At 43.3% G+C, this 71646-nt stretch overlaps 1 protein-coding gene across 2 annotated transcripts; it reads left to right on the plus strand.

Annotated features, from left to right (window-relative positions):
* Positions 1 to 1188: 1188 nt before the first annotated feature.
* On the plus strand, positions 1189 to 20396 carry Oat (ornithine aminotransferase). 2 transcript variants are annotated; one of them, XM_010621324.2, is made up of 11 exons: positions 1203 to 1275; positions 5811 to 5896; positions 7444 to 7671; positions 10591 to 10815; positions 10917 to 11012; positions 13587 to 13714; positions 14478 to 14600; positions 15843 to 15971; positions 16819 to 16932; positions 17956 to 18100; positions 19621 to 20396. In XM_010621324.2, exons 3-11 carry the CDS (start codon positions 7473 to 7475, stop codon positions 19779 to 19781), a joined length of 1320 nt encoding a protein of 439 aa, XP_010619626.1. In that variant the 5' UTR covers positions 1203 to 1275; positions 5811 to 5896; positions 7444 to 7472; the 3' UTR covers positions 19782 to 20396. The 2 variants fall into 2 exon arrangements, with proteins under 2 accessions (XP_010619619.1, XP_010619626.1); XM_010621317.2 differs by lacking the exon at positions 5811 to 5896 and having other exon boundaries at positions 1189 to 1275.
* The last annotated feature ends 51250 nt before the right edge of the window (positions 20397 to 71646 follow it).

Genomic DNA, 71646 nt, shown 5'->3' on the forward strand with positions numbered 1-71646 from the left:
TTCCCACGGTGCTCTATGTCCCCAGGGGTCACCAGTAGGGAGTGCCTTAAAGGCCTCCTTAGGCCTGTGGCCTCATGGCTTCACCCCCTGGGGAAACCTAGCAGGAGGAGGGTGGTTGGGATGCTTAGTACCCAGCTCCCTCCAGTGGGATCACTAATAACATTTGCCCAGGCAGGAAGTTTCTTCTTACTCTTCTTTTTTTGGATCCTGGAAATCCTGCTTCTAGACTGGAGGCCTAGGGTTGATAATGGCCCTCCCTGGTGTACTAGCCCTAGGTTACTTTTTTATTTCTCTGGTTTACTTTGGCACCCCACACATAAATTTCCTAACTGTAATGTTCCTGGATGAGATCCTTACCACTGCGGGCCAATGGAACCATAGTATTGACATGTAGTCCTCTGCTCACTGCACTGGCCAGCTATCTGCTTCATATAGCAGTGCGTGGCACAGTAGACCCGATTGCCTAATCCCCTGCTGGATAACTCTGCTAAGTTACTTTCTCTCTTTGGGTCTCTTTTCTAATATGGAAAGGTGTTGCAGGCTAAATGACGTCCAAATTCCTCCTGATTCGAACACGAGTTCATTCCAGAATATCCATTTTGAGTTCTGAGTTTTATATCCACTGTGGATGGCACTGCAGGCTTATTAGTACTCTGACTATGCTGCCCTCATGTAAGTATCTTAACAGCAGCCACGAACAGGTGGACAGTGAGTTTTCCAGTGGCAGCAAGGATTCTGGAAGTGCATTACAAATTGCAGTCCATCAGGATTCAAGGGCATGGGGCCACAGCATCTGGGGCGGAGTTGGTGTAGGTATGTGGGTAAGGCTCTGAGAGGAGGTAAAGTGGAGGAGGGCCAGGAGCTCAGGGCAGGAGTTCAAGCCCGCAGTCCAGCTCCAAATTCCTCAGCTAGGGAAACGCAGCGGGCAGGTAGAGATCCATAGACTTTCCATACTTTCAGACTTCCTCTTCTAGGCAGTAAAGGCTGGGCAGAGACTACCAGCATCTGGAGCGCTAGCACAACAACCTAGCACAGACCTGCTTTAGGAGGTGCGGAAGGCCCTAGAGCCGGCGAGCGGAAGATCATTCAGAGGCGCTCGGAGAAGTGGGCGGGGCGGACATGGATTTACGTGATTGGTTCTCAGCCTTCTCGCCAACCAATGGACGACGAGTACGTCCCGGGGCGGGGCGGACACTGCTTCTTAAGCTTTGTGACGCGCCGAGCCGCTTAGTTCCGCAGGTCGCCACCTTAACGGGATCTTCTCTATGCAATCAGGTACTGCGCTGGCTCTGCAACACTGGGCTGTGAGGGTTGGGGCATGCGGCCGCCGGCTGTAGAGGCTCCCGGGTTTTGTGAGGCGGCCTGTTTGCGCCCGGCTCAAGTGGGCAGGGTAGCAGCCCATCCTCTACTCCGAGCGGCGGGTGGCGAGGAGGCTGGGAGAGGCTGTGGATGTGGCAACCCCGCCTGCCAGATCGGGCGGAGCCGTCGACTGCTGGCTCGCAGCCCTCGAGGGCTGGGTCTCGGCTCTTACAGGGTACTCTGCCAAGGCCCGAGGCCTCAGGCCTCGGGGTTTCCGGGAGGGAGGCGTTGGGGTCGGGTCACAGCGGACACCCCTCGTTCTCCAGGGCGGAGAGGAGGGTGTTTTGTTGATACAGGGGAACCTGCAGTCAACGGGTGACTGGCGGCAGGCGGGGTCGCTGGTGCGGACTGTTGTACCTAGTCCCCCCAGGGCAGGTTCTGGGCTTCGCAGCCAACCCTGCTCATCCCTGTCCTCTCCCAACTCTCCGTCCCCTCCATTCAGGGTCCAGATGAAAGGATTTCGGAAATAGATCGTTATTGTGCATTTACACGCACGTTAATTAGAAGGGATTGAGTCGGACTTTAGCATGAATACCTATCTCATCCTTAGGGTTCCCTCTGCAAATGTTGCTGAGCATCAGTAAATTCTAACTGAATACAGTGGAACCTTGGCCGCCTCCTCTCCTTGTCACAGTCATCTTGACTTTTGGTGTTGAGCTTTATCATTTAGATAAGGTGATAAGGGAGAGAAGAGAGTGACTTTGGAGTGAAGTGGCTTTACTTTATTAATCTGCAGTTCCTCTGTTCTAAATCTCTCCTGGGAGTTTCTGCAGGTAAACTAGTTCTTGCTCTTCATCCCTTTTTTAAAGTCCAATCTTTATCTTATCCTCCTGAAACATGAGAATATCTCATGAGTGCCTTTCATGAAACTATCCTAGTGTGTGTGTGTTTTCCTGGTTTTATTTATTTATTTTGTTGGTACCTGGGATCGAACTCTGGCCCTTGCACTTGTGAGGCAGGCGGTGGAGCCACTGAGCCAAATCCCCAGCCTCCTGGTTGTTTTTAGAGAATCTAGTTCTTGACTTAAATTACAGAGCTTAAAGTTTTTCAGTGTTTAAGATTAGTTTTCCACTCCCCACAAAAAGCCCCCGTATAACTTTAAGTAATTAAAATTCTTAACCCATTTTCCCCCTCAAAGAGGCTGTCTTATGTTTTGCCGCTGGTACAATTATTTGTGTGCATGTATTATGCCTTTTACTGAGTTCTAGAGGATGAGTCAAGTCTCACGAATTGAAAAAGTAACGAATGAGCAGAATTTTGGTGTGTGGAGGGTGCGGTAACATTGACCCAGTCCTTTTTCAGTAGTAGTGCTTTGTTTGTCAGTGATACACTTGAGTTGAATTTTAGTCAGAATTTTGATTAGGTAAAGAAAAAAAGCGTTTGTTGGCAGAACTTACGAAAAACCTGTATTCATGAAGGGTTGGTTACCTCAAGAAAAGTAAATATTTGACAGTAGTAAAACCAAATTTACTCCTCAAGTTGAATATTTCCAATGACTTTTTGATGACTTTATACACCATTATTTTAGAGTTATTTGAGAAAACAATGTTTAACAACACAGGCTAGCTTAGTTCTTCTGAATACAGCCTTTTATGGAAATTGTCCTCTAGGAATGTTCTAATGTAGATGTGTTGGGGTGTTGGGGGGAGAGTAATGGGAGCCTGAAGGAATATTAATTATGTGGAGTATTTAAAACATTTAATGTTAAAAGTGCTTAGATTGACAGTAGCAATTTGGTCTCATTTCCAGGAGGTGAGTTTTGCCTGTTGAATGCACGACTACAGCTTAAAACATATTATTTTGACCTTTTCAGACTGGTAGAGCTAATGAAGTGACCCCTTGAAAAGATTTATTTTTTCAGATAAGGTCAGAGAATGTGATAGTTTCCTCTTTGATTAGATCAAGTTGGCTAGGGATAAGTGATTTAATATTTTCCTTTGGTCTCATTGCTTTCTGTGTATTTAGGAGGACCTCATTCATTTAACAAAGATTACCCTACCTGGGCAAAATGACAGGAGAGGGTGAAAAATAAAGTTAATATGTATGTATTTCGGCATAGTAAAAAGGTTAATAGTTATCTCTTTAGTATGGAATTATAATACTTACCTGGCAGGGGAGATACCGTGATCATGAAGTATGGAATTATTACACTTAAGTTTTATTGCTTGCTTTCTATTTTTTTAAATCAAAATCTTATTTTAAGAAAAAAATTTTAAGAAAAAAACATTCAGTTTTAAAAAGAAACCATGGCACTATTTTTAAATTGTAGAAGTTGACTAGTTCTCTTGTGAATTTAAGAGCAGAGGGAATAAAATGAATGACTGACTATTTTGTACTAATTAGACTTGGAGCTTTTACATGAACTCCTAATCCTCAGGAATGCCCTGGAACAGTTTCAACCTAGTTTTACAGAAGAGCCATGGACAGAATTTAAATCTTTGTCATTGAACTCTGTGGACTTTTCATTCTATTCTGATTTTCCAAACCTGTTTGGAAGAGATTATTGATGTTAGCTATTTTTAAGCTATTTTTGATTCTGTTCTAATATTTCTCATATAATGCCAAGCATAGTAACCTGAACACAGAAGGCTCTCTAATAGAAATGTGTTTACAGGATCATGGAACATCATGGAGCATGCAACTTGTGACCTTTCCCAGTTGAATTAAATAAAGTTCATATTTAAGATGTTGAAGAATGAGAACTAGTAATATTTTAAATGTTACTGTTGAGTCACTGTTAGCATTACTCCTTAATAAAACTACCCAAACTCAGCAGATATGATTTTCATAAACCTCCTGAACTCAGCAGATAAATGGATTCTTATCCCATTTCCATTGGGAATTACCTGAGCACATAACTGTTGTATAAAAAGGGATAATCTCAGAGAAACTTTTCACTTGCAGTCTTTTTTTTTTTTTGTATTGGGGATCGAACTCCGGTCGTTGCGCTTGTGAGGTAGGCAGCGGAACCACTGAGCTAAATCCCTGGCCCTCGCTTGGGGTCTTTTATGAGCTTGTTAATTAACTTAGAAAATGCTGTTCAGTGTATTTTTAGTATCTTTTTATACCTTTTCTTTTTAAATGCCCCTCCTTTTCTCTGCTATTAATGAGGTCACAGAGCTGCAGACTTTTAATAGTAAAATCATCATGTAGATATTTTAGAATTTGACTTTATCCCCTAGGAACAGATAGAATTTTGGACCTAATTATCATAAGCCTGAGTTTCTTAGAGGAAATAACTTGTACCTTTATTTTAACCACATTGTGTTATCTCAAAGCTTATCAAACCCTTTTCTTATAGTTTTATTTTTTGCCTAAACTTTGTCTAATGTAACGAAGCATTCTAATTTTCTGTTTGTCTAATATAACTGTAAATGTTCTCTAAGTCCTAATTACCTAGGCACCCAGTTTTATTTTCAGTGTTTCTGATTATAAAAATATAAACTTAATGGTCATTGTAGAAGATACAAAATAGCCACAGTTGAGCTTTTCCTAGTTTTTCCTTTTATTTTTGCATAGTTGAGCATCCTGCATGTATGATTTTATTTTTTTCACTTGACTAAAACTTACCACCATGTCATTAAAAGCTGAAACGGCGTTGCATTATTTTCATGATTCTGTTGAACTATTGTTGAACATCTTTTATGCATAAATACTGTAAATTTATGAGTATTTCTTTTTTTGTTGTTGTTTTTTGAGGCAGGGTCTCACTATGTATTTGAGACTGAACTGGAACTCACTATGTAGCCCAGGTTGGTCTCGAACTCACAGCGATCCTCCTGCCTCAGCCTCCTGAGTGCTGGGATTACAGGCGTGCTCCACCACGCCTGGTTTATGAGTATTTCTTTATAAAAAAATCATGGGAGTGGAATTACTGGTTTAGATACAAACAGTTCTAAGGCTTTTATAGCTAACAACTTCAGAAACTTGTTTTGCTGTAGAATACTGTTAAGTATGTCTGAGAGGACATATTGCTGTTATTTTTGAGACAGGGTCTCACAATGTAGTTGAGACTGACCTGGAACTCACTGTGTAGCCCAGGCTGGTCTCGAGCTCACAGCAATCCTCCTGCCTCAGCCTCCCGAGTGCTGGGATTACACGCGTGCATCACCATGCCTGGCCATATTGCTGTGTGATTAGCAATAAAGCTAATTTGATAGGCAAAATTAATGTTTAATTTTTTTGTGGTCATATGGTTAATTCATATTGAATACAGGATGAAGAGAAGAAAGAAACTGTAAAGTCAGTATTGTAGACTTAGCAATATTTGGGGGGATGTTCTCTCTAGTGCAGTTAGTTTTGCTCTTGGCTTCCTCTGGCTTAATTATTCTTGCATCACTTTTTTTTTGCTTATTGGTATATACCACTTTGAGATAAAATCTGGTGAAAATTATTTACATTTTCCTTAGAAAAATATACTACTGCATTTAGTTCTGCATTTTATTTCACAGTTACTAGACCCACTGAAGATTGTCCCTGGATCTCCAGTGAAAAAAATCTATATTCTAGCCTGAACTGTGGGAAGCAAGAATAGTTGGTAAGTCTTTGGTAGAGAAGAGTGCTGTGTTTTGCTTAGTAATTGTGAATTGCTGACTGGGTTTACTGGATGGTGTCAAGTTGGGAGGGAAGTAAGCCAAGCCTACTTGTATTTTGCTAAGTTGGCAGCTCAAATCAAGAATGCTGTGAGATTATGCATAATTTGACTTGTTATTGATAGAGTTCTGTTGAAACATGAATTAGCTAGTCTTTTAAAAAAAGTATATATAGACATAGTTCTTGGCAACTTTCTCCTAATCTTGACTTTATCTTAAAAACATTTTCCTGTGAGATATGATCTCTATGTATGTTCTTGCATTTCTTTTTTATACTTTCTTTTGGTACCCTGGATCTAACTTTGGACTTTGTGCTTGCAAAGCAGGCAGTGGAACCACTGAGCTAAATCCCCAGCCTCTCTTTTATTTTTAATTTCTTCTGTAGCTTAGTTTCTACTTTTGGCCTACATGATGCTGAATGGTAAACTGGATATAAAAGGTGGATGAAACACAGGTGGGGGCTGGATTCAGGGCTGGTGGGGATTGGAAAGACTAACAAAGGACTCTGAAATACATAAATATTTGAGTGCTTCTTGGTGGACTCTGAGTACTGAAATTCCTACAACCATCTTAACTGTAGTTTGACGTTCTCTAGATCTTAATTGTCATTTTCTCTTTTAAACAGTTGTTTTCCTGATGCAACTTTTTTTTTTTTTTTTTGAGGAGAAAATGCTAGCATCTTAGTGAAATAGATTGTTTCTTTGAGAGTTGCCTGTTTTCATCTTATATATTTATATAATTATTTTGGTTCAAATTATGGTAAAATTACAAAAACTATTTTTCCCTAGTCTTTAAAAAAATTTTTTTTGCCATGCACTTTTGTTTATAAATTTGATGACCTATAGAAGTTTTAGAAATTGTGGCTAAATGATAGTACAGTATTTACCTTTTGTACTTTCTGTTGGTGTTAAGCTTTTCCCATTCCCATAAAGCTAGATTTTATTTTTTTTGAGAATGATCCCTTTTCTCCGTAGAACCCAAGTCCTTCCTTCCCTCCCTCTCTCCTTCCCTTCTTTTTCCTTCCTCCTTTCCTTTTCTTTTTTTGTGATACTGGTGATTGAACCCAGGATTTCCTGTCTCATGTGCTAGGCAAATGCTTTACCACTGAGTTGCATTTACAGCACCAAATTCTTTCTCACTTTCATCACTTTCCATATATAAGGACCAAGGACTGAGTCAAAATGCTAAATAGAAGTGAGGGTGGTGGTGGTATGACTGTGTAGTCCCAGCTATGAGTGAGGGCCAGCCTGGGCAACATAGCAAGACTCCATCTCAAGGGGGGAAGACAAAATAATTTTCAGCTCCTGCCCCAGGGCTACTCTCCAATATCCTTCTTTGATTTGGTCCCCTGTCTCAGATCTCTGTGCTACACAAGACACCATCTGTTGATATCAGGCCTGATACTGATTGTGGTAGTTGCTCACCAGGTGCTTAGGGAGCAGACATACACCGACTCTGGATGTATTTAATGCCTTCTCTTTTCTTTGGACAGGTCCGTGTTTTTTTTGTTTGAAGGACACAATGTTTTCCAAACTAGCACATTTGCAGACCCTTGCTATACTTCGTCGTGGAGTTCATTCCTCAGTGACATGTGCTACCTCTGTTGCAACTAAGAAGACAGTCCAAGGCCCTCCATCCTCTGAGTATATTTTTGAACGGGAATCTAAATATGGCGCACACAATTACCATCCATTACCTGTGGCTTTGGAGAGAGGAAAAGGTATATTTCAAATTAGCCCCCACATCCTTTTGCTTGAAATTTTTTTATGAAAATGAATTATTTTTGCACTTTTTCAGTGTCCATTTCCCCAGATGTACTGAATGTCTGAGTTACAGATAGGGTTCATATAGCCAGTCTGTATGTCTGGTGCCACTCCATTGGGTGCTGTGTGGCCACAGCGATGGTCTGTTAGTCTTTGTCGTGGTGGGCCTCACGAAAAGGAAATGCAGGAGAAATATGGAAAGTACTATATTTTTTCCTGTTAGCTTTTATTTCAGTATACGTTTAGGGGATATAGCTCAGTGGCACCGTGCCTACTTGGCATGGACAAGGTCCTGAGTTCGATCTCCAGTACAACCCCCCCCCACGAAAAAAGCAAAAAGAATTGTTGTAACAATTGTACTAAAATTTTAAATTCTTTTTCTAGATTTCTTAATTGCTGTCATTTTACCACTTTTTTAATGTTCTCTCCTCTCCCTTCCCACTCCCATGTCCTATACTTTTTTTTCGGAACCATTAGAGAAGTTCCAGATGTGACCCCTCTTCACCCTGAAATACTTAGTGTATCTTTCCTAAGACATGAAGACTTTCTCTTTTGCAACCACTTGTAATTATCAAAATCAAGAAATTATCACCAATACAGCACTATTATTAATCTATAGATCTAATCTAGAGTTAATGTATTATCTTGTATAAGAAAAGAGGACTGGGCTGGGGATTTAGCTCAGTGGTGCCGCTGCCTACCAAGCGCCCAAGGCCTGAGTTCAATTCCCAGTACCAAAAAAAACAAAAAACAAAAGAGGACTGTAGATTGTGAGTCATATCCAGTTATTAGATTTAGTTATCTAAACCAGAGCAGTTTCATAGTTTTTATCTTCACTTTGATAGTTTTGAAGTACAGTGGCCACTGATTTTGTGATGGGCTTCAGTTTGGACTGGGGTTTGCTCATGATCACAGTCAAGTTAGGCACCTTTGTGCAGTGATGTCCGGCCCTTCTAGTGCCTCACAGCAGGAGACCTGTTCATTCATCTGTGACTGCCAGTGTTGATTTTCCATCACTTGGCAAGGTGATGTCTTCCAGGCTACTCCATTGCAAAATTATATTTTTCCCTTTGTATGAAGTATATTGTGGGGATTGAGCCTCTGTGTATATTCTGATATTCATGAGACTTTTACACATTTATTGATTCTTGTTCAAACAAATCATTACAATAATAATTGCTAAATGGTGATGTAATCTGCATCTTGAGGTAACAGCCTTAACAAATCAGACCAAAGTTTGTTAGCTGGATTTATGCCAGAAGATGACCATATAAAAGTACATTCATTTTTGTCATTGCCTGTGCTGTTTGGGCCGCTACTGTAACATAGACATATTGAGCAAACGAAAATCTAGATTTATGCATCACAAATTTAGGAACAATTTGTTTTATGAAAATATTCTTTAACTACATTGGCAGAGTTTGGACTATAGGGGTCTTGCTGCGTGGGTTCAACTTCTTGTCCCCTGTGTGCCAGCCTAGTGTAGTTATCATAAGCATCCATTTCTGTAGCTCGGTGTAGCAGTGATGGTAGCTCCCATAAGGGTTTTTTTTGATGCGCTAGGGTGTGAAAACACATAACGGTGTGGTGCATGGTAAAAGGTATATATAGTAGCTGGGCATGGTGGTGCATACCTGTAATCCCAGCACTTAGGAGGCTGAAGCTGGAGGATTGCCGTGACTTTAAGGTCAGCCTGAGCTATATAGCAAGACCCTGTCTCAACAAAACAAAACAAAAATCTAAAAAACAAAACCAGGGCTGGGGATTTAGCTCGGTGGCTCCACTGCCTCCCTCGTAAGCACAAGGACCCGGGTTTGATCCCTCGTACCAAAAAAAAAATAAAAAAACAAAACCAACCCAAAAATACAGTGAGTGCTGCTGCTGTATACCATCAGTGGAAAGGCAGGGTGATAAAACTATTATGGTGTATCTTCATCTACCTTATTCACCAGACCTGGCACTTTGCAACTTCTGGCTCTTTCCTAAAAGGAAAATGACCATGAAAGGAAAATATTTTGAATTGATTCAGGACATCAAGGCAACCATGACAGCATAATTGAAGACACTCATGAAAGAGGACTTCCAGAAGTGCTTCAAAAAAGTGGCAAAAATGATGGGATAAGCATGTCTAAAGTGAGAGGGAGTAGCTCAGAGGATTAATGGCAATGTATCCTTTACTGCAATAAATCCTTAAACTTTTTTTTTTAAACATTCACCATATTTTTTGATCATGTCTCCTAGATCACAAATTTGAGTCCAGTATGGGTGACTTAGCATAACCCTAAAATGCAAAAACAGCAACAAAACAAACAAACAAATGAAAAAACAGGCAGGTGGTGTAACTCAGTGTGAAGGCCCTGAGTTCAGTCCCCATGGGGACGAAATTAGTGGAGGTATCACTCCAGAATTTATAAACTTTTCATGATCCTCTTTAAATTCACATTTTGGAGCTAGACAGAAAATATGTCCTTAATAATTTCTTTCTTTTTTTTTTTTTTGGTACCGGGGATTAAACTCGGGTTCTTGTGCTTGTAAGGACAGGCAGTAGCACCACTGAGGTAAATCCATGGCCCTTGTCTTTAATAATTTCTACAAACCAAAGTTTATAGAAACTTTTGGCTTGAGCCAAAACAAACTTTTTAAGGACTTTATTTTTTTATTTTTTTTGGTACCGGGCATCGAACTTGGGCCCTTGCACTTGCGAGGCAGGCACTGGAACCACTGAGCTAAATCCCCGTCAAGCCAAAACAAACTTAACCATAAAAAAAAAGAGTTTTATATGGAGGTATTCAGAGGGCTTGCCAGCAGTCTGAGTCTTTGAATGTTATGCCATACAATAATTTTCTGAAATTATTTTCCTTCCCTATATGTTGTAGGTATTTATGTGTGGGATGTAGAAGGCAGAAAATATTTTGACTTCCTGAGTGCTTACAGCGCTGTCAGCCAAGGGCACTGTCACCCCAAGATTGTAAATGCTCTGAAGAGTCAGGTGGACAAGTTGACCCTAACATCTCGGGCTTTCTATAATGATGTCCTGGGTGAATATGAGGAGTACATTACTAAACTTTTCAAGTATCACAAAGTTCTTCCTATGAACACAGGTAAAGCATTTTCTTTTTGTTAAATGCCCAGTGCAAGGCAATAATGTTGTTTTCTGCTAATTTAAAGCACTATTTAAATATATGACACCCCGCCCCGCCAGGAGTGGAGGCTGGAGAGACTGCCTGTAAACTTGCCCGTCGGTGGGGCTATACTGTGAAGGGCATTCCGAAATACAAAGCCAAGATCATTTTTGCAGGTAGGAGAAATTACATTTTAATTATCAGAATTTAAACGTGATATCACTTATAGTTTTGAATTGTTGGTGAGATATTTCTAATACGTTTGCCTAGTACATGATACATTATTTGTTGAGTGTTTCATAAAAGTTAGGGAGGGATTTCTTCTCCTTGCATTTATTTCTAAGTTATTTCTTCATATTTGAGATTTTTCTTTCTTAGCACCCTGCTTCTCAGGCTTCCTTGAAATGAATAACTATATTTCTCATCTGCTTATCACACTATTCCCGTAGCAGCCCTCCAGCTAATCAGATGATCTGTGATGGAGGGTTTTTGTCAGATGCTAGGATTGGGGCATGTTGGCTGGGCCTTGTCCTACATGTGAGTTGGCATTTGAGTGTTAACATTAGATGTACCATTGTGCATGTGCTTCTTCTTTTTATTTTTTGATACCAGGGATCAAACTTGGGACCTTGCATTTGTGAGGTAGGTGGTGGAACCACTGAGCTAAATTCCGGGGCCTGTGCCATGTGCTTCTTAAAAGCTGTTCGGAGGAGGGCAGGGATTTAGCTAGTGGTTCCGCCACCTGCCTTGCAAATGCAAGGTCCTGAGTTTGATCCTTGATATCAAAAAGAAAAAGAAAAGAAACCTATTGGGACGAGGAGACCTGGAGTTACTCTTTTTTACATTTCTGGGAATGGTTGAGAGGAGTAATTTGAATTCTGGTTAGAAAGGGTATCAGTTAATTGGGATGATGTAATCTTTCACAATCTTTATATAAAGTTAAAATGATAAGTTTTGAGTTTCTAAGCTTTGCTTTTAGTTTATAAAGAAACAAAGTGTGCACTACTTTGTCACTGTACATGGTCTAATTTCACTCTTGTGATAATTGATATTTTGTTTTGTAAACATATGCATTTTCATTATAAACTCCAGATTATAATAGGATCCTTTGCTTGCTTTGGCAGCACATATACTAAAATATAATAGGATCCAGAGTTCTGTTGATGGCCAGAGGTAAATGGTATTTGAAATAACAGATTAGTATTTCCAAAGAAGAAATGTTTGTACACTCTGTAACTTGAAATTTTAAAATCTTGTGCCTTAGTTGTAAGACAACATAACTGTCTCTTACAAACAAAAATGGTGTTTCTGGTGATTTTCATTCTCACAGACTGTATCCAGTCTCTTTCTTTTTAGCAAAGGGTACAAAGATGTTTTCGCCCAAGTATTGAAACACGCTGGTGAGTCAGTGGGGTGGAAAGACAGTGGAAGACTGTCCCCAACTGTAAGTCCCTTCTACTTGCACAGTGAGCTGTGGAGGATGAGACACCTGAGGCTAGGTAGAGGAGGGCAGATAGGCTTGTGGTCTCATTAGTGTTTTTTCTTGAAAAAGCTGGGTTAAAATCAGTATGCTTGTGGGGTGTGGTGGTGCACACCTACAGTCCAAGCATTCTGGGAGGCAAAGGCAGAAAGATGACAAGTTTGAGCCCAGGCTGGGGCACCTTAGCGACTTAGTGACAACTTGTCTCAAAATTAAAAACAAAAAAGGGCTGGGGGTGTGGCTTAGTACAAGAGCCCTGGGTTCAATCTCTGGTACTACCATCAAATCAAAAATGAGACAAAAACCAAACTAAAAACAAAAAGTCAGGGTGGGTAAAAGATGCAAATGAAAGAGACTTTTTCAGGAGTGGTAGAGATACCAAGAAACAGAGTCATTCAGTACTGAGTTAATTGAATTATTGCTAGCAGAGGTGGTGGGAAGATAGAAAAGTATTCTTAATGTGGACAAATCCCCATTCTCTGTGTTAATTGTGCTTTGTTCTTTTTCTTCTTGAATTTGACCCTGTCTGAAATTGTGTAGTTCATGTGCTTGGCTGGTTTATGTTATGGTGTTTTTCCCTACTAGAAAGGAAACTCCTGGAGGGCAGGGAGTTTGCCACATGTACTCAGCATTCCTCTCCTACTTGTAGAATAGTGCTTGACATCGAGTAGGTACCCAGGTACATTTACTGATAGATAAAAAATGGCCACGCAGATAGGTGGATCTCTGCCATCTAGCATCAATAGAAGGTTGTAATGTCAAGGCAAAATGGAAAGTGGACTGCCTGAGGATTTTTTCTCTAAATGAAGTTAAAAATGTGTTTAGTAGTTAGCCTGCAGGATTGGATTTTTAACAGAAAAACTGCTAATTCTCCATGTGGAATAGTCCTTTCTTGTATCATTATCATAAATGCACTTTCTCTGGAAAGCAGGGACTGAGTACCTCAATTGTTAGAATTTGATACTGAATTTGGATGTTCTGAGAAAAGAAAACACCTATCCTTGGGGCTGTATAGCCATTGGGGTTCAGTAGAGAAGAACCTAAAAAAATAATTGCAAAGTCAGGCCTTCCAGCCTAGTGTTTTTAGGTCACATGAACCATGGTGTTTAATATCAGATTTTGTTTTAATAATTGAAAGCTCACTAGAGGCTCTTTAAAGCAGACCATTGATTTATTTTTTAGCTAAACTTCCCAAGATATTTTGGGGGGATGGTGCTTGTTAAATGTATGAATTTCTTTGGAATAATCACTGTTTGTTTCGCCTTTATAGCTGGAAACTTTTGGGGTAGAACATTGTCTGCCATCTCCAGTTCCACAGACCCAACCAGCTATGAAGGGTTTGGACCCTTCATGCCAGGTTTTGAAATCATCCCATATAATGATCTGCCTGCACTTGAGGTACTTGGGTGGTATCGTGGTGTTTGGTTCATAGTAAATAAAAACTGTTTTGAATTAACTATTTCCTGTTGAATAGGTAGATTAAGCATATAATCTGAGAGTTGGGGATGTAGCTCATTGGTGGGACACTTATTTAACATGTATGAGGCCCTGGGCTTTTTCCTTAGCACTGCAGAGCAACCACAACAACACATTATGTGAATATAATTAATCCAGCATTTTAGACTTGTCTTTTTTAGTGCTGGGCAAGTTCACTAGCACTGAGTTATATCCCCAACCCCAAAGTGGAGTAGTTTTTTAAAAAAGCCTTAAAAGTCTTTTAGAAGCTATTTCCTTTAGATTTTATTTAATACTACATTCATGTATTAGAAAAATGTAGGGTAGTATAATTTTTGGAGGTGGGTACTGGGACTTGAGTCTAAGGTCTTTGTGCTGAGCTACATCTCCAGCCCTTTTTAAAAATTTTTATCCTGAGATAAGGTCTGAATTGCCCAGGTTGGGCTTGAACTTGTGATCCTTTTGCCTTAGCCTCCCAGAGTTCTAGGATTATAGGCACGCACTAACCATGCCCAGTGGATTGTGTTATTTAAACCGGAAGTATTTGGAATTTCCAGGAATTGAATGTCAGTGACAAATGTTCAATTTGTGAAGTATAAATGTTAGTGATTTGTGTGCTAAACAAAAAAATTTGTGCATTATATGATTTCAGATTTCCAAATAATGCAGATAGGAAATTATTAAAACTTACTTGTTTGTTTTGTAGCGTGCTCTTCAGGATCCAAATGTTGCTGCCTTCATGGTAGAACCAATTCAAGGTGAAGCAGGTGTGGTTGTTCCAGATCCAGGGTACCTCGTAGGAGTTCGAGAACTCTGTACAAAGCATAAGGTTGTCCACCTTAAGTATTTTAAATTTTTTTTTTAAATTTAAATTGAATTTATTGGTACATTCTAGGTAGACAGTACAGTTACATTCATTACTGGGATCTTGTACCTTTACATGACAGGTCTTGGTTCTCATTTTTTCCCCTTGTCCCCACCCTCCCTTCACCCCCTCCTCCCCTCCTCATTTACAAACACTTTATTTCCATTTTTACATTTTCTCATACTTTTTTTCCTTTTCCCTTATTCCCCTTTCCCTATCCTTCTCACTGTAAGTATTTTTAAATTTTTGAGACAGGATCTCGCTATGTATTTCAGGCTAGCCTTGAACTCAAAAAGTAGCACAGGCTGGCCTTGAATTTATGGTGATCCTCCTGCCTCAGCTTCCTGAGAGCTGGGATTACAGGCATGTGCCGCCATGTTCAGTTTATCTTAGCTATTTGTGGTGAAGCCCAACAGGCCTGACTCGCTTCATCTTTTTGAATTTTGTTCACTGGATAAGTGTAGAGATTAAATCACCTTTCCTCTAGAGGTAGACATCATTCCTAGAGCTCGCGAGCTCTTTTTGCTTAGAAAACTGCATAGGAATCTATAACATTTTAGTCCCTGAGCTCTTTCTGCTTAGAAATCTGCGTAGGAATCTATAACATTTTAGTCCCTGAGCTCTTTCTGTTTAGAAACCTGTGTAGGAATCTACACCATTTTAGTCCCTGGGCTGTGGGTGAAGCGATAGACCTCCTGGCCCCATGGTGCTTACCTTTTCTCTTCTCTGGGATCATGGTGTTCTTAACCACTCTCAAATCCCATGCTGTATTCCTCTTTGCAAAGGTTATGAACTCTCTGCCTCCTCCCAATAAGGCTAATACTGAGTTTTGTTTGTCATTGATAATTCTAGTCACATAGAATATTTTATGAATGTTTATGGGGGTAACTAAGTGAATTAATTTATCTCAGAAGGTAGCTATAGCCAGAAAAGTTCTATGAACCCCTTGAGTTTACATAAACATCTTTCCACTTCTATAGAGCAGTGGATGGGGGCCTCTGAAGAGGAAGTGGCCTAATATACGAAACAGTTGGTGTGTTTACAGGGTTTTCATAAGATGTTCTTAAAATTATGTGGCTGACTAAACATTTTCACAAGAGAGGGGAGGACAGAACTACACACTTGTGGGGAGAGGGGAGTAATGTAATGATCTGCTGTTTTCCCTATGGAAATAAAAATGACAGGGTTGTATTGTTTTGCTTTTAGGTCCTGTTTATTGCTGATGAAATACAGACAGGATTGGCCAGGACTGGTAAATGGTTGGCCGTTGATCATGAAAATGTTAGACCTGACATAGTTCTTCTTGGAAAGGCCCTTTCTGGAGGCTTATACCCTGTAAGTGTAATGTTCAGTCTTTCTTTCCATTCCCAGCTGTCCTGAAACCTACCTCTAAAATATATGTCACCCAGTGATTGTAACAGGAATGTCTTTCTAATACTATTTTTTTTTTTTTTTTTTTTTTTTACAAACTTGCAAGGCAGGCCACCAAACCGCTGAGCTAAATCCCCGGCCCAACAAGAATGTCTTTCACATGGTTTGGTTTTTACTAGATGTTCTGTGGCCACCTGGAATATCTACAGTAAAAATACTTAAGATTTCAGTTATGTGACACACTTAGTTAATTTTGATGGAAAAATGGAATATGCTTTGGAATTTGCTGTGTCATTTGATTTGAATTGAAACATCTTAGCTGTTAAGTACTGCTGTAAAGGCCTGTATTGATTCCTGATTGTTTAAAGCTATGACTCATGAGCATAGGGGTTGAAAACATTAATGCTTTCTTGTAGTTCTTTTCTTGGGTTTGCTAGCTACAGTCAATAATTGGGACTGAGTTAAAGGGGACTGAAGGTTGGATGTTTCTGCTGAGTAGACTAAACCATCTTGTTGAAGAGAATACTCAATTTGGTAAGCAGTTAGGCAAAGTATTTCACCTTGAAATTGGAAAGGATTATAAATTACATTATTCAGGAATAGCAAAATTGTATTGTTCCATTCCATTGAAATGTGCCTGATGTATTTCTGTTGTGTTAGGGTATTACTGTGGTTATTACTGGTAGTTAAGGTGATGTTTGTTGACGTTTTATGTAAACTTAATATCAGCATTATATAAATATTTATGTTCCTGGTGTGCTAAGAATAGGAATACTTAGTTTGAGAAACTATGGGGAAAATTCTATTTCAGGTATCTGCGGTGCTATGTGATGATGACATAATGCTGACCATTAAACCAGGGGAACATGGGTCAACGTATGGTGGCAACCCACTGGGCTGTCGTGTGTCTATGGCAGCCCTCGAGGTAAGAATTGATACAGCCTAACAGTATCTACTTCTTTAAGTAATGTTGAGATGATTTTATTTTTTATTTTATTTTTATTTTTGGTACCAGGGCTCGAACTTGCGACTCTGTGCTTGAGAGGCAGTTGGCAGAAGAGATGATTTTAAGTTTGGACCTGTAATAAGAAATTTAGTAAGATTGCTCAGTATAAAGTGAAAGTGATATACAGAGGCAAGATTTTAAGAACAAGGAATTTTTCTAAAAGAAGCTTAACCTGTTTCCCTGGGCTTCATGAGTTTGTAGTCACCTGGGGCCTAGAGCCCTTAGGCGTGACCCTGAGGGCTGGAGGGTCTGGCTCGGGGTAGAGTGGAGGCTTATATGCCTTAGGTCCTAGGCCTGATCCCCAATGCCATGCAAAAATACAAACAATAAACAGGGTGTGTTGGTGCACGTCTGTAACTGGGAGGCTGTGTGGCAGGAGGATTGCAAGTTTGGAGGCCAGGAAGGGCAACTTAGCGAGACCTTGTTGCGAAACAAAAACAAAAACAAAAATAAAAAATGGGAGTGAGAATGTTAGTTCAGTGGAGTGTTTTTCTGGCACAAAGTCCTGACTTGACCTCCCCAGTACTGAAAAAAAAAGATATATAAAATTAGAAAATATTAAATAAATGGACATTGACTGTTTTTTACATTTAAGGCTTAAAATTATGCAATCTGCAGATGACATTTTAGAGAAAAAAGTTTAAAATTTAAATTGTATTTCGTTGATTGATATGGTCAGTTAACAGTTTATCATATATTGTGTTAAATTTTCTTATTTTGCCATGAAGACAGATTGGCCATAGATTTCTGACTAGTCAAGGCTCTGAGATGGTATGTCTGTTTAATTAGAGATAAAACTAATATAGGCCTTGTAAAACAAATGAAAGTTAAGTTACTCTGATCTTTAACCATGTTTTCCTTTGTGTTCAGTTTGTGTTGCCTTCCAGGGAATAATCAAAAAAGGACAATCTTACCATATGTGTAATTTTTTTAAAAACATAGGTTTTGGAAGAAGAAAACCTTGCTGCAAATGCAGAGAAAATGGGTACTATCTTGAGAAATGAACTCATGAAGCTGCCCTCTGATGTTGTAACTGCTGTAAGAGGAAAAGGATTGTTAAATGCTGTTGTTATTAGAGAAACCAGAGGTATGTAGGTAACCCATTTTACCTGAAGGTGAAAGAAAAAGCAAGGGGTCTTTCAGCACTTTGAGTAGTGGTGGGGGGTGTTCCTCTGTTTGAAACTATTTACTAGCCGTTTGACCAAATCTTTTAGACAGTATTATCTGATTTATAATTAGATTAGTGATACTGAAAATATAACTCATTCCAACACAATACCACCTGTAACCAGTTTAACCTGTTTTTGTTCTTCTGAGACATTTGTTTTTTCTGCCTTTAATTAGTCATGCAGTGCTTGGAGGGTCTGAATTATTTTCTCTTTGTCTGGACTTTTTTCTTTGCTATCCTCTCCCGCTCCCTTGCTCAAATCCTTCACACACAGCAGCCAAGGTTATAGGAGCCATAGAAATAATAGGAATAACGTTGATGGTTGTTGGTAGTAAAAATAATGCTGTTACTTAGTGGCAGGTTTGATGTTTCATTGCATCATTTATCACCCTCAAGGGCTCCTTCCTGGATTTTTCTTGGATAACTTGCTTTTAAAGCAGTGATTCCAGCCTTGGCTGCACTTTAGAATCACTTTGGGGGCTTTCTGAAAAGGATTCAAAGCCTAACCTCATCCTACAGATTCTGATTTGATGGGTTGGGGTGGGGTACAGATGTCTATAGGGCTCTTTTGGTGATTCTGGTGTTTGGTGGGGGTTGAGAACCAGCACGAGTCCCACAGGCTCAGGAAGCATATCTATTTTAGAAATGTATAGTTTCCCTCTGTTTGGGTTTTGGATATTGCTTATTCTGTGTCACTTTTCTATACCCTACCCAACTTCTTTAGTTGCATTAATATTAGTTCCTTATGTAATTAACAGGTAAGTATTCCTAAACTGAGAAGTCTGAAATTTTCCAAACTCTGAAACTTTTTGATCACCAGCACAGTATCAGAAATGGGAAATTCCACCCTGGACTTTGTGTGACAAGCCATAGTCAAAATGCAGTTGTACTAAAAATATTGTGTGAAATTACTTTAGGCTATGCATATAAGGTGCATGAAACATAAAAGAGTTTAGTGTTTAGACCTCCCCAATATAGCTCATTATGTATATGTTGGATTCCTATGTCCAGAACACTTCTGGTCCTAAGCAGCTTGGATAAGGGACACGTAGCCGGTAACACAGATGTGTCTTTTGTTTGGACTTTCATTTATGAAAACCAAAAAACGTCACTAAATCTGAATGTGCCATTCAAACCTAGTTAACATATATGCTTGCTGGAAAGTCAGGATTAACTTCATCTTAAAGAAACAGAACTGGGCTGATGTAGCTCAGTGGGAATGCTTGCCTAGTGTGACTAAGGCCCTGTGTTCAGTTCTTTAGCCCTAAAAAAAAAAAAAAAAAAAAAAGCAAAAGTACCTTGCAGCCTAGAGGTGTCTCATTTGAGCGGGTCCTAGGAATGCTCTTATTTGCAAGTTCATACTTGGTCCATGCATAGGACAAGTGGATGTTTAAACATTAATCTTTGATGAGCACACATGTATGCCCATTTTTCTATAGATTATGATGCTTGGAAGGTGTGTCTGCGGCTTCGAGATAATGGGCTTCTGGCTAAGCCCACCCATGGCCATATCATCAGGTTGGCACCTCCGCTTGTGATCAAGGAGGACGAGGTCCAGGAGGCTGTGGAAATCATTAACAAGACCATCCTGTCTTTCTGAGGGTAGGGGCAGTTCATTAGTCCCTGGGACCTGGCTGGACAGAGCTGTCCTCTGAAAGCAGTGCTCTGAAAGTGGGCACATTCTACCCCCACATGTCTTCAAAGGCTTTTTAAAAATATACATATATTTTTTCAGTTGATGCATAATAGAATGACATTTATGAACATGTAGTTGGCTGTGTAACATCACTAAGAATGGATGGGACCTATATTCAGTTAAATTTGTGACTGTATTTTCTAAGGTGAAATGCTTCTGTCTATATATAAATAGCTTTCAAATCAAGTCCTTCAGTATAACTGATGTACTTTTTTTTATAATTTCTTTGCTGGTAAATGTTTTATATTTGAAAAAATTATCTGAGATATATAAAAGACTTGCTTAACTTTACATATTGAATCATCGTTGAGTAATCATGTAAGCAATCATATAAGCATATAAAAGAGTAGTGCTAAAGTAAACTTTATTTTGGCCAACACCACAATGTATTCTATGGATGTCATTATTTTGAATTTAAAATGTGTTCTTAAATTGTTTTAAGTGCTTGATTATGATTTGTAAAGCAAAATGATTATTTTTAACATTTAAGTTTAAAGTAAAGCTTATGTTTAAAATGTCTAACTTAGCCAGGTGTGGTGGTTCATGCCTGTAATCCCAGCACTCGGGAGGCTGAGGCAGGAGGATTGCTGTGAGTTCGAGATCAGCCTGGGCTACATAGTGAGCTCCAGGTCATTCTCAACTACATAGTGACACCTGTTTCAAAAAAAAAAAAAAAAAAAAAATTGTCTAACTTGTGACTAGTGAGCAGTCTTATCAGGTACCTCAAATCTTTAAGCTCTTTGAGAATGTTCTTACTTTGCTTTATTCCTTTTTTCTAAGAGGATAAGTTTAGTTGGGCCTGGTGGTCCAGGCCTGTATTCCTAGCTCTCCAGGAGGTCAAGGGAAGAGGACTGCAACTCAGCAAGACCCTGGGAATGCAGCTCAGTGTGAAGGCCCTGAAGGGGTTCAATTCTCAGTACCCAAACAAACAAACCCATGAGTTTATGTCATTTTTACATAACTATTTCATGGTACAATAAAACTTTGGATTGCAGGTAAGTTGCTCTGTGAGTGTTCCGCAAGATGAACAAATATTTCTAATAATTTTTAACTTGATAAATGAGTGATACCTTGCAATATAAATAGTACGGGATGTCAAATGTCATGTGATCACTACTGAGCCAGTGGTTCTCCCCCTACTCACTGTGGAATTGTGAGTGATTTGTTTCCCACCAGCAAGAGGTTATGGAGGAGATTTCATCAGCAGAGGAAGAGGATAAAAAAGTAGAGGAATCCCTCACTTCAGATGAAGTTAGGGAAATGTGTAAAACGTGGGAAACAGTGCAAAATTTTGTAGAAAAGTATCACTCGAATAAGGCTGTAGCAGTGCAAGTGATGAGTCTAACCACAATGCCTGTGAGGCTTTGGGGGACATCTAGACCCAAACCATAACAAAGGGTTTTTCTGTAGGTACACTTCCTGGAAAAGATGTTTAATGAGTAACACCTGGTTGAGCCTGAGGCTAGGTAGTGTTCAAATAAATAGCATTTATTAAATGCCCTGTGCCAGGTACTATTCCATTTAAGTCATCATAGGTACTGTTATCCTGTTTACAGGTTGGGGACCTAAGGCTTAGAAATGCCTTTGGTCACTGGAATGATGAATGGAGAAGTGTTAGAGCCTTTTTTGGGTAGAAGTCTTCTGTGAGGGGCAAGAGGTCCTCCAGGTAACTCAGGTTTGGGATGGGATGGGAGCAGCTCCTTTAGTCACAGGAGCGTGGCCGAGATGCCCCGGGTATGTTTAGAAGCATCTTGATTTGTTTCTAACTTGGGGAGGGATTCTTAAAAACACCAGTGGAGAGCCAATGAAATGAATACTAAATAAAAGAAGTTTAATTCCTTTAGGAAAACTTTAAAATGCATTTCAAGATTCCTCCCACTATTCTGTATATGTGTAGGGCTCTAAAGAGTTTCATTATCTTTATTTTGATTAATTTGCGAATAAGATTTTTCCCCCTTTTTGCATCAGTCCAGTCCTTCAAATCGCTCATGAAATATCTGAACTAATATGATTTTTTTTTTTTTTTTTTGGTACTGTGGATTGAACTCATGACCTTGCACTTGCAAGGCAGGCAGCGGCACCACTGAGATAAATCCCCGGCCCTACTAATGTGATTTTTTATAATTTGCATCACGTGGGCAGAGAAGATGATAACTATAGATAAGACCTTGGGTGAGGGCAATGTAGGGACAGGTTTCCCCTCTGCCACTGGAGGGGCAGGAATGTTCCCCCCCGCAAAAGCCAGATACTAATGTAAAATATAGTGCAGTTAGCTTATTAATAAGGCATAGCTGCTATCAAGAAATTGACCAACAACAAATGCTGGCAGGGCTGTGGGGAGAAAGGAACCCTTCTCCATTGTTGGTGGGAGTGCAGACTGGTGTAACCACTGTGGAAATCAATATGGAGATAATTCAAAGAGCTGGGACTAGAGGTTCCATTTGACGCTGGTATTCCCCTGCTGGGTATCTTTCCAAAAGAATTAAAAGAATCATACCACAGTGATACATGTGCATCCATGTTTATAACAGTTCGTAATAGCTAAAAATTGGAAACAACCCAAATGCCCATCACCTGGTGACTGGATAAAGAAGATCTGTTTCAGCCATAAAAAATGAGAAACTAGAGACATTTATAGCTAAATGGATGCACATTGAGGCTATACTATTTTTTGTTTTTGTTTGTTTATTTTTTTGGTATCGGGGATCAAACTTGGGCCCTTGTGCTTGTGAGGCACGCTGTGGAACCACTGAGCCAAATCCCTAGCCTGAGGCTGTACTCTTAAGTGAAATAAATAGGACACACTTGAGTAAATACCAAATAGTTTCTCTGGTGTGAAACACTAAAAGTGTAAATAAGGTTCAAATGTACAATTGGGAATGTGAAACAGGAAGAAACTGGCTAAAGGGGAAGAAGGAAGGGGAGGGGAAAGGAAATAAGGAAAAAGAAAAAAATGTGAAAAAAAGGAAAAAAACGGAAACAAAATCTTTGTAACTAGGGAAGGGTGAAGGGGATGAAGGAAGGGCAGGGGTATGGGGAAAAAACAAGAACCAAGACATCATGTAAAGGTACAAGATCCCAATGATAAATGTAACTGGATAGTTTGCTTTAAATGTACCAATAAACTTAATGGGAAGGAGTGGATGCATAGCTAGGAAAAGGGCCTGAGATAGAGTTCAGTGATCAGATATATTAAGAAGAAGAGACAGTGCACTAGGATTTTGGACCAAGAATTAACTTACTTGGGCAACATGAGAAGCAGCTAGCTCTACTAAAGGGAGTTGCAGCCCCTCCCTGCTGATCTCCTGAGTTTTGAGGAATTTAAAATGCAAAATAACCATTTCTTTTCCTCTAAAATCCAAGTTTCCTTTAAACCCTCCATGCTGAGTAATTGGGTTACAGAGCCTGCATTCCAACTAAGAATTTTAAATTCACAGAGCCACCTGTGATATGTGACCACTGAACAATTGAATAAATTTCTCTACTCCACTTACCCATAAAAAGTTTTGGGACCGGGGATTTAGCTCATTGGTTTCGCTGCTTGCCTAGCAAGCGTTAAGGTCCTGAGTTTGGTCCCTGGTACAGGGGGAAAAAAAAAAGTTGTGGACCAAGGGACCAAATGGAATTTCCACTGTTTGGATTCCCCTCTTGGAGAAACTAAGAACCTTTTTTCATCTCCTTATTTCCAATAAAAACTTTTTTCCTCTTCTTTTTTTCCCCCTCTTTTTGGTTTTCAGCTTCATTCTTTGATTTTTTTGAACACCATGAGCTCAGTTTGTACAGAATTAACTTTCATTAGAAACTCTTTCATAAAGGAATAAAACTTTATTATACATATTCTCATTACCATCTTCCTGCAGACACCATTCACAAGTTCAACTCAGGACCAGTAAAGCAGCTTTATTTCTTGTAGTATAAAAAAGAACCTAGAGGTTATTGAAAAACCAGAGTGAAGAATTTCACTATATATTTTTTATTTCTTTTTCTTTTTCTTTTTTTTTTTTAGACAAGGTCTTGCTTGCTGTGTAGTTTAGACTGGTCTAAAATGCACTGTGTACACCAGGCCGGCCTTGAGCATCATGGCAATCCTGCCTCATCCTCCTGAGTCCAGGCATTATAGGTGTGCACCTCCACACCGGCACTATTTCTATATATTATACCACAGTATATAAAATATTAAAATTTTCAGTATCAAAGGCAAATCAGTCACTTGACTTAGGAATACTTATTAGCTGCTAAGTCGGTTACTTGTGTTGACTGTACAGAAGTCATTTATATGATCAGTTTATGAAGTAATAACACTAGCCAGAGATATGAATATCAAAAATAATGTGTTTTGTATGTACAAATATCTATACCTGGGGCATGGCTATCAAGTAACAAGATTTAACACACCTAGCCAGAGGGATAATGGTCCCACTTACAAAAAAAGTCTATATGGAAAAAGCTGGGGTTTTTTTCAAAGTATAATTACATAGCAAAATCCAAGGAAAGATTTCTTTTAAGATGAGAATTTAAGCTTAATGACTTAGGCCAAAGTCTCAGCTACTTTTTTGTGAATTCAGAATGAGTTAGGGGTAGAAGGATACTTTTCCTCTTTGTACTTTTGAAAAGAGGGGGTCCACTTTGCCCAATATTTTTTCTTTGGGGTGGGGGTGGTAGGGATCAGAGACTATCACCAGGTAGCATGTGTCCTTGCTTTTAGTAATAATGGAAATTAACAAATTTATAGGGAAAAAGTTAAATTAAAAAGTAAAAGAAAATTGTAAGGTACTCTAGTTTGGAGAGCTGACAAAGGTGAGGCTTGTCCTTAACAAAGAATAATAATAAAAAAATAGGAAAGGACTAGCTTGAGCAGCTGGGGGTGGCACACTCTGATGAAAGAGATCAGACTTGTCTATATGCAAAGGCAGGGGGCCAGCTTTTAAGGATTCTCTGGTTGGCTGGGATCCTGTTGATTGTGATCTCAGTAGTACTGAGTACAGTACTGCAGCTCTGGAATCCTCACGGTTAGAGGTGCAGTCCCATCTCATGAAGTGATTATAGTGGTTACAGTCATGTGAGGTTCTAGATTTACTGGAATTCGTGATCACAATAGCTGGAAACCTCGGCATAGATAGCTGAAGATCTCTGTAATACCTAATCTTGGTTCCTCAGTCTTGAAACAGGGATAAGGTCATGTAAATTCAGGGCTAATCAAATCTGGCTGGCCAGCTTCTGGACAGATACTTGCTAAATGATCAAAATACATGCAGAGCTGAAGGGCATTTGACCCAAGATTAATTTTAACAAAAGATACAAAATAAAAGTTAAGTTTTTTTCTTTTAGTTAACTATTGGGCATCTTCAGTTCCAAAGGAAAGTCATTAAAAAAAAAAAACAAATAGTTTTAAGTCATGCTGTTAATGAGTAGACTCAGAGCTCAGGATTCTGTCCTCTATCCCCCATGGCGGTCTCTATGTCATGACTGTGTCAAAGCTCAGGGTCTCGCACATGCCAAGGGCTGCACAAACAAGCACCCACGCCAGTATTTCCTGGTGCTGGTTTTAGTGGTTTCGGAAGGTGGTGGTCGGTGAGCCTGAGTCCCCCACTAGTGGGCACTGGCTGGGATGAGCTCACATCCCACAGAGGAGCCAGTGTGAGAGTCCTGGTCAAGGTTTCTTATTTCTGGGAAAAAGAGGCTTCCCTTCTGGGGAGAGGGCCTTCAGGTTCTGGGGAGAAGACGGGTGTGGCGAGCTGCCCTCCCCCAAGACTGCGAACAGGCCACTCAACACCATTGAGTATTTTAGTCTGGTTAGAGCCATTCGCAAGAGTAGGCGCATAGTAACGTATGGGCGGCAGGGGGCGCTGCCGGCAAGGCATTGCTCGTCAGACCCCTGAGCTCGCAGCAGTGCGCACGCGCGGGGTCGAGCGGCTTCTCCAGGCCCGCGAACTGCCCTCCACTGGCTCTGGGCGTACGGTACGTGCTTTTCCCAGTGATGCAGAGCAATGCACATTTTTTCAAAGTTGTTTATTATTGAGATGGTTATACGTACTCTATATAGACAATTTGGAAAGTATGGAAACAACCTCTTCGTTACTCCTGTCAGCGAGAGTGAGGTGACCGTTCAGGTCTGGGTTCCTGCCTCTCGTTTAACATGTGTTCTGGGGCTTCGGCTTCTGGCCTCTCCGGGTATAGGTTCGTCCGCTTAGGCTCGCAGCCCGGCGCTGAGCCCCTCTAGGTTCCTGGTGCAGAGGAGCCCGCCTGCCTGCTCGCGTCACGCTCACCTGCCCGCAATGGTCTCCTGCACTTCCGCCGGCCGGGCGCAGGGAGCGCTCAGACCCCGTGGGACTGGCCTCTGGGAACCCCTGAGAGTTGCTTGGGGACCAGCACGTGGGAGCCATTTGCAGCGGGAGGAGCCACGTAGGCGGATGGAGTGGGGGTCCTTTGGACTCAGTCTCGGGCCAGTGCGCTGGGGAGGTGGGAGCTTGCCTCACCAAGCAACCTCTGGAGTCTCAGTTTCCTCACTTAGAAAATGGGAGCCGCAGAACGTGGAGGGTGACCCTGGGTCTTGGTCCTGCCTGTGGCTCACTTGACCTATGGCTCTGCAAATTCTCAAACTGAATGCTCCAGGGATCTCTCTCTCTGTCTGTCTCTCTCTCTCTCTCTCACACACACACACACACACACACACACACACACACACAAACACATGCACCTATGCCAACCCTTCTCATTCATGGGATCCTGGTGGCCCTGGGAATTCCAGTGGCAACAACTAACAACTTTCTCAGGGTCTGGTTAGGGACCCTAAGACTCCAGAGCTAGGTGGAGAGATAGCAGGGCAGGGCGTCTGGGAGGAACCCACTGCAAACCGGTCAATCCTGCAGGGCTGTGTTGAAGATGAGGAATTTTACTGTTTCAGAGGGGCAGGACACAGAGTCCATGTTCTAGCTAGAAGAGGGCTCTTTGCTCCTGGGGGAAGTGAGGCCAAGCGGGCCATCTGGGGCTCAGTCTGAGGCCCAGCTTTACCTAGTGAAGGCTTTGCTTCTGTCCTGGGCTCCCTGCCCAGAGCCTGTCTCTCTCCCCATGGTGGCAGTCCGATGAGGGAATGAATGGCAAAGCATTTCTTCTTCTATTGAGGGGCAGTTCACTTAGTTCCCACAGTACTTTGAAAGGTAATAGTTCAGAGCAGTCAGGCCGGGGAGGGCAGACACCTCTGGTCAGAGTCCTGAGGTGTGGAGTTGGGGCTTGACACACATGGAGCTGTTACCCATACAGCCCAGTGAACTCCCAGACCCCATGACTGTGACTCGGTGAGCCCCGGTTCTCCAGCCCAAGTGGTTCTGCTGAATGGTAAGTGTGGCTGGGGGATGTGGCTGGGCCAGCATGCCAGAGGACGGGGACTGTAGGGAGGTCTGCTCCTATCCCTGACCCCCCATCACCCTCACTTGTTCCTGGCCAATGGGTCCGGTCCCTGGCCCCAGCTAGAGTCATGCCTCCACCCAAGCTGCCCCGGTGGGTCTGCTTGTCTGGACAGGGTCTGTCAGTGTGCCCTTTGGCATGGCCAGTGTTCTCTCCCGGGTGGAGGAAGGTCTGTCTCAGCGGGCATGGGAGAGAGCAGCCCCTTTTCTAGGCTGCTCATCTTTGGGGTGGAGGCAGCTGTGGCTCCTTGGGGAGCAGCTGGGTGCCTACCTATTTGCAAGAGCCCAGCCTCCCCTCCTAATGGGTACTGGCTGGCTGTGTGTCTCACCTCCAAGCATGTCTGTGTGGGTCCACACCCCTCTGTAAACAGCCAGCTCAAGTCCTGTCTTCAGAGGCCAGCCAAGCTCCACCCAGGGTCAGCCACTTTTCCAGAGGCAAACACTGCCCCCAGAAGCCTCCACCCTCCAGCCCTGCCAGTACTTTGAAGGTAGGAGCCAGGAGGCAAAGTCAAAATTATACGGGGAGTAAACAGCTGAGGACCCAGTTTGGTCTGGCCAGGCTGCTGGCGGTGGCTACAAAGGGACACTGTGAGGGATGCTCTTGGAGCAGAAGGAAGCCATTGAGTTCTCCCAGGACGGGACTTGCCTGCTAAACAGACAGGGAGGACCCCAGTGCTGTGTGAGCAGAATGAAGAGGCAAGTGAGGTGGGGGAAGCTAGTGACCCTGCTGGGGGAGAGCCTGCTGCCTCTGACTAGTTTGAGCTGGAAGTCCACTCTGGCTCCGGAGGGCCTGGAGGGGGCCCCCTTTGACAGTGGATGCACCAGCCCTGTCTGGACCTCCTGATGGACAACAAAGCCCAGCATATACCAGTCTCTGGCAGGTGGTTTGTGGGAGCAGGGCTTCCTACTGTCACCCTGCAATACCTGCTGCTTGAAGTGGGGCTCTTCAGTTTAGTGTGCAGTGTGAATGTATCTGTGTCTTCCCATTGCCCCGTGATAAGAAAGGGTATGAGGCACCAATGTCTCCTGTCATGCAGGGAGGTACTTTTTCTGTCCCTGCTGTACCAGTGAGGAAACTGAGGCTCCATGAGGTCAGCTGAGTTTCACAAGGTCACACATGCTAGGCTGGGCCTCTGCGCATGATTCCGCCTCTCCAGGGTGGCTTGTGAGAAACTGCTTGTGATTTAACTTGGGCCTATGGCCCAAATCACCTCTTGCTTCCACTCCACATAGCCTCACTGCCTGTGGGACACCCTGGCTGAGTGTAGGAGGTGCTGATGTGCAGGATGGAGCCGAGGGGGCCACTGGCTTCCACTGTGGGGCTGAGCAGTGGGCCTGCTCAAGGCAGAGTGAGGGTGATGGGTGCAGAAAGTGCAGAGGGGCTCTGAGCAAGCAGGGTCCTGAGCGACATCCTCTCAGGCACTTAGGGTCTCTAGTGCTGGTGTCCTGTGGTGTTGGGTGCCGGTAGGCTGACTATGGCTCCGGCCTAGGGTTTGCTCCTGAGATCGCTGGGGTCCACTTGGTCCTCACTGTCTCTTGTGGCTGAGGGGCAATTGGTCTCTGACGGCACAGCAGCATATCCCCCGTGGTAGAAGTGAGCCCCTCTCTATTGTGGCTGATTGGAGTCAGGCAGGGAGGCTTGGGGATGTGCCTGTCATAGACAAGTTATGCTCCTGGGCAGAGGACCACACAGTGAAATCCCATGGGAATTACCCAGGACCAGAGGAAGGGGAGACCTGAGATCCCTACTCTTCCTCTCTCAAGGACTCAGAAGAAGGCGCTTGTACAAAAGAGAGAAGGTTTGCTTTGCTAGTAGATTGTCCTCTAAGTAACTTAACAGTTTGAATAAATAAAAAAGTGGCTCGTGATTCATAGACCATCCCTGGGGACCCAGCCCTTGGAGGTTTGGTTAGGTTTTTCATTCTTGCTGGAGCAGAATGCTTTGCTGGAAAAGGATTGGCTGAGGGCCTGTGAGGTTGAACAGAGCCAAGGGGGCTACCAGTCGCCAGGGAGTCTGGACACCTGCGTCAGCTCCTGGTCTCTGCTTGGGTTTTGAATGAATGATCTTTGGGTAATGAATGGAAGAGAAAGATTCTGGAAATGACTGTGAGTTCTTCTTGCCTGTAAAATTTTACCATTGAAGGTAGAGCCTCAGAATGCCAGAACTGGGTTATCAGCAGCTGGGATTAGCTCAGAGACATGTGGCAGGTTCTGTGAAGGAGCTGAACTTGAACTCAGGTCTTCTGACTCCTGACTCAGTGATCTTTCTGGAGGTGGGAATCCCAGCTGAGGGGCCACTTTGTGTTTGCTTTCCTTAGGCTCACAACTGCTGTGCTGCGGGATGTATTCCACACCGCGAACAAAGAAGCATTGGTTTCCATTGCTGCATAACAGAATTGCCACAGACTTAGCAGATGAACAATGCAATTTATTATCATGTGATTTCTGTGGGTCAGGGGTCTGGGAACATCTGGCCTGCTTCTCAGTTCTAGGTATCACTCACTGCAGTCAAGGCATCAGCTTGACTGTTTTCTAGAGCTGTGTCCTTGTCCACAGTTGTGGAGTTGTGGGTAGAATTCAGCTCTTTGTGACTGTGGCACCAGGGTCCCTGCTTTTTTGCCTGGCTGTCAGCTAAGGCTGGTTTCGGCGTCTTGTGGCTGCTTCAGTGCCCTGCCCCTCTCGCTCTTGGGTGGTTCACTTCCTCAAGGCCAGCTAGCTGCTCTCCTCCAGTCTTCTGAGATGGAGTCTTACATCATGTAACATGAACAAGTGCATCCAGTGAGGGACTAGCCTGTGGCTTATCCTATCTACTGACTGCGTGCAAGCTGCAGGTTCCACCCGTATGCAGGGGAAGGGCACTGTACCAGGTGACTCCTTCGGGGCTACCCTTGGCGTGTCTACTAGTAACAGGGATTTACATGAAGAAAACAGGAAAGAGAGAGAGAGAGAGAGAGAGAGAGAGAGAGAGAAAGGGAGGAAAAGAGAAGCAAACTTTTGAAGTAACTAGACATACTGCACCTCCACTTCTGTCCAAGTTTACACTGTGCTTAAAACTAACTCTGGGCTTGGGTCCTCATTCTTTGGTTCCTTTGGGTGCTGATATAGTTGATGACTTTGCTGAGATACGAAGCTGGACTTGATTTTGTTGGTATGAGAAACTAAAAATAATGGACAGGTCAATTTCTTTTTGGTTGGCCTCTCCTCTTGCAAGACTAGTTAAGGTCTCTGTCCTGAGTCAGGCCACTTGGCGCAGGATGAGGAATAATGGTTTCTTTATACTTCCAAGGCCACCCAAAAGACGACCCCTTGGTACCCGTTAGGGTAGACAGAGGAAGGGAGGAAGCTCTGGGAGCTTGGAGGGAAAGGGGTTGGGGTTGGGTTTTTGTGGTTGGCAGAGACTCTTCCTGGCACCCTAGAATGGGGAGTGGCTGTGTGGATGTCAGTGGGCCAGTGGGACTTGATCTTGCTGGTAGACACCAAGAGTTAGAGTCACCACAACTGAGCCCGTGGGAATGAGGGGCCCACAGCAGATCAATGATAGAGTCCCTCTGACACAGGCACTGTATTCACGAACAACCAAGCCTTTGCAGGCAGACAAAGGTCCCAGTGTTACTGGGTATCAGGTCCACCCTGGTTAGAAGGTGCCTAGTTCATGACTGCACATCACAAATGATGAGAGATTACTCAGAGTCAGTGTCAGTTTAAACTCCAAGAAGACCAGAGGGGCTGCCTTAATTGAGATCCCTCAGCATGAGGTAGTCTCAGGAAAAGACAGCCCCAAACTGAAGCTTCTGTGGTTTTTTTATTGGTAGAACTAGGAATGCAAGGGTGAAAGACAAAAGAAGGACGTCTGTGTAGGAATTAATGTAGAGGACAGGGGAAAGACAGGGTAAGGACAGTGTGGCCTGCTACATGACTGACCTCAGGGCCAATGTAAGTAATAAATCAGAGTATAGGGAGAACAAGGGCCAGGACATATATTCATAAGGCAGTGTATGTTGATTCTACATGGACTTGTGGCCCTGTAAGTTATCTTTTAATTTTGAACCGTGTATTCTGGGAGGTTTTGGGCTTGTGGCCCCTAAAATCCCTTATCTCTTCATATCCATCTCATACTTATTTCAGGCCAATGTCCCCACAAGTAGGGTATTGGAAAAAAAAAAAACCCTGAAGAAACTAGATTGTGAGGTCTGAGCAAAAATTTATTGTCAAGAAGGGTCTAATCTAGGCCAGAGATCAGGCTTTATGGATGAGGTTTGGGGAAGAAAATTAAAGCTGGCTTTCTGAAGACTTTGAGCTATACCTGCACATTATCAGGTTGCAAAGACTCCAAGTGATGGCTGGGAACACTCTGGGCTGGGTAGAAGGGGCTTGCCACCTGCGTGAGGTGTGTACCCGGAATTGTGGTGTCCAGATAAACAGCTGTGCATGGAACATCCAAGGTGGAATGTAGTTCTCAGTCTAGTCTGCCCTGGGGTTGGCAGGCTAGGTGATTAGGTCAGGTTTGTCAGGAGTCTCAGCCAGATTTAATTTTATTTAGAAAAATTATCAAATGAGATATTCTTCAAATCTGAATGCCATGGAGCAAACTCTTGCTTGTTGTGCAAATACAAATAATATTCATGACCAGAAGCTTCTTTCTAGGTCTTCAGAGTGGATTTCTGGGCTTGGGCTGGATCTGTGCAGTCAGAGGGGCCCAGTGGTTTTATTATGTCTATTTTATAGATAAGGAAGCTGAAGTTCTGACCAGTAATGTAGCTGGCAGCAACTTCACATGATGTCAATGGCAGAGTTGAGGGGAGCGTCCCTACCACTTTGCCCCTCTATGAGTCCAGTGGTCCTTGATCTTTGGAGTAGCCTAGGGACATATGGGCACAGAGATGCCATCCACAAGCTCCTTCACAGTGGACCACAGTGAACAGACTTTCCCCGCTCTTCGGATACATAGTCAGGGTTGCAAACCACTGGGGCAAAGTTTTGCTGATTAAACCAAGAAGGTTTGGTCACTAAGTAGATGAAAAGGGGCATCATTCACTACTTTGAATAATTCATGAGTTCATTGAGGAGCAGTTGTGGAATAATTTGTTCTCTTGTGACCAAATCAAACCATGCTGTTATGATTTAGATCTAAACAGGCTCCCCAAAGCCTTGTGTTTGGAAGGTGATTGAACTATGGTGGAGGTATAGCTGACTTGCTGATGGATGGTGGGATCTCGTGGGAAAAGGCAGGTCCCTGGGGCCTGTTCTGATAGGGTGTATCTTTATTTCTGGCTCCTCTCTTTATCTTCTACTTTCTGGCTGCCATGACATGAAGATCTTTCCTCTTTGATGTCCCTTTGCCATGCTCTCCTGCCTTGGAGCTGATGGGCTATGGAATGAAACCTGTAAGCAAACTGTAAGCCACAATAAACATCTCCATGTTTAAGCTGTGTCTCAGCAGTGAGGAAATGACTAAGACATACATGGTTGTGTCTGATGTCTGCAATTCAGCAGTCTTCATGGAGGACCAAGGGTGCTGGGCTGAATATTTCAGAGAGCCCCTGAGGCCAAGAGGCTTGCATTAGCTTTACATATTCCTTGTATGTGGTGTGGTTTTGGTATGATTCATCCCCAAAGGCTCATGTGCTAGAAGCTTGGTCCCCAGTGTGAGGTTGCTGAGGTGGTGGAACCTTTAAGAGACAGGTCCTGGTGGGAGGTTAATGGAGGCAGTGCCCTTAGGGACAATTTATAATTCTTGTGGCCTGGTCACTGAATCTTGCTGGCTTTCTTGCCCCCTGTGATCTCTTCTGCACGTGCTCCCACCATTGTGATGCCATCCAGCATGAGGTCTTTACCAGAGGCCAAACAGATGGGGCCACCTGATGTTGGATTTCAGCCTTCAAAACTGAGAGCTAAATAAACTTTCCTTTATCAAGTTTAGCCTCAAGTATTTTGTTACAGCAACAGACTACAGAGTAATAGTCTCTGCTAAGAGGTACCTAACTGTGCATTAGCAGGATAGAAATAATGAAGTCTTCTGTGTGCTTTATTTTGGGTGTTGGGAATTGAACCCAGGGCCTTGCACACTTGCACATGCTAGGAAAGTATTCTATGGTGAGCTATATACCTAGCTTTTTCCCCCTTATGCTGGAGATTGAGCTCAAGGCCTTGTGCATGCTAGAAAGTGCTCTGCCACTGAGCTATGGCCCCAGCACTCCCCTCTTTTTATTTTTTTGAGACAGGGTCTCAGTGTGTAGCCTAGGCTGACATTGAACTCATGATCCTCATGCCTTAATCTGAGTGCTTGGATTATAGGTGTGTGCCACCATACCCAGCTCTTACTTTTTATTTTGAGACAGGATCTGGCTGAGTTGATCAGCATAGCTTCAAATCTGCAATCTTGCCTCAGGCTCATGAAGATCTGGGATTCCAGGTTTTGCTGTCATGCCCAGTGTTGTACTGTTGGTGCCCACCTCATGGCTCAGACATCTCTGGCTATGTAGCCCGAGATGCCATCTAATTTCCATACCCCCAGCTCAGTGTTCTCTGCCCCTCTTCAATCTGCATTGATCAGAATCTGTAATCCCATGAATGTGGTGCAGCAATTAAACAGGATCCTCACAGGAAGGGCTTTGATTTCCTTCCTCAGCTCTGCTGGCAGTGTGATTGATGTTCCTGCCTCCTTCTGATAGTGCTGGCGAAAGACATTCTGTTTCTTCACTGCAAGGGGTGCCTCTTGTTTGTAGTGATTTATTGCATTTGTAACACTGACATTCACAAGGAATTGCATGTTTATTCAGGCACAGAATCTCTTCCTCCAAAATGCATGCATGAAGGGAGAGCAAGAGGAGTGTGGAAGGTCTTCCCAGTGAGTGGGAGAGGTTCCTCCCTGGATTTCCTCAGCATGTCTGCTTCCTGCCAAGCTGGGCATCTTGAATCAATTTACAAATAACTTCCAAGAAAGGTAGAGGTGAATTAATTTCAGAAATTGATGAGCAATTTAAAATTCAGTCAGAGTTTGTAGGGTTCTTATAGGGCCAGGCAGTATGCAAAAGGGCCAGAGGGTGAAAACTAAAACACCTTAAGGTCGTGGGCAAGGTAGAGATAAAAACAGGGAACCTCATACAAGTGGAGATGAAAGAGGAACTGGGCAGAAGCTGGGCAGAAGCACAGAGGAGCTAGTGTTGACTTGCAGCCTGGGCAGCTATGACCAACAAAGGAAAGGGCCAGAGGTATGTGTGGGCTCGTGATGCTTCTGCTCAGCTCTGGAGGGGGCAGATCACATTGGAATAACCAGTGGACAACTACCTCAGGCACTCGTGTAAGGGCACAACATCACTGTGGAAAACTAGCCTAATTGGCCAAATGTCATCTGGAACCACTTAGGTTTGGAGCGGGGTGAGGTGACCAGCCTTTTAGTGTGCCTCAGGCTGCTGGTTGGGATGAGCACTTTGCACACAGTATAGAGACATTAGTTTCTTCTCGGAAGTCCACATATAAATTCGAGCAGACATATCATGAATATCAGTTGGAAGGTACAACATTTTCAGCCCTCTTGAGTACTTATTTGTATTGGTCAGTTTTTCACTGCTGTGTCTAAATGCCTGATATAAACAACCTAAAAGAGGAAAGGTTTATTTTGGCTCATGGCATCAGAGGATCAGTCCATGGTTGGCAGGCTCCAAGGCAGAAATGGCATAATGGAGGGGCATGAAGGAGGCAAGCTGCTCATGTCATGATAGCCAGGAAGATGGAGACGGGGAAAGAGCCCAAGAAGAGATACAACCGCAAAGGCATATCCCCAGTGACCTGTTCCTCCACCAGTTAGCTATGTATTCTTCAGTGGATTAAGCCATTTATGGGGTTAGTGTACTCATGCTTCTCATAAGGTTAATGTAATCACCTGTTATGGTTTAGATATAAAATGCCCCTCAAAGTTCTAAAGTGGGACTCTTGGAAGGCGATTAGATAATGGGCTTCTAAGGATGTGGCCCAGGACTGAACAGCCTGGAAGAGAAGCTGGGTCAGGCCTTGGACTGTCTTGGCTGGTCCAGGTGGCCCATGGGCATTGCATGGTTCTCTGCAGTGCTTTCCCATTAGCCTCCCTTCTTCTGGAAGTCCTGCTGTGCCAGGCAACTGCTATCCTGGGAAACGCTGGTGTGCGAACTTATAGCACCTGTGTATTTTATGCATAAAAGGGGCAGGCTGTTCTCCCCTCACTCTTCCAAGAAAATTGCGCTTGGATGAAGGATGTCTGCTACCAGCTCCCTTGCCTTAGACTCTGCTGATTATCAGCAAATAGTTGGGGTGATGAGAGATTAATATAGGATCCAGTCCATCTCTGCAAGCCCTGCTTATCCTTGTTTTCCTAACTTCTCTATTTCCTATCCATCTTCCCTTCTGGACTGCTGACTTCTGCTCTACATTTAGATGGAACAGTTCTAGTGGATTGTTCAGGTGGCTCACACAGTTGGGCAACATAAGCCCCTGTAATAAATCATATGCACACACACACACACACACAAACACACACACTAAATGTATACACACATTCACACACTCATATGCATATGTACAAACACATTCATATATACACTGATTGAGCAGAATTTTCAGTCTCCCAATAGATAACAAGTCCTCCTCTCTAGAATCCATGTCACCTTGCATAGGGAAAGGGTATTAGTAGATGGGATTAAGGATCTTAAGGTGAGAAGATTATCTCAGATTATCTGAGTGGGCTCTAAATGCAAACACACACAAGTATCTGTGCAGTAGAGGCGGAGGAAGACTTGACATACACAAAGGAGAGGCAATGTGGAGATGGAGCAGGAAGTGTTGGAAGAGGCTGACCTTGAAAATGGGAACAAAGCTAGGGAACTGCGGCAGCAACCGTTATCAGGGACAGGGAAGGAGTGAGTTCTCCCCTATAGCTCCCAGAGGTAGTCTGGCCCTGTTGACACCTTGATTTTGGCCGAGAAAGACTGATCCTGGGCTCCTAGTATCCTGTTGATGCTAAACAAAGTCCTCTCTCTTGTAGAGGCAGTGGGAAGCAGGTGTCGGAGATGGACAAGTGCCAGGGCACAGGTGATGGACAGATGTCAGTCTTGCTGCTGCTGAGCTGGGTGGGATAAAGAGGGGCATCGGCATTCTCAGCCACACCCAGTATCTTTGAATCTATCCCGACAAGGTCTGGCTACACAGCCTTCTCCAGTCTCAGGCTTAGGACCCTTCCATCCTTACCACTTCCAACATTCCAGGTCAATCACCTCCCAAACAGCAGCTATGCTTTTGCCCTGCCATGTTTGCATAAAAAATCTAGGGCTTGGGCTGGGGTTGGCAGAAGTTTGAGGAGAGCTTGATCTCCTTCCTTCCAGATGGTGATTTTTGTGGGAGCTGAAGTGTTAGGTTCAGGGTGGATCTCACAGCCAGGATCCTCTTTAATTCCCCCAGGTCTCCAAAGTAGGCATTGCTGTTACTGCCCCTGTCGTACAAGTGGCTCAGGAAGTTTGCCCATCTTCATCCTTCTGTGATGATGAGGTTGCCATCACAAGCACTCCATGCCAGTGTTTGCCACACAGCCCTGCATCCAGTCTTCAGGACAGCTCAGAGCAGAAGCGTGATTGTGCCCATAATACAGATACGGAAACAAGCCTGGGAACCAACTCAGCACCACAGCATACAAGTGATAGGACAAAGTCCTGCCCCTGGGGAGGTCACTGGCCCTGAAGGAGAGGCTACTTGGCATGGAGCTCCTTCTGCTGTTTCCTGGAGACCCTGGGCACAGTCCTAAAGAGGGGGGCAGGGCCATAATCTCCCAAGGCCATTCCAGGATGTTTACATGTGCGTGAGAAAACTCAGGCTCAACTTCTGGGCATAACTTGTAAGATTTAGGGGAACTAGAAAAGACACTGTCCTCCCTTCTAGTGGTCATGTGTAGGAGTATGGAGCACTCAGTAGCTCTTGGAAGTGGAAGTAGGGGAGAAAGTTCCTTTATACTCCCTCAGTTTTGTAAAGCTGTAACAATCACATGAGATAACACATAGGGGTAGTGGATAGAAAGGTGTTCCCAGTCCTTGAGACTTCATGGGGCTTTGACTACCACTGACAGGCATGCTAGAGAGGATTTTAATGGGCCAAGAGGATGGAACCATAAAGTGAAACTTGCCTTATACTCAATTGCTTGCAGAAGGTAGGCTGGTAGGTGTTCAGTAGCCAGTCATTTTCCTATTCAAAACCTGCAACAGTGACTGTGGGAGGAAGTGACAGCATTTCCCCCTGATCCTTCACCACATCCTTACCTCATTGTTGGGCTCATATGCTATAAGACATCACAATGATGTGACGTCTTTTTAATATTCTTTTGGAGAAGGCTGAAGGTGAGCAAACCAGGGGGCCTAGGATGAGAAACTTTGTCTCTATGGGAGCCAATGGAGGAGCTGCAGGGGGACTGGAAGGGGCACTAGCCTAGCCTTTGATCACAGTGTCACAACCACGTAGAGGATGGGTGCTCTCTTAGTTTCCATTGCTGGGACAAAATACCCGACACAAACAATTTGAAGGAGGAGAGGTTTATTTTAGCTCATGGTTTTCTTAGGATTCAATCCAAGGATTTTTTTTTTTTTTTGCTCCAAGGCAGGAATGGCATGGCAGAAAGGCATGGTGGAGAAAAGCTGCTCGACACATGGTAACCAGGAAGTGTGTGTGTGAAGGGAAGGAGGGATAAGGGTATACCTTCTAGGTCATGCCTAGTGAATCTGCCTCTTCCAACCAGGCCCTACCTCCAAACACATGACACTTTTAGGGGATATTTTAGATTTAAACCATAACAGGTATACTGTGGAGTGCAGGTGCCTGTGGAGAAAGGATTCCATTTGTTAAAGATCACTAGTCATTTTCCTCAGCCTCTTCTTCCCAGCTCCAGTAAGTCTCTGTTCTAGACAACAGATCTCGGAGGCTTCCTGGAGTCAACCAGCACTGGCCCTGGGCACACCTGGCCCTAGGCCTAGGCATGCTTGGCCCCAGTCTCCAGGTATTTAATGGTTGACCACTGGGTCTTGTACAGGCGGAGGGACTATGGGAGAGTGAGACCTACTAGAGATGGCTGGGAGTTATGCCACACTGAAGTCCTGGGTCACCTGTCCACAGGGTCTGGTCAAGGGACATAGCTAAAGGGTGACCTGAGGCCCAGTCAGAGATGGTGCAGGTGAGGTATGGGCAGGTCATGCAACTTTGTAATCTAAGAACATGGAACAACAAACCCACTTCCAAAACAAATTTCCAGAACCCCCCAAGGTCGTTAGTGCCATTGTCGTGGTCCAAGGTTTCTGCATTTCCTTTCAACCCCCTAGCTGTGAAAACCCTCAAAGGTCTCTCTTCCTCTCTGTCAGTCCAGAGGGAGAGCTTGGTGAACACTGCCTACCTAGTGCCTACTCTTTGCTTTATCCTCTGACTTAATCCAGGAGGGACCTGACAGCGCCACTGGAAGTAACAGTAAACTAGAGCCCAAGTTGATCAGTGGGGTAATTGCATCACCAGACTAAGAGACGCTCCATTCATGAAGCTTCTTGCCCCACATGGGACCTTTCCTTATAGGCATATTCTACCACACTTTGCTTAGAAAGGGCCCTTAATGCATATATTCCTGATATTCTTAAAGTGTAACATGCATGATCTGGGTCCAAAAATAATTTAGAATGTGTTTACTGTGGAATATTTTATGATGTTACACAGAAAGTGTCCAGGCACCAGCTGGAGAATTTTAGTTAGGACTCTAACTAGGTTGCTTTTGCTTCCTCCCACAATGGTTTCATGGGTAAACAGCATAGGATTAAGTCACATAAACCTAGAACACATTTTACCTCCACCTTTTCTAGCTATCTTGTCTCTGGCAAGGTGCAAACTTTCTTTGAGGCTGAGTTTCTTTATGTCTAAAACTGGATAATAGTCATATGTATATGACTGGGTTGTAATCTGTAAGAATGAGCATAAAGAATGTTTACTATAACTCTTAGCTCACAGCACTAAATTAATGGTAACTGGAAGATTTTCTGACAATGAAGATTTGTTAATATAGTAATAGGGTGCTACAGATGGATACGGATTCTGCTCCTGAACTGAGCATCTCAACATATCAAGAGCTCCAAAAGCATGCACGACCAGTCAATTCTACTTCTGAAATTCATCCCAGGAAAATAATCTATGATGTAGTCAGAAGTTTGGGCACAAACATGCTTTTATAGCATAATTTATAAAGTGACAAATGGGAAACAACCTCAATAATTGCAAAAATTTATGAAAATCTTCACTTTGGATTTTTCTTATTTTTATTTTTATTTTTGGTACCAAGGATCGAACTTGGGACCTTGAGCTTGCAAGGCAGGCAGCAGAACCACTGAGCTGAATCCCTTGCTTGCCATTTTTGATTTTTATACATTAACAAATCAAACTTTCGAAAATAGTGATGATGATGGGCTGGAGATTTAGCTCAGTGGCACCATGCCTGTCTTGCAAGTGCCAGGTCCTGAGTTTGATCCGTGGCACGCACGCACACACAAACACGTGCGCACACACACACAAACACACCTCAAAAAACTGAAGATGTGGAAAAATGCCCAAAATAAAATGTTAAGCAGAATACAAAATTGTGGGTAGCCAGGAGCTCAGACCAAATCTAAGCTTTGTCTGACTCTGGAATTGAGTCCTGGCATGCTAGAGGGACAAGCCATCTGGAGTTTAACCACATCCTTGTGTATCCTGGAACTACACTTTGAACTTTCTCATATATTAGCGACTTAACTGAGATGAAAAAACCTAATTCTCATCAGCCATGAAGGAAATCACTTAACCCATGTCACTGAAAATTTCAGTAGTAGGTTTAGCTTCAGGCCCAACTGGGTCCAGGAGCTGGAAGGTGTCAGTCATCTGGACCTCACCTCCCCAGGTTCTTTGTCCCTTTCTTCATCATCCCAAGAGGTGCTGCCTGCATCATGGCAGAGATGGTGACCTGCAACAGGATACACTTTCAGCTTTGCAGCTCTCCTACCAGATAGTGAGTCATCCAAGAACACAGGAGAGGTAACTCATGGAGGAGCTAGGATTGTAAAAGCAGCTCTTAAAGCCCAAACTCAAAACCACTATCTTATTTCACTCACGGGCAAGAGGGGCTGCAGTCAGGCTCCAGTGTGGAAGATCACACTGGGCGGAAGATTCCTGGCCCCCTTCAAAGCCTCCCACCAGCATCCTAGAGCCAGAGGGGCTGCAAGCAAAGGTGGAAAGTGCTGTGTGCTCTAAATTTCATGCAAGGAGCTCAACTGTAAGAAGCTTGAGCTAATTCTGCTCAATAAAGCAGAACAGAAAATGGATTAAAGGCCACGAGGCAGCTCACCAGATCTCTGCATGTGTTCGAACCCCAGGTTTGAGTCTCTGTAGCAGGAATGATGCTCAAAATCAATTTTCAGAACTGGGGAGACACCGTGGGACCTCCCTTGAGAACTGACATGTAGCATCTCTGCTGCTTCCGGCCCCCGCAACCTGGCATCCACACAGACCAGACTCTGTGTCACTTGCTCCCATGGGCATGTACTTGGCAGAGCTCACCAAACACCCATTCTTCTTGCTCAAAGGGGTGTTGGGGAGGTGGGTCTCTGCAATTGTTGTAAGTTAATTACATGTAAAGACCTTAACTTTTTTGGGTTACTTTTTATCTACATTTTTCTTTTTTTTTTGATCTTTATTTTTTATTAGCTTATATTTTTGGCAGGTATATAAACTAATGCAGCCACTGTAGAAATCAGTATGGAGATTCCTCAAAAAAATTAATACTAGAAATACCATTTGAACCAGCTAGTCTCTTTTAGGTATCATCCTGAAAGAATTAAAGACATCATACCACAGTGATACATGCATATCCATGATTCTAGCAGCACAACTCATAACAGCTAAATCTTGGAAGTGGCCTACGTGTCCATCAACAGATGAATGGACAAAAGAAATGTATTTATACACAAGGGAGTACTGCTCTGTCATAAAGAAGGATAAACAAGTCATGTGTAGGAAAATGGTTACAACTGGGTCCATAGTATTAAGACCTTAACTTAATTCAGTCTCTGTAATGTGACAGGGTCTGTGCTTCCTCTAAGATACATGAAATAGGGAAGGGGCATGCAAGGATGCTGAGTGGAATAAGAGAATGACATGTGTTGCCCAAATTGCTATTTGAGAAGATCAGTTAGGAGATATTTACATCTATATGTCTATATATTTCCCAAATGAATGCATACAGCATTTATACTACATATAAAGTATTAGTTCCCCAGGACTGCTGTAACAAACCATCACAAGCTGGGTAGATTAGAACAACAGAAACTTCTCTCACAGTTCTGAAGGTGCGAAGCCCAAAATCAAGATGTTGGCAACATTGCTGTTACTCCTGGCTTCTGGTAGCTGCTAGCAATGCTTGGTGTCCCTTACCTTGAAGCTGTGTCACTCCAGTCTCTTCCTCTGTCTTCACAGTGCATTCCCTCTCTGTGTGCCTATGTCTGTATGTGGCATACTGCTCTCTCTGTGTGGCCAAGTCTCTTCTGAAAGGACTCCAGGCACTATGATGTTTGCCTAAGTCCTAGTTACTGGAGAAGCTGAAGTGGGAGGATCACTTGAGCCCAGGAGTTAAAGACCAACCTGGGGAAAAAGACTGCAATTAGATCACAGTATCTTTAGTTACAATTTAATTACTTGTAAAGACCTTATATGCAAATAAAGTTATACGCATAGGTACTACAGGTCAGGCCAGACTTGACTTTTCCTTCTTGGGGACATAATTCAATCCGTATCACTTGTCTTTCACTTTGCTCACACCCTCCTTTGTGCTTCTTGGGAGTAGCTCCCAATAAAGTATTTGCACCTCAGTTCTTGTCTCTGGTTTTTCTTTGGGGGAACCCAACCTAAGTTAGAGGGTAAAAGTCCTGAAGGGAAAAGAGAAAGGAGAGCAAAGCCTGGGGATGGAGACAGTGAAGAATAAACTTTGCTTGCCCAGAAGCTTAAGAAGCAGGTTAAGCAGGGCATTGTGGCCCACATTGTAATCCCAGCATCTAGGAGGCTGAGACAGGAGGATTGCAGGTTCAAACCCAGCTAGGGTAACAGTGACTTAGCTCTATCTTGAAATGAAAAACAAGGAAGAACTGGGGATGTTGCTCAGTGTGAAGGTCCTGAGTTCAATCCCCAGTACCACAGAACAGAATAAAACAACAACAACAACAACAACAACAACAAAAACACAAGTTCAAGAGCTCTGAGAGGTGTGGTTGTTGGTGGGGCCACAGAGCAGCTCCAGGTGGCACCAGACCTGGGCTTGGGGACCTGGATGAGGAGTCCAGACCTTTGGGTTGGGCGCCCTCCTCCAGCTGACTCTGGCTATGGCTTGCAAGGCAGAGGCCGGGTGATGGGTAACAACTACTTGGCTCACTGCAGCACTTCAGGGAACAGAACCTGGGTCTCTGGACCTCCTGTTTTGCCCCATCCCCCACACTGGTGGCTGGCAGGGTGCAGATCAGATCTTTGCAGGCTCAGGCCAGGTCAGGGAGAGTGGACTCAAGCACTGATGACTTTTCCCAGGCTGGGAACAATGACGAGGACTGTTTGCTGCTGTGAGGCAGTTCGATTAGGTGTCTTATTGGCTCTTCCTCCTCTCACCTCCTATACCTTTTCATAAGGGTTATTAATAAAATCTGGCCATATCCCCCCTGTGCACAAAGCCAACTTGTTATATTTACAACCTTTGCAAAACTCCCCTCCCTGAAGTCTTGAACCCCTGACCTTGCCAAAGCCCTGGACTGGAGCCATGCAGGCTCTGCTTGCCCCCAGGCTCCTTGCCCAGTACTGTTGCCCTAGACTGGCCTGACTGACTGTGGCTTCCTCTGGCAGATATAGTCACCTCTACCCAATCAGTTCTGGTTTTGTCATAAAGTACCTTAAAGTTCCTCTTCGGGAAGAAGGTGTGTTTCATTTTGGGACAGCAGGAAATCAGGTGCTGAGTAGAGTAATTATATATTTTTCAGTTCTGTTTTTTTTTTTTTTTTTCAGTTCCTTTTTTCTTAAGCCCTTCACAGGAAGCAGGATGGAGCTATCTGAAGCCCTGCTTGAACTCAAAGACCAGAGCTGGCATTGCTTTGTTCTCACCAATGGAGATGCTCCTGTAAAATCCCCAGGGTGAGGGGCTGTGGCTGGAATTGTTCCCCTATGAGTGGAGTGTCTGAGCTGCTGATTTCCCTGTAGATTTTATGACAAAGACACCAGTGTGGTGGCCAAACACAAGCCAGGTCTCTGTTGCCTAGAATTGCTTTTGCTATTCTAGGTCTCTTCTGATTCCAAATGAATTTTTGGTTTGTTTTCTCTAGTTCTATGAAATAAACTGTTGGGATTTCAATAGGGATTGAATTGAGTCTGTATAGCAGTTTTGGAAGTATGGCCATTCTCACTATATTGATTCTTCCTACCCAAGAACCAGGGATGTTTTTCCATTTTCTTACATCCGCTTCAATCTTTTTTCAGAATGCTGTAGTTTTCAGAGTAGAGGTCTTTTGTCTCCTTTGTTAGATTGATTCCTATATATTTCATTTTTTTGGATGCTATTGTGAAAGGGATTATTTCCCTAATTTGGTTATTTATTTATTTATTTTTATTTTTTGGTACCGGGGATCGAACTTGGGTCCTTATGCTTACAAGGCAGGTAGCGGAAACACTGAGCTAAATCTCCAGCCCTTGTTTCCCTAGTTTGACTCTCAGTCAGACTGTTATTTGTGTACAAGAAGGCTATTGATTTTTGAATATTTATTTTGTACCCAGCTACTCTACTGAATCTGTCAATCAAGTCTAGAAGTCTTTTGGTGGAGTTCTTTGGGTCTTCTATGTATAGTATCACGTCATCAGCAAATAATATCAGTTTCACATCTTCCTTTCCTGTATTTATTGATTTTATTTCTTTCTCTTGTCTAATTGCTGTGGCTAATGTTTCCAAAACTATATTGAACAGGAGTGGTGATAGTGGACATATTTGTCTCATTCCTGATTTTAGCATGAAGGTTTTCAGTTTTTGACCATTTAGTTGTTGGCTTTTCATAGGTAGTCTTTATCAAGTTGATATAAAGACCATCTATTCCAATATTCTGCAAGGCTTTTATCATGAATGCATGTTGAATTTTGTCGAATGCTTTTTCTGCATCTATTGAGAGGATTGTATGGTTTTTGTCCTTGATTCTGTTAATATAGTGTATTACATTTATTGATTTATGTATGTTGAACCTTCCTTGCATCCCTGGGATAAATATGACTTGGTCAGGGTGTATAATCTTTTTGATGACCCTCTGTATTCTGTTTGCCAGCATCTTACTGAGGATTTTTGCATCTATGTTCATTAGGGACATTGGCCTGTAGTTTTCTTTTTTGGTTGCATCTTTCCTTGGTTTTAGAATCAAAATAATATTTGCTTCTAGGAATGAATTTGGAAGTGTTGCTTCTGTTTCAATTTCATTGAAAAGTTTAAAGAGTAGTGGTGATAGTTCTTCTCTAAATGTCTTGTAGAATTCAACAGTGAAGCCATCAGGAACTGGGCTTTGTTGGTGGGTTTTTTTTTTTTTGGTGTTTTTAATTATGTGTTCAATTTTACTGATTATAATTGGGGTGTTTAGAATTTTTATACCTTTGTTCAACTTTGGTAATTCATATGTATCTGGAAATCTGTCCATTTCTTCTATGTTCTGCATTTTATTAGAGCACAGGTTCTTGAAGTAAATATTAACAATCCTCTGGATTTCTGCTGAATCTGTTGTGACTTCACTATTTTCATTTCTAATTGCATGGGTTTGAGCCTTTTCTTTCCTTGTTTTTTTGATAAGGTTGGCTAAGGGTTTATCAATTTTCTTCTTTTGAAAAACCAACTCTGATTTGTTGATTTTTTTTTGTATTGTTCTCTTAGTCTCTTGGATTGATTTCTGCTCTGATCATTATAATTTCCTCCCTTGTATGAGCTTTGGGTTTCTCTTGCTCTTTTTTTCTAGGAGCTTAAGATTCACCATTAGGTTGTTAACTTGAGCTCACTCTGTTTTCCTTTTGTGGGCATTCACTGCTATGAATTTCCCACGTAAAACTGCTTTCATTGTATCCCATAGATTCCTATATGTTGTACTGGCATTGTCATTAAATTGTAAAAACTGTGTAATTTCTTCTTTAATTTCTGCTGTGATCCATTGGTTTTTCAAGAGTGTGTTATTCAATTTCCATGTGTTTGTGAAGTTCTTATGTTTCTTTAAAAATTAAAAATATTTTAGTATTTTTTATTTGTTCCCCCATTAAGTTTATTGGTACATTTAAAGCAAACAATAGAGTTACATTTATCATTGGGATCTTATACCTTTAAATGATATGTCTTGGTTCTTATTTTAACCCCATACCCCTGACCTCCTTTCAACCCCTTCACCCTTCATTCTTATGGTTTCTTATGCTATTGATCTCCAGTTTAAATGCACTATGGTATAATAATATACATGGGGTAACTTCAATTCCTTTGCATTTACTTAAACATGTTCTATGAGCTAGTATGTGGTCTACTTTGGAAAATGACCCATGTGCAGCTGAAAAGAATGTATATTCTATTTGTAGGGTGGAAAACGCTGTAGAAATCTTTTAAGTCTATTTGTTCAAAAGCTTGGTTCAGCTCTAGTATTTGGTTTTTGATGTTTAACCTAGGTGATCTGTCTATTTGTGACAATAGGGTATTGAAGTTCCCCACTGCAATTGTATTAGTGTTAATTTGGTGTTTCATGTCCCTTAATATTTGTTTTATATACTTGGGGGCATTAGTATGTGATGCATATATATTTATGATTGTTGTCTCTTCCTCTTGGATTGTTCCCTTTACAAGGATGTAGTAACCTTTTCTGTCTCAATTAGTTTTGGTTTGAAATTTACTTTGTCTGCAAATAAGATAGGTACCCCTGCTTTTTTCTGGTTTCCTGTCACATGGAGAACTGTTTTCCATCTTTTTACTTTCAGTCTATGAGTATCTTTTTCATGTAGGTATGTTTCTTGTAAACAGCATATTGTTGGATTTTGCTTCTTAATCCATTCTACCAGTCTGTTTCTTTTGATTGGTGAATTGAGGCAATTGACATTGATGGTTATACCTGATATGTATTGACTTATCATTGTCATATTATTTTCCTCTTGTAGGTTCTTTTTAAAAATTTTTCTCCCTCTCCCTTTAAATTCTTGCCTGTTAGATTTACTCTGTCGTGCCTCATGGAGTTGTGATCTTCATTGTCTTTTTCTAGGATATTTAAAAAAATTGTTTGGAATGCTGGTTTGGTATTCATGAAATTTCTTAGGTGTTCTTTGTCATGAAAGTATCTTACTTCTCCATCAATTTTGAAAGTATGAAGTTTTGTTTTTTTTTTGTACCAGGTATGAAACACCGGTCCTTGTGCTTATGAGGCAGGAGCAGAACCACTGAGCTAAATCCCCAGCCCCTCTCCATCAGTTTTGAAAGATAGTTTTGCAGGATACATCAGCCTAGGTTGGAGGTTGTTTTCTTTTAAAGCTTGTGATACCACACTCCAGGCTCTCTTTGACTTGAAGGTTTGTATTGAATAGTCAGTTGTGATGGGCTTTCCTTTGCATGTAACGTGTTTCTTTTCTCTAGCTGTGTGTATTTTGTACTTCTCTTTGGTTTCTAGAATCTTGATTATTTTATGTCCAGGTGTAGATTTTATTTTATTGTAACTAGTTGGAATCCTATATAGGCATATATATAGGCATACTTATCTGTATGTTAAGTTTGTTTGTTCTGTTTAGAAATTTTCTATCATTAATTCTGTGAAAAGTTTTTTTAATGTCATTTGTGCTTTCTCCTGCTTTTTTGTGGACTCCTATTAGTCTTATATTATTCTTCTTGGCATCATCTAGGAGTTGTTGGATTAACTTCTCATAGTTCTCTACTATTTTTAAGAGATCTCTCTTTTCGAGGTTGCTGACTGCCATCCTATCTTTTATATCTGATGCTCTGACTTCAGACTGGGTTAGTCTGCTATGTATAGTTTTAATATGTATAGTTTTAATATGTATGCTTTTAATAGAGCTTTTAATTTCCTGGATATCAGTTTGAATCTGTTTCATGGATTCCATTTCTTTCTTATGTTGTGCATTCATGGTTTCCATTTCTTTCCTGTGTCAAGCATTCATGGCTTCAATCATGGACCTAAACTCATCTATTTTTTTAATCCTTTTGTGTTCTAGAGTTTATAATTATGTCTTTTATCTGGAAATTGTTTCTGTTTTGAATATTTCTAGGTCCTTATTCAGCTGCTTTTTTTTTTTTTAACTTCCTGTGCTATCAGTTCAGAATGTCTAGGAGATTGATTATCATACTTTTCCATCTTGTTTTCCCCAGAATTTGCCTTTGGTAAGCTGGAAGACTGTGTCTTGTTTAAATGTCTTTTCATTTCTATTATTATTGTTATTGTTGTTTCTGTTATTATATAATTGTTGTTGATATAGTCATTGGTTTAATTCCTGGGTTGATACTTAGATATCACTTATTATAAGTATTTTTGTTGCTAGTATTTAGAAACCTTAAGGAATGATTGCTTCTCGGAGGTGTCTTCCAGAAATACCTGGTCTTTAGGACTTGAGACTCTAATAACTCTGGGGCAATGTCATTTTAATTATACCAGGAAAGATAACAGATTAGATCAATCACAACACTAGCCCAAGTGATAAAATCAGCAACAATAACAGAATCAAACACAGCTTAGAAAATGACAATTTGTGGTAGTTATTAATCTATCACCTTTAACCGTGTGAAATAAAATGAAATCAAAGTCTAGTCCCAAGTATGTTTATAATGAATAAACTGATCAATATAGTAACTTTACCCTTTGGGATTGGAACTTAGCAGGAGTAAGCCCCTCTTACTATTCTTCACTTCTGCTCTAGCTCAGGGCAATTGCCATTAAGACTCCCTGTGTTTTTGCAGTTTAGATGAGGAACAGGGGTATCTAGGAAGCCTGTGTAGCTCTGGTCCTCACCGGGGGTCCGCTGGTGGTGGAGAGGCTGTTCCATTGACAACTCAGGTTCTTAGCTCACATGACCTGGAGATCATAGGTCCAAAGTCAGTTTCCTCGGGTAAAGAGCAAAGTGTTAGTAAGGCTGATTACTTCTAGAGGCTCTGGGAAGAACCTGTTTTCTGGTCTTTTCCAGCTTCTGGACGCTGCCACATTCCTTGGCCCATGGGCCCTCTTCCAACTTCAAAGCTTGTTGCTCTGCCCTTCACTTCTGTCATCATGTCTCCTTCTCTGACCCAGATCTTCCTGCCTCCCTCTCTCACAAGGACCCTGTGATTCTTCTGGGCTCACAGGATCACCTGGGATCATCTCTGCATCTCAATGTCCTTAACCACTTCTGTAAAATCTCTGTTGCCATGCAAGATAACATAAGGGTCACAGTCCCAAGGATCAGGATTGGACATTTTGGGGTTGTTACTTGCCTACCATAGCCAGTGAAGCACTTCCTGGGCCTGACCTCTCCAGTCCTGCCCCTGCTTTTAAGGATTAGGGAAAGGGGCTTTGGAACCTACTTCATGGGGATGCCCAGAGGTGAGGTCATTTGCTCTGGATGTAAGATGGATGTCAGAGCAGAGAGGGGATCCTGGTGTTCCCATTCCAAGTCCAGCACTGTCTTTGCCAGCCCACCTGTCCTGGGCTTCTGCACGGCCCCTGGGTATAAGATCTCTCGTAGCAAATGAAGCCTAATTCTGGACCTGGTCCCATAGATTGCATGTCAGTAGGTTCCCTAACCTCCCTGTGTCCCAGCGTGGTCAGGATAACCATAATTCTCTCAAAGGTAATTGTAAGGATAAAATATAACTCTATAAAGTACATGATGAATACTGGTCATAACAGCTGTTACTGTTATTAGTAACAATAGGGCAGGACCTGAAATCTCAGGGGCCAAGGATGTGCACTGTAGCTTGGGGCTCCTCTGGTCCCTCCTTACTGTTTCCTTTCTCTTTCTGCCTCTCCCTTGGCCACATCATACCCATCACTCTAGGCTTGCCTGGACGTCGCCTCCTCCAAGAGGCCCTCTTTGACCAGGTGCAGCTGAGCTGAGGGACGTAATAGGAACGTGCTTAGGGGCATATGGATGTGGAGGGTGCAATCTGAGCCCGTCACTACCAGTGGTATATGGTCTGGGGATCATTCTGACCTGGACTCTGTAGCTGTGACACAGGTCGACTCCCAAGTTACTGCGAGGCCTGAATTATCTAAGACCCAGGGGTCTAGCATATGTTACATTGTCAGCAAATGGTAGCTGTACAGAAGTGAAACTAGCTCAGTCACTTGAGACAGAAGCATAGAAATACCATGTGTCTCTGCTTCTGGTTGGAATCGCATCCACATAAGGGTTTGTCTTGTCCACACTGGACCCTAGTTATGGTCACTCTGATGAGAAAAAAAAAATCAGATAGGAGTTGCATTTCTATGTGCCAAAGCATGTGGGCTGATAGAAACAATGGTGCGGTCTGTGGGAGTGGAGGATACTCTTGGGGTCCTTAGTATTGGGGGGTCTATGACTCTGAGGTCCTGTGTCCAGGGTTTTTATGTCTGTGGTTAAAAATTTGTTAGTGGAGCTGGGTATGGTGGCACATGCCTATAGTAGTTCCAGCTTCTCAAGGCACAAGAATTGCTTGAGCCTAGGGCCAGTCTGGGAAACACAGTGAAACTCTTTCTCAAAAAAAATTTAAAAGTTGGTGTTGGTGTTGGTGTCCCAGGCCTAGAAATCTGGTGATGATGGCCCCCCCATCTACCCAAGAAGGTCGTCCCAGGGTGAACCATGTGACTGCACATTAACAAGGTGGGAGAGAGGTGAATGGCCCTCAGTTCTGCCTGCCTGTGTGGCCTTTATCACTGGGCCCTTGTGTGGACCCGCCTCTTTGCCCTGATTGTTTGGGCAGCCAGCCCCATAAGCGGGGTGTTGTCCTGAGCTTGTCCCGTGTCCATAAATACCTTGTTAAAATTGGTGGTGAACAAGAATACTTTATGTTGGTGGTGCCTGGAGCCCAGGCCATTAAGTCTGTCAGACACGGGACTGGGGCCTGTGGTGGCCCAGCTCACAGGCTTTGTGTAATCTGGGGCTAAGCTCTTTATAAACCCCTAATGAGGGCTTCTGGGGCTTGGCTGTGTGGAGACCTCCCCGGCCACGGCTGGGCTCTTTCTGGAGTCAGGCACCCGCTCTCCCAGCAGCAGGATGGCTGGGCTTCTGACTGCTATGGCCTAATGTCCCACACCCCTTTTCCCTGAAGATCTGCTCCAGGCAGCCCCTGCCCTTGATTTCCATCCTTGGATGAAGCATTTGCCCTGTAGGTTCTGTTTTTCTGTTCCCTTGGCCACATTCCCAGCATCAACTCAGGATTCCTAGGAAGAAGAGGCTTTGACCACTACCCAGGGGTCTGGGGAGCTGAGGTGGATGGACCTCTGACACTCCCTCCCTGGACAACAGGGCTGTGCCATGAGGAGTGTCCATGGGGCCTGCAGAGGAAAGGGAGCAGCCTGGCATGGGCAGCATAAATGGAGGAGCTGGGGTGAGAGCTGAGAAAGGAGAACAGACTCTGTTGGCTGAGGTTTGGATCCAGAGCAGACCATTTGCTTCCCAACTGTGTGACCCTGGGCATGTTCTGACCCTGAGCCTATTTCCTTATCTCAACTTGGGAAAAGAGCAAAAACCTCTGTTGCTTTCTTCCCAGGTTTTCCTAGGGGCAGTGAGAGTAGCTGACAGCTATCTGCGGAGGCAGAAGGAAGGTGCCCAGGACTAAGCATGCCCTCCTACAACACAGCGCTTGCCTGGAATACACTGGGCATTGCCTGGCCTGGAGCACATGGGAATATGTGAGGAACCAGCCCTCCACAGAGCCAGGGAAGTGCCCTGCTGGGGTCAGCCTCTGTGAAGGCCGGGAGGAAGGAGGTTAGGAACTGAAGAGTGAGCAGAGGGGCAGGCGGCCATGCAGCCTGGTGAGCTGGAGGCCCTTCTGCAGCTGCAGTAGAGATGACAGCTCTAGAGAGGAATCCTGTGGGCAAGTGAACGAAAGCAGGACCATTAGTACATTTCACAAAGTGTTTTTTAAATCTAAAATGGCTCAAATAAAGACTTGCTAAAAGGGATCAATTTTATTTGCTTGGAAGATTCCAGGATGTGCTTAGCTTCATGTATTCACAAATCAGGATTATACAGTGGCCAGATGTTGCCGTGAGACCTGGCTCATTGGAATGCATGTTGGTCTCCCTCCCTTCCTGCCACCCTCTCGGCCCCTCCTTTCTTGGGTTCTGTGAGTCAGCAGATCTGAGCTGATGAGCCCAGTTCAGGTTCTGCTCATTTCAGGGCAGCTCATGCAAGGAAATGGTTTTTGTTTTTTTTCTTTACTTTATTCTTCCTCCCCAGTCCTCCATTTTCTCCTCTCCCAGTAACACTTGTCTTCCAATCCACTTCAAAATGTTCTGCAATTGTTTTAAAATAAGCAAATCTTTGAAAAATATCCAGTGCTATTTTGTGTGCATTTTAAAATCATACATAAATACTTTTGGCTGTAATCTCAACCCACTCTTCCATTATGATTTTGAGATTGGTCCTTGTAGCTCTACATAAATCTGGTCCAACATATCTGACTACTGCATAGAATTTCCAATCGGAGCCTACTTAAAAAAAACCTACTAATGTTCCAACCTTTAAAATTCCTGAGTGATGGGCAGGCACATTATCTGCTGCCTGTGTCCTGAGTGATCCTGTGAAGAGGTTCCTTCTCTGAGCTTCATTATGGTCACATAGGAACGTCTTTGGGGCAAGAGTAGAGTCACAGAGCTCTGTTGCACTCCTTTAACTAAGCACCTGTGTGTGGCTCTCTGTAAAGCCTGCACCCATCTGTCCTCTCACCAGCTGGGTCTGAGATCCTGTTCTGCAAACCACAGCTGCCCTTCTATTTTCTCCAATCAGGTATCTGCAAGGTAGTATCTCACTTCATTTCCAGATCTGGTTCTGAGTGAGGCAGAGCCTCCTTCCTTGCCTGCCAGATGACAAGCTTTTCTCTGCTGTTAACTGTTCATAGCCTGCAATCACTTTGCAGAGGGACTGTCTTCTGCTTGCCAATTGGTGTGATTTTTGTAATTTGAATAATCATCCATTCTCTGTTTCCATCCAAAACACAGTTCTCACTGTGTGTCTCTCCTGTTTCCTTTACCATGGTACCCTTTTCAAATAGAAATCTTTAATTTTGATGAAGTTGAATCTGTCGTTATTTTTCCCTTGTAGCTTGCTTCCCCCCTCCACATTGGCACCAGTGCTGGGGATTGAACCCAGAGCCTTGTACTGCTAGGTAAGTGCTCTACCACTGAGCTACATTCCCCAGTCCTTCATAATTTGTTCTTATGGTAACTTTAAAAATAAATTATCCCTGAAATCTTAGAACTTTTTCTCTTTTTTTACCTTCTCTCTTTTTTCCTCCTTTCTCCTTCCCTGTATCTTCCTTGTCTTCCTCTGCTTCTCCCTCTCTTCCTCCCCCTCATCCCCCTTTTTCTTCTCCTTCTCCTTCCCCTCTTCCTACTTCTCCCTCCTCTCCTTCACGTTCTCATTTTCTTTTTCTTCTTCATTGTGAAACAGGGGATTGGACCTAGGGCCTTTCCACTGAGATGCAATCCCAACACTTAAAATTTTTTATTTTGAGTCAGGGTCTTGCTAAATTGCTAACCTGCCTAGGCTGGGCTCAAACTTGTGATCCTCCTGCCTCAGCCTCCCAGAGTATTAGAATTACAGGCATAAGCCTTTATGCCCAGCTTCTCTTTTATTAGCTTTATAATTAAACTTTACATATAGTCTTTAAACTACTTGAAATATGTATTTGTGCTTATGATTCATGTTATATGCATATATAATGTTTTAAATTTTATATTCTTGCTTTTGTGAACAACATAAATACTTTCCAAATCCATTGAGAGAGCTTTTAGTTTTTTAAAACTTCTTTATCGTCTGCACAAAGATCCCAAATATCTTTTTCTAAAGGAAGCAATTAACGAGTGGATATACTTTCTTTTGTACTTCCTGTTATCCTATTGCTTTCTGGGGCTGACTTATTGGGGTTGGGTGGCAATGGCTCATACTGGGTGGTTCCCCTCTGCATTTTCAGAAGCTGAATGCTTCAGTGGCTTACTTTTCCTTTGAGGCAGCCTGATAATTTCCTTGCTTAGTGCAGCGTAATGATTTCAAGAATCTGCTTTTTGGTTAAAACTTGCTTTTTTCAACTGCTGTTCCTTGCAGGAAATGTTTGAATTACATAAGCACGTAACATGCATTAAACACTGGAAAATATACATCGGGATTAGAAGACACCCCACAGTTCCAGGCCAGTGATGGCCAGACAGACTGCGCAGTATTTAGATGGCCCAGTTGAGGCTGGAGCTTGAGCCAAGGCTCTCTATGTGGAGGCTGCCTGTGTGTGGTGGGAGCCAAACCCTCTCCACACTGTGAGCTGACAGCCTTGGCATCACTTACTAAATAACTCATCTTTTCCTCCATGATTTTTGATGCAATTTCCATCGTTTTGGTTTGGTTCTGGAATTTCTTTCATCTTCTCACCTGTTCTCTCATCAATACCTCTTCTGTGATCTCTTTAAAGAGATTGTCTCAGCTGTTCATAAATATTTGTCATAGGATCTCACCATTAATTTGTAATATTCCTGAAAATACATGGTAGTGCTTTTGATTGGATATAATTTGTCTTTTATTTACAGATAAGCTTGAGGAGAATCTCCCGGGACAGGGTGACGTGTGCCAGCCACAACTCACTATTTCTGTTTATTTTTATTTTTTACATTTTTGGTGTCAGAACCCAGAGCCTCACATACATTAGGCAAGTGGTCTATCATTAGGCAACTTCTTCAGCCCCTCTTATTTTTAAATTTCATTACTCGATTCTAAATGTTCTCCACAGAGATCTCATGCATTCTCAATTGGATCATTCCTAGATATTTTGTATTTTTTTCTGCTATGATAAGTGCTATCATATTTTTGGCTGCATTTGTCAGTGGAATTTCACTGGAATGGAGGAGCATGACTGTGTTTTGTATGTTGAATGTTCATCTGGCCACCATACTGAGTTCTCCACCCAGTTCCAATAGTTTGTCTGCTGTTCTCTTGGTTTTTTTACTTTCTTTTGTGGCTATTGATTTATTCAATTTTCTATTTCTGCTTGGATCAATTTTGGCTATATTCCAGAAATGTACACATTTAAATATATTTTTAAATACTTAAATCTATGGGCTTGTGATTGTGAATAACATTCCTTAACCATTTACTTTTAAACTATGTGTTACATTTGAATTGTCCCTTGTTTTTATTTTTTATTTTATATACAATCACATACCACAAAATGATGTTTTGTTTTGTTTTTTTTGATACTGGGGATTGAACTCAGGTTCTTGTGCTTGCAAGGCAGGCAGTGGAACCACTGAGCTAAATCCCCAGCCCCACACAAAATGATGTTTTGGTCAGATTGCATGTGTATGCCTGTAACATTGTCCTGCCTAGTAACATTGTAAGTATTAATTTTTGTAAATCCACTCTATGATGTTTGCAGAATGTACTTCTCAGAAAGTATCTTTGTCATTAGGAGACACATGACTGTATTTTTTTTTCTTTTATTGAGTTTATTGGTACATTTTACTTACACAGTACAGTTACATTCATTATTGGTATCTTGTACCTTTACATGACAGGTGGTCTTGGTTCTCATTTTTTCCCCTTGTCCCTGCTCTCCCTTCACCCCCTCCTTCCCTCCCCATTTACAAACACTTTATTTCCAGTTTTTTCATTTTCTTATATTTTTTTCGCTTATTAACTTTCCCCTACCCTTCCCACTTACCCTACACCTTTAGCCCTTTTCTTCCCATTTGACTGTATTTGTATTTAGAAAATTTTAATCACTTCTGTACTCAATTTTATTGATTTCTGCCCCTTTCTTCCTCTTCTTCTTTCCTCCCACCTCCCATGTTTTGTGTCACTGGGGATTGAATCCATGTCCTTATGTGTGCTATTCAAATGCTCTACCAGTGCGCTACATTTCCAGCCCATTTCTGTACTTATTTAGAGACAGTGTCTCACTAAATTGTACAGGTTGGTCTCAAACTTATGATCCTCTTGCTGTTGCCTCCAGAGTAGCTGGGATTGCAAGTGCATCACTGTACCTGGCTGCTTATATCTATTTTTTTATGCCTGTCTTGCTGCCTTTAGTTGATTCTGTTGATATTTGTTAGCCCCTTGGGTTAAGCTCATATTTTCCCCATTTTGCTTGTGTGTAATTAATATTCTAAGGGCCTTAAATTTTCCTCCAAGTATAACTGTCCACTATCCACAAATATTTACATGTCCTGTGGTTTGTAATTATTCAGTCTTTTTGTAAGTTTATCCATTCAGTATATTGTATTTCTCTATGACTTCTGTGTCAGCTCTAAGTTTTAAAGTGATAGGTCTTTTAAGCTTTTAGGCTTTGAACAAATTCTTGACTTGAAAACATCTGGCCAACACATAGAGCCAGCCCTGAAGCAAGTGTAGCAAAATGAGGTGGCAAGAGACAGAGCACTACCAGTGTCACCTCCCTTCTATCCATGAGCTCAAGCAGGAGTTTAATCTCCAAAGTCAGATGTTAATGATACTAACAGGTGGAAACTTAATCTGACTGTGATATTTATAGGTGGGGCCTTTGGAAAAGAATTAGTATTGGATAAGGCCATGAGGGTAGAACCTATATGATTGAATCCTGATGGATTCATTTCTTATAAGAAGAGGGAGAGAAACACTTCTGTCACACACAGGCACATACACATTCATGCATTCACACTCTCCCATGCATGTATGTTTCTTGTGTCTTAACATGTGATGCTCCAGGCTATGTCAGTAAGAAGGCCGTAATCAAATGAGGACCTCAGACCTTGCACCTCCTCCAGAACCATGAGCCAAAATAAACCTCTTGTCTTTATAGAGTAGCCTGCTTCAAGTATTTGCTCATAACAATAAAAAAGGTCATATGCAGGGCTATTTCTTTTCTTATTTGTGTCCAACGGGAAAGGTTGAGTCTCTTATATTTGCTTTCTTATGTGAGAAGACACTGCATTGATTTTGATTGGGTGGAATACCCATTCCTGAGGTCTTCCTGGGGTACCTATTCCTGAGGGAGAATGGATATGCTTCTTGGTTTAAGAAAATAAATCCACTCCTGTATCTAGAAGAGGAGTCATTGCCTTCACATTGAGGAAGGAGATGGAGAAGAGAAACACTGGCCTTTCTCGTGGGAGAGGGGACTGTGAATGCTGGGATACCGTGCCTTGCCTGTGGCTGTACCTGAACCTGAATCTGAGTCTTAGAAGAAACTAGGGTGGCTTTCTGGGTGCACAGGCCTACGTGCTTGCTGAGTCAGTGTTCATGCCGGGGACATGTCCTCAGCTGTACTCTGGTTCATGTTGGGTAGAAGGCTTAGGAGCTTGGAATCGTGTTTGTTTATGTGTTCAGTTTGCTAATAGCCCTGGTTTTCTTTTTCTTTTTAAAGCTGAAAAACTGTTTTGAACCAGGCCTTTAGGTGGGAGTCTAAAACATGAAACAGATGGGATGGAGAGAAATAACTTAGTGCTCTGTCCTCTTTGTATTTCTTCTCTCTTGTTCTAAGATGGTCAGTGGGATGCTCAGCCCTCTTGCCTTGGGGCCATTTGTTCCCTGAAGATCATGCCTGTCTTTTATTTGATGGCAGAGCCTTCAGAACTGTGACCAGTGGGTGCCCTTAGTCACTAGGCACCTAGCTTTGGCAAAGATATCCCAGCTCCATTTGGTATGGGGGCCACAGTGCTCCTTGCTCCCCAGGTGTGTGTGGCACAGACTTGGACTCATAGTGTGGCGAGTGGCCTCAGGCTCCCCTACCTGTTCAACTCTGTAGAACCCTCCTAGGCCTTTGCAAGACCCTTCGGCACAGAGATAAGGTAAAGGTAGTACTCCCAGTTAATTTCAGATGAACAATAAATAATACTTTAGTATAAGTATGTTCCAAATATTATATGTGATATGCTAAAAATTATTTGTAAATTTATCTGAAATACAAATTTATCTGGGTAGCCCATATTTTCACTTGCTAAGTCTAACAACCATAGTTATGGAGAGAGGGGTATAATAATTATGGAGTAAATTTGCCATCAGTCTAGGGGGTTAGGAACACAAGGTCAGGTTTATTTTGCTTTTGAGAAGGATATGGTGCCATTTCTCTGGACCTTGATCAGTGGAGTAAAATCCAAAAAAGTGGGAAGTAGGGGCTGATTCCTTACTGATGTAGTTCTCTTCTTTCCACCCTCTCCCAGGGCCCTTTGAGGAGTCTCAAGGATAGAATCTTTAGGGCTAGGAGCCCTGCTGGGAAGGGCTCTGATACTAAGAAGCCAGGCTATCAAGTGCTTTATGGTATTACATATTATTGTTATAGGGACATCCCAAAGTATCCCATGTTTATTTGATAACATGGGAAAATACAAGGAAAGAAAAGGAGAAATTCCAATGATTCTTGCCCTACCATTTGGAGATAACTACCATTAGCCTTTGTACGTCTGTGTTAGCTTTCAGTTGCAGTGGCAACATGCCCGAGAATAACAATTTAAAGGAGGAAAGCTTTAGTTTGGCTCATGATTTGAGAGGTTTCAGCCAATGGCCATCTGGCTCCAGGGCAGAAATATGAGAGAAAGGCACGGAAGAGAGAAAACTGCTTACCTTATGGCAGCTGGGTAATAGAAACACAGAAAGCCTGTGTGCCCAGGCTTTGTCCTTTTTCCAATTTTGTTCCATCTGGGTACCCACCCTATTGGATGGCCACAGTAAGGGTGAATCTTCTTCCTAGCTTGCTGTCTCATATGCCAATGGTCTCTGGAAACACCCTCACAGACACTGTGTACCAGAAGTGTGCTTCACTGATCTGGGCATCTTAATCCAACAAGACCATCAAGATTAACATGATGTCTTAACATTTATATTTCTATCATGGATGTCTTACCATTTATATTCCTAAATCTTTTGAAAATAAATCTTGGATCTTACTTTAAAATAGAAGGGGTATAAGCCCTGGCTTCTCCAACCTTTGGAGTTATTTCAACCAGATCTTTAGCCTTTTGCGCTCTATTCCAAATGGTCATTGCCAAAAATCAGAGATATGAGCTTTACCCTTCTATGTGTTTTTAGAAAATCATAAAAACATCGCAGTGAAAATTAATAAAAGCAATGTGATGATTCATCCACCACCAAAGTTTGTACTTCCGACATCCATCCCCCAGCTGCCTCCCCTGAGAAAATAAAATCTGCTTCCCATTAGCTGAGCTTTTACAGAGAGAGCTGCGCTCTGGGCTTTTTGAGATATGAGCAGAGTGTGAGATGAGGCTGTTCAATGTGGGAACATTGTCTGTGTCCCCAGGCGACTGAGGCACATGGGGACCCTGCCCTGGGGAGGCCAGGGGAGACACAGAGTGCAAAACACGACCCTGCGCATTGACTGCCTGAGGCACACAGACCCAGGGGAACAGTTTCTAATCGCCTTCATTGGGTGATTGAAAATGTCCCACTTCCAGAACTTCCAACTCTGCCAGTCCCACCTGAAAAGATCTCTGTGGCCCAGGAGCTGGGACCTGTTTTCTGCCACTGAGAACTATAGTTAAAGCTTCACTTGGCCCTGGTAGGAACTTGGGATGTATCCCGAACCTCAGTGCTTGCATCTGAGAGATGGCATAGCAACACCACCCCAAAGGACTACAACACAAAGTAAGTGACACACAAATGCTCTGAGATTTCAAAATTTCTTCCTGCCTCACTTCTCTCTTCTGCTGTGGGAAGCTTCTGTGTGTGAGCCCTTTCATTCAAACCTCCGGGCCTGGGCCCTCTTTCTTGGGCCAACCTCCCCTCAAGAAGCAGACCTGAAACTGAAAGTGGAGGGAGCTGGGTTGTCTTGGCGTTGATCCTAGAAACACTTGGAGTGAACAGATGAACAGGGAAGAATTATCATAGGGATAGTGGGGCCTGTGTCTCAGGGACTCTGGGAAAATCAAGCCTGAAGCATCACACTCAAGGAGCTCTGGGTCTGTGGTGCTTGTGATCAAATAGTCCTGTGGCCCCAGACACCCTCAGTAGCCTGTGCTGCATTGTTGCAGCTGGATGTGCCTCAGTATTTCCTTTCTAGGCCCAGCACTGGCTCAAATCCTTGCTTGGCTTGGTGAGCACAGCTAAAGAGGAGCCTGGAACAAAGACAGGAGCCCCAGGAGTGAGATGGGAGGCGGCACTTGGAGTATGAGGCCTGCCTTCTCCCTCAGCAGAGGATTACGTTTCTTTCCACTGTCCTCAGTACTTCCTTGAGTATGTGCCAGTCCCAGCTACACTCCCGGGGAAAGGAGTGTAGTGTTTTCCTTCCTGGGGCTCTCAGGCTATCTCTCCTTGGCTGCTGAGCCTGAGGCATGGGCAAGCTCTGTTTCCCTCTGCTTTCAGGGGTGGAGGTGGGCATTCAGGATGAGAAAGCCTCTGTGGGTGTCAGAAGTAGTGTCTGCAGGATTCATGGTTCTGGAATCCTTCAGAAGAGCCCCAGGAAGCTGCTACCACCAGCCATGTCCAGAATGGAGCCAATGGCAGCAGATGAACCTCGTCCACGGTATCAAGGTGGGGCTAGAGAGACAGATGGGGTTCCTGCAGTGAGGGTTACTGAAGTGGCCTAGGGAGAAAGTAGATTCAGCAAGGGTCCAGGATGGACCACGAGGACCCCAACATTAAGGACAGATGGGGAGCTTGTAAGAGAGCCTGGAGAGGAGCAGAGGGAGTGGGGAGGTGAAGGAAGGAGCAAAGCATGGGAAGAATATTTAAAAGGCAGCTCAAGGAGCAGGTTATAATCTGTGGATCCAGGTTATTTGGAGCACTTGCCAGAGGTTTTTGGGAATCACTAGAACACTCATTTCATTTCTAGGCCTTCTCAATAACCTGACTTAGGACCCTTGCTTGCTTTCCTAGTCCAAGAGGCTGGAAAGCTCCTGGGCTGGAAGCTGCAGTGCAGAGGTCTCTCCCTTTCTCTTACCCTGCTTGATGCGGAGACAGGCAGGCCATGGAGGAATCAGGAGGGACAGGGCAGTAATGATGCATTGTTTCACATGCACTCATCATCTGTAGGGAGCCTGGCTTCTGGCAGGCTTTCTAGGGATTTGTGGAAATCCTCAAGGGCAGTAGGAGGTGGGACAGTGGCCGTCTGGAGTCCAGAGGCTGCCAGGCTAGAGTTGGGTCAGGACTCTGTCCTCCTTGAGGCTGATGGTGACAAAGTAAGGAGCTGGTGGGAGGAACTGGTGGGACACAGGGTGGTGCCAGCTGCAGCCAGTCGCCATGCTAACACCCTGCTGGCCACGGGCTTGCCAGGGGGCCAGCTGTGGATGGTGTCTGGTTTCATTTCTTGCTGAGGAGGATGATTTCTACACAGGTGTCCTCTGTCATTACCTGGGAACTTTGAAGTTCAAGGGCATCTGACAAAGACCTGGTTATATAAGTAAGACCTTAAAAAAATGAGGATTTTAAAAAGGGTAAGCCATTTTTCTAGCTTCTTCCTACCCCTTGGTGCCAAGGAATTTTTAAAAAACAACCAGACTTTCAACATTTAAAAAAATGGGACCTCTTTTGGGCCAAAGCCTGGCTAAATCTCCATATGCACATTTCCTGGCTTTTTTTGTTCTACCCCTTCTATAAATTGGAGTACTTGTCTGTGTACAGCTAGCTAGACTAGCTGCCCTCTCAATTTGGTCAAACTGAATGAGATCATTTTTACCTTTTTATAGGCTTTTCTCATACTCTTAATGGCAGGTGGGTAAATGAATCCAGATATTTGGGGCACAGATTCATGCCTCTTAATGGCTCTTATATGTGGCTGTCGCGGCATCTCTTGTGTCCCTGGTGCTGTTTAAGTCAAGCCTCAAGTGTGTGTGTGTGTGTGTGTGTGTGTGTGTGTGTGTGTGTGTGTGTGTGTGAGAGAGAGAGAGAGAGAGAGAGAGAGAGAGAGATGGGGGCATAATAATGAGTAGCTCCTGAGGTCACTCGGCTAAGCTCCATGCTGGTTTGCTGCCCATCTCATCTCTGCTTTGCTGGTGTGCACCAGTGTGAATGAGCACAGTGTGTCCCCCGTGACCAGGTAGCACTCCTGTGAGAAGGCAGATGAGGGTGAGGCAGGGCAAGGCTTCTCCTCAGTAAGGGCTTGAGCTGGTGATTTGGGGGTCCTGTCTATCCAGGATGGACTCTGCTCCTTCCCAAGACAGGTGGTCACTCCTGCTGCAGCGAGTGTACAACGTCCATATTTCTCCCGAGTCAGTGGCCCGGTCTCAGGAGAAATATTGGGAGCAATTGAACTCTGTCCTTAGGCTCCAGAGCTCACTGTTTGCTCTGAGCTGCCCAGGCTGGTTTCATTGGTGAGATAAAGGGCCATCAGGGCAATTCCTGGGTCGGGGGCACTCTTGGAGAGATGGGCCTGGGCATCATCTGTGGAAATATATCGTTGCTCCCCTAGTTGTAGGACCTTGGATGAATCACTCAGGTAAGCACCTCTATGCCTCAGTTTCCCCATCTGTAAATTGAAATTATAGTGCCTCTCTCATAGAGTTGCAGAGGGAAATACATTACTGAGAAAGGCTGAGACAAGCATGTGGGGTGGGTTGGAGTTCATGTCTGTCTTGGGTCTTGGTGCCTATGCCTTGCTGGTAGAAGGGCTTTGCCCTGCCCTTTGCTGAGTAGCTTCTCTCCTCTGCAGCTCCTGGCATGGAACTTTTCAGAAAAGTACTCCCAACCTACCACCCATCTGAAGGACAGCTTCCTGTCACTTCCCTTCTCGTTTCCTTATCACAGCTAGTAACTCTTCTGTTGTTAGTTTCGCTGCCTTTTATTGGTTTATAAGTTCCAGAAGTGGGGTCTTGTGGTCTCTTTCACAGTGAGTCCCCAAGTCTAAACAAAAAGGCACTTTCATTGAGGGAGGGGAAGGCCACTTGAATGTCTTAGAAGAAAGCCGAGGGTATCGTACCTCATAAGAAATGCTCAGAAAGACTCTGGGCTCTGCTGGGGTCTGGCAGTGATGCATTCTTGACTTGGAGCAGGGAGAGGCTGTGCCTTGTTTCTTTCTCAGAAGGCTGATTTCTGCTAAGTGCAACTCCTGTAGACTCAGGACCACGTGCGGCCTTAGTTTTGCACCGTCTCTGGGAGGGGGCTCTTGGAGGAGAGGCCTCTTCCAGGCATTTGATCCCCTTGTCCAGCCTGCAGGGCCCTCTCCTCAGCTCCCAGAGCTTGAGCTGTTTACTGGAAGATTTCAGCCCTGCAGGCCTGAGTAGCAGAGAAGGAGGATTCCCAAGGATGGGTCTCATGCTGTGAAGATAATGCCGTCTCTGCAGAGGAAAAGTAAAGGCTCATTTTACTTGGCATTTCACTTTTAAAAGCAGGGTGGAATGGTCTGAAGAATTGAGTGTTAACGGAATAACTTTGCTGTGGACCTGTGAGCTGGCCTTGTTATTCAGACTTCTAGAGGCTGGTTGAGCTTACTGGGGAAGTGGGTGTTATTATCCCATTTTGGCAGGAGGCTGTGAAGGGTCAGACTGGGTCATTAACTTGCCGAGATTTAGTCTTATCTGGAAAAAAAAGGACTAAAATAGATAAGCCTTTCCTGATAGGGTTGTTAGGAGGAGTGAATGAAGTACTTCACTAAAAATCTCATAGAGTATTTGTCCTTGGTTAGTTCTCAGTCCCTGATATTTTGTTTTATTTTGGTATTTTTGAGACAGGGTCTCACAATGTAGTTCAGGGTGGTCTTGAACTCACTAAGTAGCCCAGGCTGGCCTCAAACTCATGGCAGTTCTCCTGCCTCAGCCTCCCAAGTGCTGGTATTACACAACACCTGGCATCAGTCCCTGCTGTTTACTGTAGTGGACAGTCATATGGGACTCTTATCTTCATCACAGAGAAGAGGGTGAAGATGCCCCAGTGGCTGCAAAGGAAGAGCTGCATGGCGAGTAGTGGGAAATGAGGTGGCAGATGCTGCGAGTTAGGTAAGGGGAGCGATTAGTTTCAGTACTGGGATCAGAAGGAGGCAGTAGTCAGGCTCTGGAAAGAAGGTTACATGAGAGGTACATTTGGTGTGTACAACATGTTGTTTGGCCCTTTAGTACTCAGTACACATGAACTACTATGATGTATAGTCACTGGGCTGGCCCCACTCTCCGGCCACCACTGCGCTAACCAATCAGTTGAGGGTTCTTTCACTCAATTCAGATGGAAATTGTCAATTGGCAAAGTGCAACTTTGTCAGCAGCTCCAGGCTTTGAGTGCCAGTTGGCTGTGGGACCCTAAGCTCCCCTCTCCAGTCAACTCCTCAGCAGCCAAGGCCAACCCTTGGCAGCTTGCTGAAACTCTCCTTAGCAGCTTCTGCAGGTCTCTGTCAGACACTGACAATTACTGCCTGTTGCATTGGTCTGTGCCATAGGTCTCTCTATCTCGATCTCTGAAGTATATTATTAGATATATATCACTCTGCCCACACTATATAAGATAAGAATCTCAATCCCAAATAGTTTTTTTTTTTTTTTGAGACAGGGTCTCACTATATAGTTGAGTCTGACCTGGAACTCACTACATAGCCCAGGCTGGTCTCGTCGAACTCCCAGCAATACTCCTGCCTCAGCCTCCAGTGCTGGGATTACAGGCATGTGCCACCACGCCCGGCTAATCCCAAATAGTTTTGCAGGAACTTCTAAGCCCATACTACCCAAGAAATGAACCACAAGCAGATTTGTAGGTACACAAGAGCAACGTTTTATTTGGACAGGACTCAAAAGGAAATCCACCTAGATCAACCTGAGAAGTATGAGAGGAACACTGTTCACATGGAACAACATCAGGCCTGTGATTGATACAAATTTGAGGCTACTGGTCAGGTTTGTGCTTGCTGAGTAGTCCAGATCTGAGGCTGCTTGATTGGTCTGAACTGGTCCAAATTCAAGCCTGCCGTTGGTCCAAAGTAAAGCCTCCTATAGACAGGAAAGACATCTCTCGGTACCTATGTGCAGGACAGCTTCAGCTGCAGGTGTCAGTCAAAGCCTGCCCCTTTCAACAAGAAAGGGTGTGGGATGGGAGGGAAGGACAGGTTTTGATTTATCTCAATGAGACAGGTTCATTTTCAGCAGGAGGGAAAGACCACACATTGGAGAACAAGCTCAAATGGGTCTTGCAATTTGGCTTTATTTAAAACTCCACCACATTTAAAACATTTTTTTTTTCCCAGTACTGGGCACTGAGTCTGGGACTCTCTAACACTAAGCCCTCTCCCCCGCCTCCCCCCACCCCATAGATATATTTAATTTTAACACAGGGTTTTGCTGAATCGTCCAAGCTGGCCTCAAATTTATGATTCTTATGCCTCAGCCTCCCAAATAGCTTGAGATGACAGGCAGGCACCACTACACCTGACTGACAGTTTGTTTTAAAAGATACTGTTTTTGCTACTCTGAGGTGGTCTTCCAACTGAAGGCTTCAGTTTAGATTCTTGCTGTCAGATCTGAAGACCTGAGTCTTGGAGCTCAATACCTTCTCTGTTCTCTTATGATGCTTGTCAGTAATTCTTGGGCTAAGTGTCTGACGAGGGGCAGCCAGGGAGCTGATGGCCCTGAGGCTGGCCCCTGTTGGTAGCAGTCATCAAGGAAAGGCCCCAAAAGTGAGAAGTTACCCTTTCTTGTGGCTGGAGCCCTGGGTTGAGGGAACTGGCAGTAAGCCCTGGGAACAAAGGTGAGCCTGGATATGTTTGTCCCACCCAATGGAACAGTCATCCTAAGGAGAGAGAGGGCCAGGAGTTGCCTGTAAACTCTCATGCTTCTGGGTTGGCTGCTTGGCCTGAGTATCAGGACTACATCGAGGGGTCAATGCTAAAAGTAGATTTACAATTTCTGGGCACCATTTAAAGGTTAACAATTATGGGCACAGCCAAAGGAGATCTATAGCCAGGGTAAATACACACCCAGCTCGTGAGTCTGCAGGTGTTGGCTTCTGTTGACTCAGGGTTTGGAGTGGGTCATTGGGCAACGCTGCCTTTTTTTTTTTTTTTCTTTCTGAAAATATTTTCTTAGCTGCAAAGAACTGGATCTAAAAACTCCTGAAAGACACCCATGGTGACTGTGATGCAGTGACACTGTGATACGGTAACGTCTGGTGTGGTGATGGTGTGAGGTGGTGACACTCAGTGACTGTGACTTCACACAGGCCTGATGTGACATAGTGATGCTGGGTGGGTGGCACTGGTGTGCTGATGCTGTGATGCTGTCCCATGGTCACATTGTGACTGGATGGCATCCTGACATGGTGGCAGAGTGAACTTTGATTCTGTGACACAGTGGGTCTGTGACTCTACTGGGTCAGCTACAAGGTCCCAGGGAGGCTATGGGCCAGAGCAGCTGGAACTCTGCTGGCTAGGCTTGCCCTTTGCCTCCTTCTATTTCCTGGCCATGTCAAACCTGCCCTATCTCTGTTTCAGCCATTCTAGTACCATGGTACCAGCTTGAGGGGCAGTGATGGCTCCTGGGCCTTGGTGGGAGGAGGCTGCTCTCTGACAAATTGTCCAGGAGGCCAACCTGTGTCTCACTGCTGCTGGTCCCTTGTCACAGCATCCTTACAGCCATTCTGAGCTCTGCTGTCTGACTTGGGGGAGATCCTGCCTAGGGTGATTTGGGCTTGGCAGGGAGCGCATGGTGGAAGAATGTAGGAAGGCAGAAGAGTTTCTGTGTAGCTGTCTGGTATGACCTTGGTGCCCTGGGTGAGGGCCTCCAGCTCCCTGCAGGATGGGAAACTTGGCTTTGGAATCCAGGATTTTAGAACAGAAAACATTTTGGCTACTGCAACATCTTTGATCCAAGGTGAGCTTTCCCACCTTCTTGAGGCCATATCTTGTGGTTCTGTTAACCCCAAGGGGGTACCATAGAGGCTGCCTCAGTTTACCTTTTAATTGAATGGGCTTTATATAACACCCCTTTCACCCTCTTACTGCTCCCAGGAAATAAAGCATGACAGAGTGTGTGATACACTTAGTGTAGTGGAAGCGCTGATGGGCAGTTGCCATCAGTGGTGGCAAGAAGTGGGCACACCTGGGTCCTCACCTGTTGAATGAGGACAGTGATAACAGAATGTGCTCCAGAGCACTGCCAAGGGGATTAAACTCTGTAGTGAGTATTATGCACTTTTCAGGGCATGGGGCCAATGACTAGTCCCTCACCCTTAGCGCATAGTAATGCCAATCAACTGCTGGCCTATGATCTGGGGTCAGGAGGTGGGGCGTCCCTAAGATTCGGTGAGCCTTTTCTCTGGAAGCATCTGCCACACAGGGCTTCCATTATCCTCCCCACGCCTCATACACATGACACTAAGACACTGAATGAGCATCAAGTAATCCTGTTAGTTCTGCAGTGAGTGTGTGAGGCCATAAATCGTGCTCCCCCCTACCCCCATCTCAGGGGATTGAAGCCAGGGCCATCACATATCCCTAGCCCTTTAAAAATTTTTAAATTTTTAGACAGGGTCATGGTAGGTTGCCCTGGAGTTGCCCCGGGTAGACTCAAACTTGCTATCCTTCTGTCTCAGCTTCCCGGAGTACTAGGATCACAGGCATATACCACCACGTTCAGCTGTGTCTCACATTTCTAATCTTCATGGTGACAATAAGTGGTATCTAAGGGGCAGCCTTTGGCACCATGCCCTGAAAAGTACTTAATACATTATAGAGTTTAGTCCTCATAATAGTCCTGTGGGGCACATTCTTTTATGGTTGTCTTCATTCAACAGGTGAGGACACAGGTTCACGTGCTCCTTGTCGCCCCTCTGTGCTGCCTCCTTGGGGGAGCTTGTCATTTGGGGCATAGTGGTTAGAGACAGGGATAACCCCTCCCTAGACTCTGTTGCACACAGGAGTACAGGAGTCTTCCTGCATCTTGAAGCCCCGGGACTGCAGGTGGAGGCTCTCCTTCCTATTACTGTGTATCAGTGCCCAGCCTCTTGACCATAGTGCCCTTAGCATGGGGCTGGAGCATCCATACAGGAGAAAGCAAGGGTTAGGGTGTCTTTGGGGGCTGGCCTCAGACTACACCCTGCAGTGGGGACAGTGAGGAGGAAAATCCTGGGCACTTTGGGGTCTGTACACACACATTTGCAAGGGACTTTAGTAAACTCTGTACCTGCCAGCCATGGGTAGCACCATGTCATGCTGTGTCCTTAGCCTCTTCCAGGTTGATGTGGCCAGAGAAAGGATGGTTGGGAGAGCAGCTGTAGTCTGCAGCTTGCTTTTCTCTGGGAGGTGGTTAGCCCCAGGGTGGTATTTGCAAGAGTGTGCCTAGAGGAACAGAAACGTTTTGAAAATAAACAATTTGGTGCAGAAAGCACACTAGGTCAAGTCATAGGAAAATGGCAGGTCATGGCACAAAACTGTTTATGTATGGGAGCCACACAGAGACAAGACTAGATTTAAACACAGCTATATCGACCCAGCCTCAACCCCAAGCTGCCATGAAAATCTGTCAGGTACTGGGTCATTGAGGAACAACGATTCATGATGGAGAAAAAGAGAGATGGCACTGGCAGGGCCCTGTCTCCATTGCCTGAGAGACCAAGGATAGAGCAATAGAACAAGCTTCTTAGTCTGCACTCAGACCTGTGGCCAGATCTCAATTTAGACATTGGATGAGTTCCTGCCCTGTCTCTGAGCCTCAGTTTCCTGATCTGAAGGATGGAGTGACAGTTATATCTTACAGCACACAGTTGGCCCAGAGCTAGAAGTAAAGTTGCGTGTGAGTTGTGTACGCAGTGCTAGCCTGAATGATGGCTGTCATTTTGCTGTCTGAATCGTGAGATCGTAACCATCTGACACTGAGAGGTGACACTGTGGTAGGGGACCCTGAGGTCCATTATTTCATCAACAGCCTACTGTTAAACTTGTGTTGGCAGACAGTGGTGTACATGAGAGCACCTGTAACACCGTGATGGCATCTGATGGAAGACTGAGAGGGCCTTGGAGGCAGGAAGGACCAGTGCAACTGTCCTTCTCTGCAGCAGCCTGTCTGGAACCTGGTGTGTGTGCTCAGTAACTACTAGCTGGAGAATGAATAAAGTGATGAACATGCGGCAAAGTCATAGATGTGATTGGAGCCTTCCACTCAAGTATGGCTCTTATGGGTGATGTGCTCACATTGACATTGACATGGTCTTTCTCGAGTTCATATGTTGAAGTCCTAGCCTTCAATATGCTGGTATTGGCAGGTGGCCTTGGGAGGTGATTAGGTTTAGAGGAGGGGTGGAGGCTGAGTGCCTCATGGTACGATCAGTGCCCTTGTATGAGGAGACAGCAGAGAGATGACAGCTGTCTGCAGGCCCAAAAGAGGGCCCTCACTAGGGTCTGACCTTAGGCATCCAGCTTCTGGAACTGTGAGAAAGTAAATGCCTGTTGTTTAAGACACCCAGTCTACTGTATTTAATTACGACAGCCTCAGATGACTGAACAGGGACGCTCTAAGAAAAAGAAAGAGTGACTTCTGCTTGGGCACTGAGGGAAGGTGGGGCTGCTCAGATGGGACCCAAGTCACCATCCTTCCTCTACATCTTCTAGAAAGCCTGGTGCCCTCCCCAGATGCCAGCCTATTCCTCCAAAGGAGAATGCTTGGTGTTGCTTGGACTCAGACTAGTCTGTAGGGTGCTCTTGGTAACCCTTTCCCCTTAAGCAGAGCCCCCAGTGCCAGGCAGGGTAGAGAGCTTTCTGAGGGGTGAGTGGTTCTAATGCCATTTGCTTTTTTATGTTCTACTGATATATGCATCTGTCCCTTCACAGTATCATACTGACTTACTAATGTAGATTTTGGTAAGCTTAAAAATCAGAAGTCAGGCATGGTGGCATATACCTGTAATCCCAGCTACTTGAGGGGTTGAGGCAGAAGGCTTGAAACTAACTTCAATTTCAGCCTAGGCAAATTAGTGAAACCTTGCTTCAAGATAAGAAAAATTGAAATAACTAGGAATATAGCACTTTCCTAGCATGCACAAGGCTCTGAATTTAATCCCCCTACCCCAAATCAGGCAGGAAGTGTGTTCCTTCCAGATTTCTTTTCTTGGATGTTTCAGGTTCTCTGCCTTTCTATTCAAATTTTGAAGTTAGTTTGTCTGTATATATACAGATATATATTACTTAAAGACAGGGATGTTCTGAGAAATGCATTATCAGGCAATTTTGTCATTATATGAACTTAACAAACACAGATGGCTACAATGTCAGGAGGTGATATAAATTTATGGGATCACTGTCATGTGTGTGATCTATCATTGATTGAAGTGTCATTAGGTGGTGCATGACTGAATATAAACAAGTTCTAGATTTTGATGGGAATTGTGTTAAATTTATAAATCTATATTAATTCTTTTAGTCTTCCAATTCATGACCATGGTATGTCTTTTGCTTTATTTAGGGCTTTGTTGGTTTATTTCATCAGCATTTGTAGTTTCTAGGATATATATTTTATATGTGTTCTGTTATGTTTATGCCTAAGTATATTTTGGAGGTTTTACAAATTATATTGGTCTTTTGAAATTTTGCTTTTTAATTATTCAATGCTGGTATACACATAGACATGTCATATACATGTCATTGGTTTTTGTGTTGATTTCTTTCTTTCAACCTTGCTAAACTCACTAGTTTTAAATTGCTTTGTTATTGATTACTTGAGATATTCTAGATAGACAATTGTCATTTCTAAATGGGCAGTTTCATTTCATAATTTCTAATATGTATGACTTTTAATTATTTTTCTTTCACATTGCACTTTCTAGTGCTCCCTATATGATATTGAATAGGAAAGATGAGAGTGTGCATCTCTGTCTTGTTAGTAATTTTGGGGCAAGAGCTTAGCATTTTACCATTAAGTATGATATTAGGTATAGGGTTTCTGTATTTGCCTTTTATCAAGTAAAGGAATTTCTTTTCTGTTCCCAGTTTTCTAAGAGTTTTCAAAAAACTATAGATGGATGTTGAATTCTGCAAATGTCTTTTCTTCTTTAGTAGATATTATATTCATTTGTTAAGGCTGTATAGCAAAGTACCACAGACTTGACAGTTTAAACAACAGAAATTTATTTTCTGACCATTCTGGAGGCTGAAGTTTGAGATGAGGATGTTATCCAGGTTATTTCCTTGGAGACCCCTGTTGGCATGTAGGTGGCCATGTTCTCCCTATGCCTTTGCACAATCTTCCCTCTCTGTGTGTCTTAGTCTATAAGGACTGAAGGTTTGTATCCTCCCAAATTCACATATTGAAATGCTAATCTCCAATGTGATGATATTTGGTTGTGGGACATTTGGGAGGTGATTAGGTCATGAAGGTGAAGCCCTCATGAATTAGATTGGTGCCCTTATAAGAAGAGGAGAGAGAGATAGATGGTCCTTTTCCCACCATGTGAGGACATAGGGAGAAGTTGGCTTTCTCTAACCCTGGAAGAGGGCCCTCACCAGTACTTGACCATATTGATAGCCTGATCTCAGACTTCCATGCAGAGCTGAGAAATGAGTGTTTGTTGTTTAAGCCACCCAGCCTATGGTAATTTGTTATAAGCAGCCTGAACTGACTAAGATAGTGTTCTATCATATTGGATTAAGGCCTGCCATAATGACTTCATTTAGTTTAATTATTAAAGTTCCTGTCTCTAAATATAGTCACATTCTGAGGTACTAGGTGTAAGTACTTCACCATGTGAATTGAACCCATAGCAGATGTGATTATGTGCTTTTTCTTTTTTTGACTGTTAATGTGGTGAATGAGATTGATTTATTTCCAGATAGTGAAGCAGACTTGCATTCTCAGAATACTTTTCAACATTATGATAGTCAGCTTTCCATTACTGTAACAAAATGCCCGAGACAATCAATTTATAAAGAGAAAGGTTTATTCTTGTCTCACCATTTTGGAAACCTCAGCCCATGACTAATTGGTCCTGTTGCTTTGAGCCTACAGTGGCACATTATGGTGAGAGGACACTCTGGAGCAAAGCTATTTACCTCATGGCCAGGACATTAAAAAAAGAGAAGAGACCAGGGTTCCATAATCCTCTTTGAGGGAACATTTCAATGACCCCAAACCTCCCAGTAGGCCCACCTCTTAAAGTTTCCATCATCAAGTTACTAGCATCATAAGAACCAAACACTTAACACATGGGCCATTTGTGAGCATTCCAGATCCAAGAGTAGCAGTCCCAATGAGACTTTCTTTATATATCAA

This window comes from Fukomys damarensis, unplaced genomic scaffold, assembly GCF_012274545.1.
Source record: "Fukomys damarensis isolate Sample0158 unplaced genomic scaffold, DMR_v1.0_HiC HiC_scaffold_8, whole genome shotgun sequence".
In the NCBI taxonomy this organism is placed as follows: Eukaryota; Metazoa; Chordata; class Mammalia; order Rodentia; family Bathyergidae; genus Fukomys; species Fukomys damarensis.

Excerpts from the sequence above, each read along its gene's own strand:
- Oat (XM_010621317.2), top strand. Across the intron at positions 10,816-10,916 it reads AGTTCTTCCTATGAACACAG|GAGTGGAGGCTGGAGAGACT; the intron begins GTAAAGCATTTT and ends CCGCCCCGCCAG. Across the intron at positions 15,972-16,818 it reads TTTCTGGAGGCTTATACCCT|GTATCTGCGGTGCTATGTGA; the intron begins GTAAGTGTAATG and ends ATTCTATTTCAG.